The sequence below is a fragment of the Mercenaria mercenaria genome, chromosome 7 (genome assembly GCF_021730395.1).
Source record: "Mercenaria mercenaria strain notata chromosome 7, MADL_Memer_1, whole genome shotgun sequence".
Taxonomy (NCBI): domain Eukaryota; kingdom Metazoa; phylum Mollusca; class Bivalvia; order Venerida; family Veneridae; genus Mercenaria; species Mercenaria mercenaria.
Window position 1 is genome coordinate 66476339 of NC_069367.1, and position 72089 is coordinate 66548427.

The window sequence follows — 72089 nt, forward strand, 5'->3', positions numbered from 1 at the left end:
CGTACATTCAGTTTGGAGGACATTTCTGGCACTTAATGACGTGTGACGATTTCTAGATTTCGTTCATGTCCATCCCAAATGTCTGATGTGAGAGTTGTTGATATTATGTCCTATCCGATCACAGCAGTGCTCGCATTTGCATTTTTGTTTTCACAAATAATGATCTATTACAAGTTCAAATTCAATAATGTAAATTTTACGTTTAATTTAGTTATAAGCATATGCATATATACTCACTGTTGTAAGTTGAAATTGGATAGTAAAGTGACATGCCTCAACATGTATAAAAACGTGTTACGATTGTTGTGAATTTTACTTTCATTTATAAAAGTAAATTGAAAAATAAATGTGAATATGCAAGTACAACGACATACAAAAAAAAGAAAATAAAGTATAATAATTACCTCAAAGCAAAAGACAGAACTATGTGTTCATGCAATATTCAAGGAAAATAGTTAGGGCTGTCCGAACAAGTGGTTTCATGGGCTTTAGTTTCCTTGCAATATTAGCATGTCTTATGTTTGTTCAGATGGTTGCACTTTACTGTAATTAATGTCCCTTTGAGCTTTAAATAGAACGTCTTGTCAAGATCCACTTGATGGAGATTCATCAAAATAGGTTAGAAGCAAGCAACCGTGTTTGGACCTTTCTCAAGTTTGTTCGAATGGTTTACTTATTTGCAATTAATTTTCACTTAATTTCCACAAAAACTAAATAAAAACAAGACATAAATCTTTAAACAACTCTGTGGCCAGAAGCATCCTTTTTCAGACTTATCTAAAATGTGTTAAAATGATTCCGATTGACTGCACTTGATAACCAACAGAGCTTAAAATAGAAAAAAGAACACGATTTCTCCTTAAGAACCACACAATGCATCATCACCAAACATAAGCAACTTAAGGAAAAACTATCCTCAAACTGGTTCAGTTAGTTTTGCCATACGCAGTTAATGGCGGCAAGAGCTTAAGATAGAAAAGAACATTAAACAACTTCTCTGTAATCGCTTGATGGATGTTCGTCAAAAGCAGAAGCATCCTTCTAGAGACATTGTTTCTTCTTTTGTCTATTCTAAATGATTTGTATAATAATTTAACTAAATTGAAAACATTAAATCTCATTGATAATAATAGTCTTTTTTTATAAGTTTCGTTTTGCCGAATTTAATGCTAGTTTTCATTTTTTTTTTCTATTCAGTTATTTCGATTCTTCCTTCGATGCTGAGTACAGCTATGTATTGTATTACACTTCAGTCGTTAAGCGAGTTCACATTGAGAGTGAATTGTATTGAGAAATTGATTGATGGGCTAGTCCCAGTGCTGGTGGCTATAAAATAATTACAGTAAATAATTAAATCTGTGAAAAGATCTTCTGGAAGTATAGAATGCAACACAATACATGTAGGAAGTAAAAGAGGTATTTTGTCATGTATAGACCCTCTGTGAACTGCTGAGGTCAATTGAAACAGTTATATGGGTTTATAAAATGGAAATATAGGAAAATTAAAAAAAAAAAAAAAAAAAAACAGATACAGAAGGAAATCTTTGGTTACTTGTGATTTCCCCAATAGCACGTTTAAAAATTAACCTTTGTATTTATTTCAGGAAAACATTTTTTATCAGGTTCTTGGTAAAAGTTTTGGACAAATATTTAGAGAGGTGCATGCTGTTTATATTCTTGTATGGTGCCCGTGTCATTACTTCTCATAAACAGACTCGGTAAATCTAAGTCTTGTATTCTTGTGCTTGTTTTTATGCTTCCTTATAATTTTTAATTTTGATCAATTTTGGACTCTTGCCAAATGTATCTTCTTATAAATGAATATAATTTTCGCACGTATGCAATAACACGTACTATATCTAGAGAAATCACGAATTAATTTCAATCGAAAAGGATTTATTTGAGAGATAGTTTAAATCAATTAATTATTTCCCTCAGCTTGTATATTCTCACAATGTTTCTGTATTGGCCAAAATTGCTGTCAATTCTGAATAAAAATATATTTCCCATTTTGTTGTAATTATTAGTATTATGATTAATATACCACATTTATATAGCACTCTTTTCATATAAAAAATACGTTCAAAAGTGCTTTACATAAAAGCATTTATATAATGTTCAATAAAAAATGGTAATTGAACTATTATATAATGAATTTAAAATTACATTACGGTAATAAGATACATAGCGTTTTAAATTAAGGTAAGCAGATCAAAACATGAAACAAATACAATAGCGTAAAAAATAAACTGACTTATTAAAGACACAGGTTAAAGCAGAATAGAGCAGAAGATATCCTACATTTTGAACAGACAAAATTAACCAGTATAATGCCTGTGAAATGCATCACAGCATACAAACCGTCCCGGATGACCTAAACGGTCCGGAGAACATCCATCATATATCCCACAGAAAAAAAAACACTGTTTTACAAAATTGTGCTGTTTGTATAGACTATAAATTGTATGTTTGCAATTTTATGTCGAATAAAGAATATGTTATGTTATGTTATATGTTATATTTTTCTGTCGCACTAGAGTTCTTGATTGAGAGTTATTGATTGGTCGGCAAAGTACCTACATTATTCTACCAGGTAATTAGAGAGATTAGTTCCCAAAGAATTGTATGAAATTCGTCAGTAAAACTATTGACACAAAAGGAAATTCAAATTTCAACAGCTGTGTCCCTGCCATTTTTCCATGTTCCAACTTTACCAGAAAATTAAAACCAACATCAGTTTCCTAGAGCGAGCCGTTTGAATTAATCAGAAACGAAGTCACAAAAGTGATGACATTTACCAGCTGATATACTCTTGTGGTTTGTTCATATAAATTAAAAGAAAATCGCTTTGACATTAATGTATCAGCAACTGAACAAAGGCCACAAATGTCACTTACACTTATTAGTTGAAGGTAACCTAAAGATGCATCCTGATTAAGAGAAGTCTGAAATATGTGACTGGTGATCGTGTTTAATGTCATTATTTGTATCAAATCGTATGTGTATTGCTGTACGTCAGTTACAGTTAAGGAAGTTCTGCACGTAAAACGTTAAACATAGCCCAGATATATAACATACATCAAACTAAGCAAAATTAGCAACATTTGTATTAATTGTTAAAACAGGCAACGTTTCTAACTTTCTTGAGATTAAATATATGACTGAAACTTCTTAAACCTGAAACAAACAAAAACAAGGTCTTAAAATCGGCTTGAACTTAAAGGTGTCAGTTAACAACTATTAGAAGTATCATTAATTTCTTCATTGTAGAATGTTTCTGCAGTCAAAAATGTCAGAATTTATCTCTGTCTCCTTTAGTTGTAACACGAGTGATATAGGTAGGAACCGCCTCGGTAGCCTAGTGGTAGAGCGTCCGCTTCGAGTGCGGGAGGTCGTGGGTTCGATCCCCGGCAGCGTCATACCAAAGACGTAAAAAAATGATACTAGCAGCTTCCTCGCTTGGCGCTCAGCATTAAGGGGATAGTGCTAGGACTGGTCAGCCCGGTGTCAGTATAATGTGACTTGTTGGGGGTATCATGCCACGTGTCTACGGCGTAATATTCCAGTGAGGCAGCACTATAAAGGGGCATTGTGCTGACTGCTACAAGTAGACACCGTCGTTTATATGACTGAAAAATTGTTGAAAAAGACGTTAAACCCGAACACACACACACACACACGATATAGGTAGGGTGCTTTTCAACTTTAAGTAAGAGAAAAAAAACTTTTTTTAGCAACGGCGAGACTCTGAATAAGACAGGGTTGTTTAAATGTTAAATGATAAAATGATAAAAATGCAATTCGTTGACTTTGAATCAATAGCCAAAATTTCCTGGAAATAATAAGTTTTATCTTGAAAACAATAATTTATTGCGAAAATGTTTTCAGAAAAATGCACAACTTTTCTGGAAAGTTAAAAATATATCGTGACAGCTAACAAGTAGCTCAGGTCAGCTTCAAGCACTAACGCGAAGCTTTACGCTAAAATATTTTCAGGAAACAAATAAAACAGCTAGAAACTATTATGGTTTGCAGAAAAGATTTCAGAAAAATGAACATATTTCTTGGAAAGTTTACAATATTATCGTGATGGCTACCTACCTATCTCCTGGCAAAAATATGCCACCATACCATTTGTCATTTGCATAGTCTGAACCCGTAACTAAAACCGTGAAACTAACTGTATGATATATCTCAGTCTGGCTCGCATTTATTGTCTAATTGTAAATACTTTTAATGTCTTAATACGGAGTCATCAATAGCTTGACGAATTAGCTAATACGAAAATAAAAACGTGTTCCTTTAAAAATTCTCATCGAAACACTCGAAAAGCATCTTATATACACTATATTATGAAATAATCTTGCATGTCAGAGTTATATTAATCAGTATATAAACACATTATCCTTTCTTTGTATCAAGACCAGTGCCGCCTCTGACAATTTATATGCCATTAGGCGAACTTTTATTCCTAAAGGCGGCGTTCACTATCGGATGAACAGATTGTGTGAAAATATGTTTTGTTCTTCAATACGATATTTCATACATAAGTAATTGTTACCCATCATTTATTTCTTAAATAGATCTTGAAGAAAAGATATTTCAACGGTGTTTTATTTCTTTTTTTAAAATTTCATTTGCCATTACTGCATATCATCTGTGTGAAAATCAGAATTTCGATGACATATATTTCAATGCTTTTTTAAAATTTTCTTTGTGTGACAGTTATAACAATATTGCTGATATTTCAAAACAGTGAAAAATTAATTGCATAAAAATAAAAATATTGTTACTTCAAATCAAGCCGCCATCTTTTCTTATATTTGTGTTGGTGATTTATTTCGTATAAATTCTCGTATTGATTTGTTCGTATTATATGTAACATGTAATATCGTGAACAGACTATGAAATGTATGTGTGTAATATTAGTTTTAGATCATGGATCATATTGTCTGCTTTCAGATACAAATGGCCAAAACGTTACACACCCTCCCGGAAGATGCTTCTAGTCTGCTAAATCTAACGTCTCGCAACGACAACTGTACGGATGAGACTTGTCTATCTGCAACATCATCCTATAATCAATCATACACAACCATGATCAAATTGGAGAAATATTGCCTTCCAGTTATATGTATAGTAGGATTAATTGGAAACAGTTTATCAACGATCACGTTTCTAAGGAAACCACTTAGAAACGCACCATGTTCGCTATACCTTGCTGCACGAGGGATCAGTGACAATGGCTTTCTGCTCAGTTTGTTTCTAATTTGGACATCGAGTACATTTAACCTAAGGCTAAGTCAAATTAAAGGAGTATGCCAGTTAATTATCTTAATGACGTACGTGTGCGGCTGTGTATCCGTGTGGTTGTGTGTTTTCATTACAACAGAGAATTTCTTACTAATACATAATCCTTACATTGCCCGTCGTGTGTGTTGTAACCAAATCTCAAGAGTGTGCATAATAGTTTTATTGCTGCTTGCGTTTGGAGTTTACAACATTTCACTATGGATTATCAACGAAGATTGTTCCCACAACCCCTCCTATTCATCTTTGACTCAAATATTGGTGTATTCTGACACGCTTTTGACATTAGTCGTGCCAACTGTTATCATTTTTGTACTATTGTCTCTGATAGCTTACAAAATGATTAAGATCATTCACGTCCGTAAATTACACGACAGTGCTATGGAACAGTTGAGACGTAATAAACAAAGACCCAAGAAAATACTACCAATTGCAAAAGTGACCAAAATGTTGTTTGTTGTTTCATGTATGTTTTTTGTTTTGAATGTACCTAGTCACGTGATACGACTAATGTTGCTGATTGGATCATTTACTAAAGGAGAAAGTACAGCACCAGCTGTGCAAGCAACGATTCAAGTTCTATTCCAGTTGATATATTACATAAGTTTTTCAGTTAACGTTTGCATATATGCCTTGTTTGGCTCAAATTTTAGAAATGTATTTAAAAAAACGTTTTGCAGTCGTAAAAATGTGACCAGTGCAAGGTATGTACAAACAGAGGCTATAAATCTTGTTCGCCGTCGGAGCCATTCTATAAATGTCTGTGTTGCTGAGAGAAACAGTGGTGCTTTTTTGACGGTATCAGACGATGAAACGCTATTCCATAATTGCACCTGAACATTACTCGCAGTCTATGCGGGTTATTCTAAATGATTTACAGCTGATGATAACAATACTTCAACAAATATTAAAAAAGACAGCTGCTTTGATTCCCCACAAAGACGCGGCATAAAGAAAACGGATTGTATGTACGTCTTCTCGGCAAGATTACGGTGACTTAGCAAAGAAATGGGCATTAATAACTTTAAAACGCATTTACGTGCAGTCATTAAACGCCTAGATGACCCTTGCTATTTGGGGTAAATAGGTCAAAGGGAAAGATCAATGTGACATATAGACTGAAAACCGTCCCCTCCCCCCCCGCCCCCTGTCCGCTCGCTTAGCTCAAGGGGGAGAGCACGTATCTACTGATCGGAAGGTCATGAGTTCGATCCGGGGGTACGTGACGATGGATAAAAGACATTGTGTTTGCAATGACCTGACATCAACCTTGTAAACAATCGGGTTAACTGACTGAAATGCTGTTGAAAAACGGCGCTAAACTAAAAACACACGCTTTCTGCTTAATAACTTAATGCCTTGGATGATCATTCTAGAACTTCCTAGGATGATTACATGCTTACAACAAATAGCCCATATTGTTTTAGGGCCATTTTGTCATATGTCTGTGTCACAATGTCCTCTAGACTGGAATTGGTTTCTACTCAGTTACTTAAGAACTCTCTGGCGTTCAAACATCATTTGATAATTACCTGTGGTCATAACAAAATTTCTATTTTGCTTTGGACAGTAGGTAAAAAGTCAAGGACGCCTTATTCAACAATCAACAGCATGTGGTCAGTAGATGACCCTTATTGTTTGGACTCTACATCAAAGGGCAAGGTCATATTGATTTCGGGAATGGAAATGGGACAGACCATTTTTGGGAGCATATGTGCTTTATAACAGCTCTTTTGTAAACTGTAAATTTATATATTTGTGGACATTAAACAACAGTGAATTAAAACACACACATTTTTCCAATCGATAATCACAAACCGACAGATGTTCAACATATATTTGATCATTTTACAAACATACGTACATGGTTAATGATCTGTATTTGAAACAAATGTTCGATCTGAGATCCGTTTCAATAACAAATTATTCTGCAACGCTTAGACCAAGATGGAAAATAAGTATAAATAGTTAATTAGTCCAGTTTGCATTTGTCCATGAGATAATGTTAAGAACTTAACGTGCAAATAATCCAAGATAGGCTCATACATGTCAAGTCTCCAAGATCGATCTGTCCGTGGTCCTCATGGATTTTCGGTCCAACCCCCGATCATACGGAAATCAATTGTTTCTCCCGGAAATCCAAACTTCCAAGCTAATGGTTTCATGTATCAAATAAATTGCTAATTACACACTGTGGCTGACGTAATTTATCACTCTATCGATAAAAGTTTAACAAGGTCACGCTCTGATGACATTCTGCAAACAGGTGTGTAGGCTATTGCGGCTGCATACAGAGACCGTGGAAATCATTCCTCAGTTGTTATTAAAGTGAATTCTGTCGTATGACCTTTTTCATATTTATATCTACATGCGCTCTGTTGATTACATATCGTCTTCTCCACAAATGGTCGAAATAAGTTTTATTTTCATTGAAGCCTTTTCTATATCACATTTCGATTTTTAAGACAATTCAAGTCTCAGTATTTCTTTGAAACGACATTCCAGACATTCCATCCCAAGCAAAAACTCATGCAGAAAAATAACAAGCTGTCTTACGATCATTGAAACACTTTCTGTTAACCAATTCCGCCTGTGCCCATATGTCGCGCCTAGGTAGAACACAGCCTCATCAGAAATAACAAAGTGTAACAATATCCGCTTGCACATATTTTATACAGCCTACAAGAACTTGTTCTTTGTTTATTAATATGTACAGCGATGAGCTGATTAACCCTGTATTTTTTGACAGCAGCTTTGGTCTCAATTTTCGGAACAAAATGCATTTAAACATTTCAAGAGACATCTATGTTATGACTATAAACCAACAACTGGGATTATATGAGCGATGGAATCGGTAACAGAAGGTGCAACAGCAGTCGGTCGTTTCCAGAGCTTTTCCAGAATTCAACAAAAAATATTTCACTGTAACCCAAAATTTAAGAAAGGTCTGGTTATCAGCTTAAAAAATGATATATCCAGCTTCTTTACCACTTTTTATAATCTTATATGGAAGGCCTAAGCACTATGCTGTTCCATTTGTCACCTATTTCACTTTATTATCCAATTATGCACGCAAATGAATAATATACGGACAAAAAGTGCATTATATACCTATTAAACTATAAGCACATAAATATTGAAATATTTATGACAATAAAAAATTAAAAATCATTAAATCATATCATACTTGATTCTGTCCTATTCTATACCAAATTATGTGTGCCTCAATTATTATTTATCACACCAAAGCTATCCCATTCATTTGAAAAAATGTCTTGAAGACATGCCATTCGTTAGTTTCGATCATTTTACATGTTTTGTGTTACATTGAAAATGGTTTGTTTATTGTTGAAGTTATAATTAATAAAAATTATAGCATTCTTTATGACTTATTTTTTTATTTACTCTTACTATTTTATCAGTCAGGGTGCATGTACCACGTGATTTCTTTCGCCAAACAGGGGAGCCAAAAACATGGGGGTTCCTCGGTAAAGGTAACATTTTCTTAAATAGCTTTTAACCAACCTGTTCAAATAAAAGCAATCGTAGATGAGTGCCATCTGATATGAAAATCCAACACTCAACTACAAGTTTTTTGTTTCAAAGTCCGCTCGTTTTCTCTAAAAGTGCAACCATACATCTGAATTCAAATATGAGGATGTTGAAGACGGGGGACATTTTCGCAAATTCAATAAATTAACCTTTTAAAAGACCGAAAAAGACTAGTTTGCGACACGGATATTTGTACGAGTATTGTCTTGACATATACACCTTAAGAAATTACGGTTCGAGCCTCACTCGGGGCGTTGAATTCTTCATGTGAGGAAGCCATGCAGCTGGCTTACGGAAGGTCGGTGGTTTTACCCAGGTGTCCGCTTGTGATGAAATAATGCACGGAGGGGCACCTGGGGTCTTCCTCCGCCCTCAAAGCTGGAAAGTCGCCATTTGACTTAAGTTGTGTCGGTGCGAGGTTAAACCTAACACAAAAATTAAGAAGCCTTCCATAGCTGCCGGGGCAAGATTTATGAAATTGCTAAGCAGGGGTACCGTTTTTCTTTTTGCTAAGACGGGGGCATGATTTAACGATTTGTTAGTGGATTGAAGTCCTTTGTATTTCATTAACCTGCTTCATTTAAGTTTTCCATGTTTATACTGCTTGCTGTAAGAAAAATCCCGTTATATGTCTGGTAAAATTCAAATGGTCATGACAATTGAAAGCTTTTTGCCGACTGTAAACCGCAGAATCTTTTACCTAAGGTGAAATACTTAATTTGACTGATTTAATTGAAATGCACTAACTTCCACTTTATGTGGAAAATTGACGCTTCTTACCATATAACTACATTTCAAGGTCGACTTTGGAAAAATAGTAAGTCTGTTTTCATCGCACTGGCGTTTTCTTCAAATAGTTTATATTCCAAGAATTTGCTTGTTTTTTTTTTAAAGACGGGGGACATTTTCGCAAATTCAATAAATTAACCTTTTAAAAGACCGAAAAAGACTAGTTTGCGACACGGATATTTGTATGAGTATTGTCTTGACATATACACCTTAAGAAATTACCTTTAAGAAATCACCTTAAGAATTACACCTTTATAAAACTGTCACTTCATTCAGTGACCACTTCTTTGATTCTGAGGAGCGAATAATCAGGGAAGGAGGAGAAAGAGGAGCAGGTGTCAAAGGACTGAAATGCAGTCTTGAGATCGATGGGAGAAGGCAAGGAGGAATGATAGCAAAATACTAACAACAACGAGAATGGGAATAGACGCTTGATATTTTTTTTTATCAGTAAACAAAGGGCAATAACTTAGCAGCATCCAAAGTGAACCTTATGAAAGTCTTACATGCGCCTCCATTCTACAAGTATCTATCTTGGTATAAAGTTCCCTGAAGTTCCATCAATAGCTTAAGTAGTAACCATCAGAATTTCTATTATTTCCAATTCAAAGGGGAAAACTGTCACTTTACTTGGTTAAGCGGGATAATTCTAAGCAAAGATCATGGATAAATAATAATGTTAGGTTTGGTGATTTTGTCTATTTAAGGCATTTCATTTCATTTTTTACAATCGGATCGCGAGAAAAAACTCTACCTTTACTCGTACTGGGTCAAGGGGATTAATACATATATGGGAAGAAAGGTAAAGCGCATACTTATGTGAGGTTTGCAGGTTCTATGTAAAATACTTTTGATTTATAAGCATTTTCAAGGCGGCGAATATTTACTACACGACCGCTGGTGCAGGATTGTGCCTAATTATAATTTAATTAATTATAATTAATTAACAAATTTGACATAATTTAAAGTAATTATTGATTGAGACAAAAGTCAATTTATGCAATTGTAATTAATTACTGACTCAGATTTGACCAATTATTGTCAATTAAATCTAATTATTCTTAATTATTGTGCATCATCTATTAGTGCTCAGGTGAAATGTCACACTGTAAAGTAGACATACTATTGTGCTGTAAATAAAAAGGTGCCAACACCTTTTGTATTCTTCCATCACTTATAGATTTAAGGTGCATTTCTGGTCTGTAATAAATTTAATTGTGGTTGCCACACAAAATCTGTCATTTGCATTATATTTTCTGTAGAAAATATTGTATTGATGAAAATAATGTATCCAATAGTAATTCATTCTGCCATTTTTTTTTTCAATCTATTGAAAATAGCAGGGAAACAAGTTTTTATCCAGTACTGTTTATCAACATAAAATGATTTTATATAACTGAAGAGTGATTTCTGAGTGAATTTAAGTGCCACTTCATATACACAGGCCACCTTGTAGGAAACACATTATTAGTCTGGTTTGCTTAAGCACACCATGAACTTGGCTGCATTGAAATATTTTATTTTGCCGAAAGATACAAGTGGACATTTTAAAGCAGGATTTGACGAAAATTAAATATAATTAATTACTTGTCCAGAATAATTGTAATAAATTAATTATTTGTCCCAAAACCCAAGTAATTAATTGTAATTTAATTTAGAAGATAAAAATAATAATTGTAATTAATTAATTATTTTATAAAATAATTAGGCACAACCCTGGTGCAGGAATTAAGAGTTTGAAAACCAAGCCATTTGAATAATCTTTAATCATCAAATTTTTAATCACAGATAATCATAATCACAGTGTTTTAATTGAGCAGGTACATACTACTGAAAATTAGGTAAGGATTATTGATTCTATTTTTAACCATTTACATTCATAATTTTTCAGTTGAACCCGAAGTAAAAATGATTTAGCGTTTTTTTGCTAGAATTTTTACAGGTCAAAACGGCATGATATTACTTTATCGTTTTGTTAAATACCCGCAGAAAAAGAGACCCTTACCAAATTTTGAATAGTAGAATCAAAGATAATCACGGATAAATTTCTCCTTACACGGAAATAAAATATTGATTACAATGTAAACTGATGATGTATCTATAAGATTAAGGAACAAACATTCAGAATAAAAATACGACTACAATGATCGACTATTTCACTAACCACTACTCACTGAATTGATACATATCTGTCTTAAATATCACAACAGTCTGTTTGATGCTATGAGTTAAGAGAGTATTATCACAGTATGCACGGAAATTTTCAACGCTAAGGTATTGCTTGTTATGTGACATTATTTACATATGAAAAGCTATCATGCACACAATTTACATGATGCTTGAAAACGATGTATTATAGGAACAAATGATCTACAAACAAGCTTAAATAATTATGTGCAGGAACAATGGTTTTTACATTTCTAATGACCGAGAGCTCGTTTTGAAACAGGAGCTATATTTGTATCGATGAGAAACATTCGCGCATCAACTCACGTTTGTAATTCCAGAAACGTTTTGAAAAAAGCTCAGATCTTACAATATGAATGAATGAATGAATGCCATTTTATGAAGAATCACGTAACCGGCAATTTTAATGTCACACAAACATGTTTGTCAAATAGCTTGCATGTTTAGATGTTCGTAACTTCTTGAAAGGATATTCACTGCAGACTTTTAAAAGTATTCAGAAACGTTTTACGAAAATAATCATAATGATTATTAAATATAAGAAACGCGTTTTCAAAATTGAAAATTCACTTTCAAATTGCATAAGAATTTTCAAAGGGTATGTATATGAAACGGCACAAAGGCAATGACTAGTGATCAGTAGACTGAATTGTTCGGTGCAATTGTCATATAACTGAACTGTCACAGTGTTTGATATGAACAATACAGAATTAAATTACATGTGCTGTCATGCCTATCGCTTCAAGATCAAGATGTGCACTTTGTTTCAAATCGCATTCTAATTACAGTTACTGAGTTCGACTAAAAAAGATTCATGCAGACACATGCTTGCTTGTCTAGCCTAACATGAAGATTTGAAAAATAAATAAATAAAAAATATTATTATTTATTCTATACCTATTTTATCTATCCAATCGCGAACGTTTATTTGCAACACGTGACCGTACAATATATTACTGTATTTGGATGCACGTGCGTACAAAAATCCTGTATTTTCTGTATTTGGACGGTTCAACAGTCCCATGTTAAACATACAATACAGCCCGAAACGCGTGAAAATGCTCCGAATGTAAATCGGATGAAGTAGGCGCTCTATATACAGAATTTGATTATGCGTCTTGAAATTTGGATTTAATTTGAGTTTTTTTGTTTACAACAAACAAAAACGATTCAAGGGATAACACTGCTATCTGATTTAGATATTAACACGTTCGTTAATAATCAAAACCTTAAAAATACTATAAAAAGGATCATCAGATGTTGGGATATTTGAAAAGTCGCTAAAAGAAGCCGTTCCGGACGAAACCTAGAAATTGGTATCAGCCCTGACTGTCTGAATAGGTACCTTAGTAGTTTTTATTTAACGGTTAAGAAACAAAATGGAGAAGATTATGAATGGCAGCGGACGGGCGGTCATCATCTAAAACATGCCTGCTCTATAATTCAATTTTCGTCGGCTCTTCACCAAACCAGCTGACAATGTTTGTGGGCATTACATCTCGGCCAATTTCGATAACCAGCCAAATTGTACCAAGCACTCTTTGATTATAGTCCTTGAATTACTCGAAAAACGGGGAATTTAGCCTTGTCCACTCTTTAAGTCGAACAGTTTTTATCCGATGTTCACCAAACTTGCTGACGTTTGTGGGCATAATATCTCAGCCAAGTATTATTACCACCCAAATCGCCAAATGGCTGTTGTAGGGAGGTTGCACCATATACTTGTTTTAATGATGATACGCAGAAAAAACAACATTCAATGAATTACGTATATTACGTCATACCAAGCTGGGAAAAACCAGAAAAGGCAGGAATACAATATTCAGTGAAACATTTTTTAATTTAAACTATTATTATAGTAAGATAAAATAGATATAGAATAAAAAGGTTATTTAACATTATACTGTACAATACGAGATATATTTGGACTCGTACCCAGTTGAGAAAACCATATTGAACTCGCCTAGCGGCTTTTCCAATATGGTTTTCTCAGCTGGGTACTCGTCCAGATATATCTCCGTATTGTACAGAACAATGTTAAATAACCTAATATTATAAAATAACGATAACTATCTTTAACTGTCTTTCCTATGACGATTTAGAAATAAAAGATAAGTGATTGAGATAAAAAAACATTGTGTTTTCCTTTCCTCTTTAGATTAACTGGTTCGAATAGAAGAATTTACTTCTCAGTCATTAGTGTGAGATTTCCCGTGTCGGGAGAGGCTGGATTTATGTTTTATGTGATTTCCAACAATTACACATGTACTTGTGTTCACTTGAATGTGTTGCTAGGTGTTCCTGCAGCTGAAACTGCCGCGGAAAGTACATGCCACAAGCGTCAGACTTAGGCATGGCTGGACTCTCCTCCCATCTTTCATGAGCTTTCGCCTCATATTGTGTGGCAAAAGATTTGCCACAGTTAGCACAAGCGTAACTTTTCGGCCCTTGGTGTCTCCTCGCTTTATGTCGACCTAAGTAAGTGGTCGACATCCTGAAAACATTATGAACATAATATCAATTTGGTAAGACTTTAGGTTAAAGAGACGAAAGACTACTAAATAATTTGTAAGGTTAAATTATTTATTTATGTATGCAAAAATGTTGACACAACCACGTTTCTCAGTTAGTTGTTGCAAAGCAAATGACACAGAAAAAGAATTAAAGCCTGCCAATATTATTCCATTTCGATCTACAAAAGAGTTGAGAATCGGTTTCAAGCGTATATCGCAGACCGATTCTTCTCTTAAAAGGCTTAAGCCATTTACAGGCTCAGTAAAATGATATTCTGTGGGCTGTATAGGATATTCGATACAATGAAATACATGTTTACCAAAAATATCGTCGAAACAAAAACGTGCCTAGTAACAAAATGTTGGTAACAACAATTTTAAATTATAATCAGGTTGATATTTAATCAGTTACAATCAAGACAGTGGCCCCTAGAAGCTCGAGCGCAGTCTTTTCAGGTTGCAATGCCTCATTTCACATTCCGAAATGTAACGAACTTTTATCAACAAGAATTAGCACTAAATGCAATGTTGTCACAAACTTTCCTTTTTGTGTATGCGAATATTAAAAAAAAAACGAAAAAGGAAGTGGCCAATTTATTAATGTACTAAATGCACTTCACTTGAAATTAATAAAGAACAATAATTAGCAAAAGAAATAACGGCGAAAGTGCTGCTTTTACGACCATCGGTAAATCTAATTTGGTCATTTGAAAAAATTCGAAGTAATTCAAATTTATTTTGATTGAGAAGTTGGATTAACAAAGCATACTGTATGGGAATGATTAAGGGTCATTAAAACACAAAGCACCCTTTACGATCTTCTGCAAATCATGTCATGTCAGCTGTGAAAGATTGAAAGTAATCCACCTTATAGTCAATACAATTTATGGACAAAATGTGCCATGCTTAATATATGCCAATGTAGGGTCGTAATAAAATAATGTTATAATTCTCACCGGGAAGATCGCCCACAACAGTTATAAGATGAACATTTATTCCAAGTAATATTGTAATCCCTTGACGGATAACAGAGTTATGGACCGGACAAGAAAAGAAACCTGTTGACATTTGACCTCAAATTGTGACCTTGACCTTTGAGCTAGGGGTCCAAGTTTTGCACACGACACGTCGTCTTATCATGGGAAATATTTGTGCCAAGTAATATTAAATTCCCTTGATGAATGACAGAGTTATGGACCGGACACGAAACAGACCCTGTTCATGCGGTGTTACCATTTGACTGCCAAGTGTGACCTTGACATTTAAGCTAGGGGTCTGAAAGTTGAGCATGACTCATCGTCTTATTATGAGGTACATTTGTGCTAAGTAATATTAAAATTCCTTCATGGATGAGTTCTGGACCGGACAGGAAAAAAAGCCCTGTTGACTTTTGACCTCCAATTGTGACCTTGCCTTTGAGCCAGGGATCCGGGTTTTGGGCGTGATACGTCGTCTCATCATGGGGAACATTTGTTCTAAGTAATATTAAAATCCCTTAATGAATGACAGAGTTATGGACCGGACACGAAATTGCGGACGGACAGACGGAAAAGCGCATTCCTATAGTCCCCGAAACTGGTTTTCAACCAGTAGGGACTAATAATGATATTTCATATTAATTTTTAAACCAAAAGCACATTCCGAACAAAATGTCTGAAAATAAGATATCTGGAAATACATATACATTTTGTAACGACCAATAAAACCAGTACTATTTCCGATTTCTTTTGAGAACTGTTACTGACGCTCATGATGCACCGATGTGTTTGTAAAATTAATCAAAGTATTTGAGCGGGATGAGTTGAATTTGCACAATGTTTTATTTGTACTTTCACATTCCAGATGCAAATTTGAACTATTGCCCGTGCGTCGGCGTCGGCGTTGGTGTCGGCGTCCCGATTTGGTTAAGTTTTTTGTTTGTAAGCTGGTATCTCAGTAACCATTTGTGGGAATAGAGTGAAACTTCACACTTATTCATTGAGATAAACTGACTTACATTGCTTAGGTTTCATAACTCTATTTTGCTATTTTATTTTACAAAATTATGCCCTTTTTGTCTGCAATGTTTTGGTTAAGTTTTTGTATGTAAGCTGGTATCTCAGTACACACTAATGAGAATGGATTGAAACTTCAGACACTTGTTAACTGTGGTGATCTGACTTACACTGCATAGGTTCCTTATCTCTTTTTGCTTTTTTACTAAATTATGCCTCTTTTTCGACTTAAGTTTGTTTGTTTTTGGTTTAACTGGTTTAACGCCGTTTTTCAACAGTATTTCAGTTATGCAACGGCGGGCATTTACCTAATCAGTGTTCCTGGATTCTGACCAGTACAAACCTGTTCTCTCCAAGTAACTGCCAACTTTCCCACATAAATCAGAGGTGGAGGATGAATGATTTCAGACACAATGTCTTTTATCAAATCATCACGGAGAACATACGGCCCGCCCAAGGATTTAACTCACGACCAAGTGATCCGTAGATCAGCGTTCTCCCTACTGAGCTAAGCGGGCGTGTTTTTTTCGACTTAGCGGTTTCTGGCAAAGTGTTTGTATGTAAGCTGGTATATGCTTTTCTGTTGTTCCTGTATTACCCCGATTGGGGTAAGACACCCACGTAGGACACCCCCGATTGAGGTAATATACCCAGATCGGAAGATGTGCTTAACCTGTTTAACTATATTTACAATGGAGAAAACCATATGTTTCAATATTTTGTTTAATAAGAAAAGCTTAGGTTCATGTTTTCAACCTTTTCCCGACTTGCATATACTAACGATGTGTCGAACGGTTTCATTGGCTGCATAAGATTTTATACGTCGCTACGGCGCCGAGTTTTAACGAATCGTCCCATCATCAAAGTTTACATTGCAAGAACTCATGTTTTTACACTGGACTGCATGGCATCAAGTTTTTTTTTTCCAAGTAATTTGAAGAACTAAAGGGATATTTATTGCACTTTCACAGGAAGCGGAAGTAGATTCCCGAACTTGTATCGTAAAATATATAGAGGGAAAAATAGTCAAAGCCCCTAAATGATGGTTGTGTCAGATGACCTTAATGATTACCGATGACATTATATTGCCTGTAAAACATAATATATTAAGTATAAGAAATAAGACAGCCGAAAATAAGCAACGTAGAACGAGAATTTGTATGTGATACTGCTTTTATGGTTATACTGGGAAAAGACAATTAATGATAAGTTTAACTAGAGAGCATTTAACAATTTGCGCTTCGATATGCAAGTGAAACAGAGAATGGACTGAAACAAGTCAAATCATAGAATACAAAATGAAGCTGTATTTAGAGGATTCGGACGTTAAGACGAAAGTTTATTGTTGCATCTGCTTTAGATTAAATATTTCAGAACAACTGCGCTTTCCCATCAAGCAATTTTTTTCTCATAATCTTTCAATTTAAAGGAACATAGTACTTTACATGAGAAAAGTGTGATGAACTATTTTTATGACTGACTCACAAGCAATATTTAAACAAAATACCCATACCTTTTATATTATGTCTTGTTTTCCTTTGTTCGCACAGTTTTGTGTAGTATTATACTCCAATTATCAGTAGTATATTTATTTTCCGAGAGAGGCGAATGTTTCCAATGCTGATCAGACTAACATCCATACTTCTTTCATCACAATGTCCTCCATCTTAGACTTATGTTGGTAGATTCAAAGAAAATAGCAATATATTCACAAGAATTCAGTTGTCTTCATCTCTGATTCAGGTAGGGACGTTACGATTTCTTTGAGGAGGAAATGCTAGAACTTGATAGTTATCCATGATCACTTGGTAGTTTAACTGGCAGACGTTGTGTAACTAAACTGCTTTGGCATAAAATAAACAATTGCAAACAGTCATAAAATGTTGTGTCTACAGAAGTAAGTTTAACTGTAACCCAGTGGATAAAGATGATAAAATGACTTCATGTCTCGTTAAAAGTATCAAGAGGCTATAACCACATTGTTTTGAGACACACTGCATGTTTAATTTTCAGTCCTTTCACAGCTGGTTACTACGCTTTTGTATTTGATTGTGCAATGACGGAACAGGTTGGATACTCCATGATAGCTAGCGCTCAAATCCCCATTTTGGAAGGACTGGTATGTTATACGTCAAGTGTCCCGTTTCGTCGCGACCTTAATGGTGTTTTTTTTTTGTGGTGTTATTGCTTCTGTAAAGTCATTGAGTACACATGTATACGGCTTCATGGTTTGTTAAAATGTATACATATGCTCAGTCAATGTGTGTACAGCGCATGCGTCAACCGCCCAAAATATAAAATTCATTGTCTCCAAAATTAATACATTTTTCATCAAAACTGGACACACTTCCTGGAATCATTTTACATCTTTTAACTTTTTAGGCACAGATAAACAATTTACCATTCATGATCTCTCGACAAATGCTGCTAAAGGGATAATTTCGAAATATTTTACTGAGTCTATATCCGGAAGACGCTTGGCTTTGTTCGCTAGTCAAACAGGATTTATTGGACGCTCATCGTACTCAGCGTTGAGAATTCATCTGCCGACCCTGATCATCTAAACATTGTAAACAATCGAAGATGAGAATTCACTCGGCGATGTACAGGCTTCTTATTTGCCTGATTTATATCACATCCAGCTATGATATAAATGGACAAAGAGACGAGTGATGGTGAGATCTTCACCGGTTTCGAACAAATGTTGTCGGGAAACGCCGAATAATACAATTTGGACTCATTCATAGTTATTTTGTACCATATGAAACACAGTTTTTAATTGGTGTGGAAATTGATTTTTGTATTGTTACAAAATTAATACTAAAAAAATGAGAAAATACAAGAAAGAGCCTTAAGATTTGTATATGATTATTATATTAGTACTTATGACCAGCTACTAGTTAAAGCAAAATTACCAGCACTGCATGTAATAAGACAACGAACAATGGCTATAAAAACCTTCAGAATTTTAAACAATTTGGCACCTAGTAAATAAATGTTCAAATTCATACTATTTTAGATATTCTTATATATTGCATGTACCTCAGAACAGTTTTAGGTGTGCTGCCCCTGTATTGTGGTACTCGTTACATGAAAACTAATTTTATTAATTTTAAAAATCGTATATCCTTCTGGTCAGGCAAAGAATGTACTTGTGTGGCTTGTCGGCAAGTATAACTTGTCCACATTGCAGTGATATGCTTGCCTTTCCCAACCTCTGCTTATTTTGTCTGTTTGATTATTTTTGCATGCTTCTCCAAATTCAGTTATAAATTACTATTCTTATTCCAGTCCTTAAGTAAATATATCATGTGCTTCTTTTTATTAAGTGCTTTTTCTCTAAGACCCTTTTTAGCTTTTTATAACTTATTTTTGCCTTCTTGTTTTAAGTGTGTTTCATGCTTGCCTCCGTAATATAATTATATATGCTTGTTTTATTCCAAATCTGAGATGATCATTATCTGAGATGATCATGCTAATCTGTTCTCCTCAAACCTGGTTTGAAGGGACACGCGTTCTTAGCAGTTTTTTAGTCTACACATTTGTGTCCATTTTTCCCTTTCAGTTTCAGATTTGTGTCCGTCTTAACCGTAAGTTCTTAATTAACTTTTAGGCCTCTGGTCATGATTAGCATAATCCACTCAGTTTTTACTTTGTGCTTAATTTAATACAATGTATATGTTATAGCAGTCGGTTATAAAAGCTCTTCTCGAGCTTATGTTTCTTGTTATGATGTCTTGCCGACTTTAAATAAAAAATACTGTATTGTATTGTATTGTGTACACGTTTACATTTACACAAACCAATATTTCAATTTTGAGTGCTGTTTAGGGTACTGCGTTCTTTGAATGTATGTGGCTTTTCCTATTGGACTTTTGACCTTAGTTTTAATTTGTCCCAAATAATCTTCTTTTCCACTGACTGACCATACTCCGACAAATGATAAAAGATACTGCTATGCATGACATATCACGCTGGCACTGTGACTATCTTTATAGCTATTTAATACCTATAACAAATGCTGAAACGTGCAGTGACAATCTTCGACGCCGAAAGTTATGCAAAAATCGAAACGTTGTTTTAATACCCGTAATCTGAGTGCGATCACACTCCGTCATATATTTTCTGATAAATGAATATGACTTTATCTGATGTCAATATTTTGCATAACTATACGTCATGCCGAAAAAAACAATAACTACTGTTGTCATAACGACGAAGTGAATGCTAAATAATTAAGAATTGAATATATCCATTATGACATACAAATTATAATTTGTATCAATACACCATTGCCCCAAACATATATTCCCTAATAAAATGTAAACCATTATATCTATCAGTTTTAAGTAAAAGGATAGTATGCAATTTGTTACAATGTATCAGTTAATCCTTAGCTTAAAATGAGAAGACACGTTTTACCAATTGTTTTACCAGAAAATTGATCCATGATTATATATTAGATACCATTTTCAAGCTTAGTCGACACAAACGATATGCTAATCTCAGTTTCCTAGAAAATTGAGCCGATCCTAATTAATCAGGAGCCCGGCAAAAAATTAAAATAAAAGTAATGAAAAACACCGGATAAAAGACTTGGTGAAAGCAAACGAATTATAAAGTCATTACTTTTAAATGTCAGTTGTCCACAGAAAATGACATGACGATAAAATGTAATCCAGTGTTTAATGCAGAATAGCAGTGTTAATTAACTTTAAGCGTTTACTGCACATTCCTGCAAACAACACAACTTATTTCATTGGTTCCGGGAGAATAAAATTAGGTATAAACAAGGCAATACTAGCGCTTTTGATACCAACACACGGTCACCTTAACTTTTCCCAATACCGAAAATGTTTTCAAAGTTTGTTGTATTTATTCATTAAGAGGATTTATCGTGTATCGTTTCAAAAATGTGTTATTAGCGATACTTAATTGCTATTCTGAAGGTCGTTTTTTTAAGGTAACTAATTTCTTTGCATTATTTAAAAAAGATATATAAATGTATCTTCATAAACCGTCTATATCAGTCTAGATCAATATTTTCTCTGTAGTGTTCATTTACATTTTATATGAAGCACGGACATCTTAACGCATCTTAAATGCACGTCCCTGTTTGTTAATATGTAGCAATTAAAAATTTTCAGTTTAAGATATATTTGTTGTCCTCCACAAACTATTGTCAAATACTTTTAAGACAATTATACTGCATTTTCATATGATTTATATTCTCAATATGCTGTTGAGCTTATATAACACTTGTTGAAGACAAAATACTGTTTTGTTTTTCAAAATTCATATTTCATTGTCACTAAGACAAATTTCTAAGAAAAATAGAGATGGTCACAATCCCGGTGCTGGGTAAATTATGTCGTTTCCTGTTGAAAAAAAGCTTCTCGCGTGCCAACGATATATGAATCAACGAATAAATGCATTAATGTTTCTTTGTACCGATACCAATATGTCTCTTCAATTTATACATCATTAGACGGATATCTATGTTATTAACTGACTGATAACTTGTTCAATGTAGGTCGCAAACTACCTGCTATATTTCTTTCACAAATAATTAGCCATTCATTATCACAAAACGCATTTCATAATTAATTTTACCGACGTTTGGATTGTTTTTATTATTTGTTGCAATTCCTATAGCATAGACGTCGCCAATAGCTTCTTTATGTCTAGTAGATACATAAATAAACAAATAAAGACTTTGACAAACAGAAAAGAGAACAGGCCTTTTAAACGTTCTATTATGTTCAACGTCAGCATGTTCTTGTGAGTAAACTGAGAAAAAAACACTAGTTGAAAGATAAGAAGTTTAGGAATAATATCTCAGAAAAGAGACGACTGAATACTTATGACAATAAATTATGAAGAGACCTACCCTAAACCCTCTTTACTCAAGGGAAACAACCTGTTTATAGAGTAGAACAGTTCAATCCTAATCCTGTGTTATGTCAATGAAACCGAAAAGTAATCCGTCTGTGTTACCTGCTATACATAAAAACACAGTCATGCAACCACCAGTAATGAAACTGTTTTTTTTTGTTGAAATTTGTTTTTATAGTTCAATTACGGAACTGAGTTGCCGCTTCAAATTGAATCGACAATAGTATCTAAAGATATTTCATGTTTTTCTTCTACTCAATTATTTCTTTGTTTCTATGTAAGAAATTATACTATCTTATTATTGTAAATTCTAGTATGCTTGTTTCTGTTAATTCACGCTAACGCTAAAATGACGTCACGTTAACGTGCGGTGACGTCTATATTTTTGTTGCGACTAAGAAAGAGCGCTGCTTTATTTATCTTTTGTTTATATTAAGAGCATATTAGAATCGAAATAATGTATAGCAAAATCGTGTTTTACTTCAATTTATACACTCAAATCGGTTATACGTCCCCAGAATAATTCACTCGGGCTACGCCCTCATGAAATTATTCCACGGACGTATTACCTCTTTTCGTGCATTTATAACGTTAAAACACTGTTTTTTTTCTACACATCATTTCCTAAATACATTTGTATACATTACACATTTAACACTATAGAACTTATTTCACATATGGCTCATGAACATTATAATTGGATCATATTCATATTGCATATTGTCATACAGCAGTCGGCATAACGTTCATTTCTTCTACAGTATACTCGAATCCTGCCATCACTTCGATGAATTGAAAATCTCGACTCGTCGGTCGTAGAAGAAAACGCTACACCAGCAATGGTGTTTACGTGTAACAAAACTGTTACTTTATGCTGATGATTCTGCTATTTAAGTATCGCGTAAATGTTTTTCTAATGTTGAACAGGTTTTGACCGAGAATTTACTCTCAGTAAGTCAATGGTTAGTTGTCAACAAATTGTCATTACATTTAGGCAAAACTGAGTCCATTGTCTTTGGTTCGAAATACAAACTAAGGTCTAAGTCCAGTCTTGATATATCTTGTAGTGGCACTGCAATTGAATCAACGAAATCAGTCAAAAATCATGGTGTTACCTTAGATCAACATTTATCGTTTGGTTCAATGGCAGATTCTGTTCTTAGGAAAGCCAATGCTCGGTTAAAGTTCCTTTACCGTAAGAAATAATTTCTTACACAATATACTAAAAGGCTGCTTGTTATGTCCTTGATCCAATGTCACTTTGATTATGCTTGTTCAGTATGGTACAATGGCTTAACTCAGGGTTTGAAAAATAAGTTGCAAGTTACTCAAAATAAAATGGTTAGATTTGTACTTAATATTGATTCCAGAACTATAACTGTATTGGTTACGAACATTTTAAATATCTTAATTGGTTACCAGTTGAGAAAATGGTTCATCATTTGATGTTGTGTCATGTTTTCAAGGTCAGAAACAATATGGCCCCTGGGTATATGGATGAATATTTTGTAGCCCAAGATTCTATGCATGAATACAACACTAGGCTTAGAAACAAAGGAGGTTATGGTCCTCCTAAGATAAAAGGGTCGGGTTCATGGTCAGTTTGCTTTATAGGTTCAAAACTATGGAATGGGTTACCATAAGATATAACAATACTAGAAAAGTTGCATTATTTTAAGGTTGCTATCATCAAAAGTCACTTAATGAACAGTTTTAGTTGATGTCTATTGCATTTTTATCAAACTATTTTTTTAAGTTTCGCTGTTTGTTTCGGCTTAGGTATGTCTTAATATGTTACTAGTTGTCACAAATTGACATACGGGCCTTATTTTATCTGTAGTGTAAATGCAGATATTGCATCATGTTTTGCAAATTTTTGAGTTATTGAGGTAAATGTCAGATTTCACGCATAAAATACCTCTCATGTTTTTCTGTTTTTCATAACTTAAATTTCCATGTAAATTTCATTAAATTCTGTTCAGTAATAAGAAAGTTGATATTTTATAAACTTCAGTAATTTATGTTTTTATCCCCAAAACCACTATAATGGGCCTCAAATTGTCAATTTAAATTCGCGCCAAAGTAGTTAGATTTCCCGGCTATATCGTGAATCCCGTGAAAATGACAATAGTCATAGCTCACGGCTTAGCCGTGAATCCCATGAAATTTAGTATTTGGCGGGACATTACCCTTTAAATAGACTGGACTAGATATGCCTTGCGCACACCACCTTACGACTTTATAGACGAATCTATGTCTGAATTATTTTCTTGCTAGAAATTTATGCTCGATAGAGGTAAGAAATTTATTTGTTAGATTTTTGTATGATTTTTGCATAACGATTTTTATTTGGTAAATTTTTGTTCATTCTACAGAATTCTGTAACATTTACTTTTTGGCACATGATTTTGGCTAGTTTCGGTATGTTAGGATAATTTATTAAATTTTTCAGACTTTTGTAAATTATTTCGAAAGAGGAATCTAAAACGTTTCGTTTATATAAGATGTAAAATTTGTACTGAAATTTGTAACATGATATTTATAAAGTACTTTGTTTCAAAAACTTATGTCAAACATTTTTGTTAATTATGGAACGCCATTACTGCATTGTATTATGTATAAATCTATATGGCAAGTCTAGTACCATGTATGTAATATATTATTGTAATTTGTAATTGTGTGTCAGTCTATAGCACATCTAATTAATGTCCGTTGTAGTGTATGGCATTTGATATTATATGGATGCCAACTATGATATAACGTTTGATTTACATTGAATTTTGTTAATTTGTAGTTGTAAATAATGGCTGCAGTTTATCATTTCCATTACTATAATGTTTCATCATATACTTTTCATATCTTTTTCATACTTTAACTTTAGTCTTTTAAGTAAGTAATCTTTGTAATAATGGAAGTAATTAGTGACGTATTTTTAATCATGTGACGTCTTAACTTAGTAGCACATATATTTTGTATAAGTAGCACGTATTATTTATGGGAGCCTACGGAGGTATGGTGTACCCAAAGGAGCAGTTTTATGCCCTGACTTTTTGTTTTGCTATGGTGCTTACCATATGTTATATATTTTAGCTTCTTCCGCCAGACGATTTTACCTGGTGATGTCATAACCCGGAAGTACAATGCCCGAGGTTCACTTGTCTTCACTCGCCTGGATGTGATATTCCCAGTGCAGAGCTTTCGTCCCATGGTTGTGCCGTAAACCGCAAAGACGATGATTTTTGTTATCCTCTGAAGTCAGCTCAGGGATGCAATCACCTACCACCATAGGGAGCCAATACGGAATCAACGTATTCACGGTTTAAAGGGACTGTATTTTGAATTTAGAAGCTGCGTTTTGTTTGTGCTACTTAAAGTTCACAACTGAATTAAAGAACTGTGTCACGTCAGATTAGAATGGAATTTAAGAACTTTTGTATCTAGAGATACTGAACTTTCTTTTTTTTTTCTTTCTTATAATCAGTTTTTTTTTCTTTTCATATCTATTCATTGTTAATAATCATCTTTTGTAAATAAATTTGTAAATATTGTAAAGGGTGTTGATTTGTTTTGATGGTTACTGTCGCCGGTACGGCCTTTCCTGTCACACTAGTATCTCAATTTTAAGCATTTAATTCCATGGTATGCTTACAGTGCGATTTACAAGTGGTGCCTTCTTGGTATTACTTAACCGGTATTATTGTGATTAACTACTTTTGTGATATTTTTTGTTTGTTAAATTTGTCCACAAGATTTTTATCTCTACAAATTGAATTAAATCAGTTGTGATAATTACATTTCAAAGTTCACCTGTGATATGCAAATTAATTGTGATGTTATCAAAGTTTTATTTCAGTGTCATTTAAGTTTGCCTCTCTATGTCATGCTACCAATACTATAAGGACCTCAATGGAAATAAGCGCCGGCGCTTTATTGTGTTATCCTCATTGGAAGCATGTCATGGTTTAATCTGTTTTTTTTTCTCAACTGAAACTTACATTCATTCTAATTTAGTAATGCCGTTATTTTTATTATATATTTTTATTATATATGTTTGTAAACCATTGTATGTTTCCTATGCCGAAATAAATAAATCTATCTATCTATTTGATTTTATATTATACTGGTCCGTGCATGCACGAGGAAATCGAGTTCAACGTTTTCTTTTTTGTGTAATGCGTACAATCCAGTTATAATTTTATTTGATATATAATCGTTCGCCCGAACATATGTTGGCCATTTGACATGTTGATTTCTTTTTATAACATTACCATCGAATTACAAGTCTTAAAACCCCTAAGGAATTTGTGGAAATTACTTACAATTAATGAATTTTACAGGCCAGGATAAAATTACCAAGTCAAGTTATGACTTTGACATTTAAAAGTAATCAATTAATTAGTAAAGCAATACATATTTATTTCTTTTTAACAAATTTCAAACACACGTATTTTCAACATGGCGGCAGATTCAATAACTTGTTTTCAAACCACCTGCAAAAATGCATGTAATAATTGTTTTAATGATGTAAGAACCTGTTAAGTTTCTGAACTTTTTAAGTTAAGGCAGATTTTGATATTCATCACATTTTATTGTTAATTAAATCACTCCGTGAGAACTACGTTCCAACGCAAGTCATGTCTAAACGATATCATGTGACATATCTCAACGACTTCTGGTTACGGTATCGCTCAATATGACACGGCTTATATAATTTTCATATATATTAATTACTTTGATTATATTTACTTGTGTTTTGACATGAACATGAATTCAGATTCCAAAAGTAATTGCATAGATTGATTAAAACTTTTAGATTTTTAAAACAGGCGTCTGTTATTAAGAAAATAAAAGCATTTTGCTATTTTCCAGAATAAAACAATATACTACACTTTTTTAAAAGCAATATTTACAGACAGTCAATGATCGATTAAAGACAATGCCAGTTTTGATTTTAGAAATATATTTCTGCAACTGCTTTATAATAAACACGCAATATTTATTTGATATCATGTTTCTCACTCTAACCGATGATGTTACTAACTCTAAACACAACACAGGCAAGCGTTACTGACACTCATCGAAGTCTTGTCACTTAACGCATTACTTATATTCCAGTAAAACATACCAGCAAGTCTGCGATTGAAAATCAGATTTTGTTTCAAGTGTGTAGGTTTTTTTATCATTTAATGGTATCCCCAAGATATCTTTGTCCAAATGAAAGCAATATGTTCGAGGCGGCTCGGACTTGAGTTATACTATTACATGTGCACACTTTAATTGTTATAAAGTCTGTAAAAAGATTCTTTTGAAGCACATGACGCAACTAAGCAACATAGCGCGACTTTAGGAAGAATAAATGCATAGTTCCCGATGCAATTCTAAAAAAAAATTATAATTACTACACATGTACTATTCATTATAGCAACGATATAAATTTTGTTCTTTAGCTAGAGTGGAACTGAAAATGTCCTAGTTAAAGAACTTAAAAACGTGATGACATTCATGAAACTGACGTCACAATTGATGGCACGTACCTGATATGAAACTGGAACGTCAATATGTATAGGTTATTAACTTTGTATGTGGATATATGCACTTGTTCGGAAGCGGTAATATTGCGCGATTTTAAATAGGAAACCAAATGGAAAATAATCTTAGGTATGTAACAATGAAAAATATTGCACGATCGCGGTCCATTGAAACAAAAAGGAAAATATTTTTAGGTATGTAATAAGGAAAAACTATTTTTTTGCACACCGGACTGGCGTTTCCGCAGGTTTTGCCCATGCCTGCAAAACCGATCTTGCTGGTAATGACAACTAGCGCTTCATGCATTGATTATATATGATATTGTATATGTGAACTAAGACAATATCAGGTACCTTGAGACCTTCTCTCCGTCCTTTACATTTACTATATTTCTCGGTCCAGAATACGTTATTTTACGGAAAGAACATACCGTTACGCTACAAAGGATAAAACTAAAATGAAACTTTGTTATTGTGCTTCACTGAAACGTTATAACTTCAGTTTACGGACGTTAATTTCCCGCGCTGGGCGTACATACTCTACCATAAGAAAGAGTACTGCAAATAAATACGTTATTTTACGAAAAGAACACACCGTTACGCTACAAAGGATAAAACTAAAATGAAACTTTGTTATTGTGCTTCACTGAAACGTTATAACTTCAGTTTACGGACGTTAATTTCCCGCGCTGGGCGTACATACTCTACCATAAGAAAGAGTACTGCAAATAAAGAATTTCTATTTGCTTTGAATTTCTATCATTATATGTAAAATACGGTATGCAACAAAAAAGATCTGTTAGAAACGCATAATTGTATACGATATGCAAGAAAAATTGCAGTAATGTGTTAAAGAATTGGATAGATATATCCGTCCTGAGGGCACTTGAGTACGAGTTAAGACGTCTCAGGCTTCTAATTACATTCGCAGGTAACAATAATTATCATGTCCGGACAAAATTAGCAATACGCCTGCACATGATGACGAAAATATTTGTTACGAAATAGCCAATTTATTTGCAAAGTTCTGGAAGTAATGCTTCACGATCCTGATTATAAGTACAATATTGATAACCGGCGTACGAATGTACGTACTATTTAATAAGTGTGAATGTAAAAGCTATTTTGAGACCATTTAGTAACAATGAAGCGTTCTACGTCTCTACGAGACAATTAAAAATATTAAGGTTCGTGGTGATGGAAAGTCCTTGGTGCTTCTCTGATCATTATTCCATATACGGACGGGCATCTTGGTAGAGCAAACGACTTACTGCAAGCGTACTGGATGGATTTCTTACATAAAAATCCCACACCCAAAGCTAAAGTTCAAGCACATAGTTGAGAGGGCAAGTGATTCGAAGTCAGCGCCCACTGGCCTCGGAGGTCTTTCCCGTTTTAACTTACAATGGGTGCACAGAATATATAATGCCATTTTAAATGATTTATGTAAAATTCATACAAATCATATTATAAATCTTGCTGAATATAAATTAACTCTAAAACAAGATCTTTTAAGGGAATCTATTGCAACAAAACAGATCTTTTCACAAGAAATAAGTGAAAAATGTCAAACTATACGGGCTTTTAGTATAATCAAAAGATCTAATTAATTGTGATTTTTTTTTAAAAAAAGCAAAGGGATTAAACAGAAAAATAGCGAAATGATCACGAATGTATACTTGAGTAACTGCGAACATAATTGGAGGCAAGAAAAAAATAATGATTTAACGAGACAGATGAAAAGCAAGTTACATTCTGCTTTTAGAGGAAGGGTCGCAGTAAAATGCAAATCTGTCTGAGATTAAAATAATGCTTATCTCTGCAGGACTTTCAATTTAAAGAAAGGAAAAGGGCGATTCAGTAAATCGACAAAGTAAAGGAAATTCGAGTTACTGCACGACTTTTACGAACTGAGTCTGATAAAGAAAAGAGAAAAGGTATAGCAATAAGCTGCATAAATTTAGCGTATCTTAGTAAATGCACAAGTTTCGTAATTTAAAAAGGAAATCGGGAGATGAAAACAACGCGAAATAATGAAATTTTCAGGAAATGCGCCTGTTTTAAAAAAGACGAGAAGAAAGACGTGCAGTAGAGTATAAAACGTTAAAACTGTATTATTGTTCCAAGTATTAAAACCTGTCAGGTTCTCTGACCGCTTTTAACGTAAAATATAAAACGAAATGCATAATATGTATACACTTTTTCAAAACTGAATGCATGAGTAGTGGTTCAGCAGAACACCACTATTGTGTAGGAACCACCAACAATGCTTACAACATTGCCATGGAATTTGATATAAATGAAAGTAATTCTATAGCGAACACCTGAAGATACTTGTTTCATTTGTAGAGCATAAACTTTACATTTAAATGTTCATGCTGAAATTGTATATGATTTTATGCATCCATTTCAAAGAATTTTACTCCAGCCTGCGTAAGACTATAACATGTAAAATGATGACGACAAATACTTTTGTCATACTGATTAAACTGTTGTACCTTTCTCAGACGTACGCATCATCCAGTCATTTATGAAAGTGTCACAGAAATGTTCTCGACGTAAAGATGAAATGAACATAAGTATTTTCTACAAGTTCAAATGGTAATTATGATGTTTAGACTTTGCAACACTGTATGTGAGACGTCGTCACATATTGTGTGTTATCGTTGCAGACTTACAACATTTATGTATCTTACGTAAGTGTATTTGTAACTAGTTTATTGTATCTTCCAAAATGCTGCAAATAGCTAATATAGGTTTCACACACCAAACTCATCTTTTAAGTTATGAAAACGTACAGTCAATTGTTTATTGCACAAAATAAATGAATCAACAAGGTTATTCGGAGCGACACCGTAGCTTCATCGTAGGGATATGTCACATTAAATCGATGAGACTTGACTTACGTTGGAACGTAGTTCTCCTGGAGTGTAAATGTCTGTCTTTTTCTCAAACCCAGATAAAATATGGAATGTCACGACAATTAGGAATAAAGTCTGAAAACTATTATCTTTAAGTGGTACTTAAATTAGGCCAAGTGTTCAAACACTAAATGGAAACATATTTTCTCAATTAACACAAAAGTAAAATGTCATTATTAAGATATCAAGGGAGCGTTAGCAGTTTCGTTGAGAGTATAACGATAATGCTGATTTCGCTGAGAGTATAACGATAATGCTGATTTGGCTACTCTAACATTACGCTACGACAGCTTCAAGGACGAAATATGCTGTAAATAATAAATCTAACTCAAACAACTACAGCTGTAAAGATATTGCTGGTGTCTAAAATCTCATATAACACGAAGATAGCTGTCAGGATGATGATTTTGTCTTAAACGAAACACCACATAACCACAGCGGTAAGGATGTGTGTCGTTGATCTTACATAAGATAGCTGTCAGGATGATGCTTGTGTCTTAAATCTAATATCAAATAACGACATCTTTAAGGATAATTCTGCGGTAAGAAATCTGACATCACACAATGACTATTGTAAGGATATTATTGTGTCTAAAATCTGACATCAATCAACGAAAGCTGTAATGATGATCCTGGTTATTTGAATCCAACATCACACAATAACTGTTTTAAGGATAGTGCTAGTATCTTAAATCTAACATCATTCAACTGCATTTTTAACGATAATGCTGGTGTTTTACATGTAACACCAAACAACGACAGCTGTAAGCATGATAATGGTGTCCGAAACCGATAGCTGTAATGTGATATAGGTCTCTTAAATCTTAACATCGCACAGTGAAAGCTGTTAGAATGGTGCTGATGTATTAAATGTAACATCACACAACGACAGCTGTTAGGATAATGCTGATGTCTTACATCTAACACAATAACGACAGATATAGTGTTAATATTAGAATGAGGCTGGTTTAACTAATCCAACACCGCACATAGACAGCTGTGTGGATGGTATTGGTGCTTTAAATCTGATTTCACATATTGGCAGCTGTATGATGCTGGTGGTGTAAATCTAACATCAAACAGAAAAAACTTTAAGGGTGACACTATGTTTTAAATCTAAGATAATACCACGACAGCTGTATGCATGAGACTGGCGTGTTAAATCTAACACCACAAAACGTCGGTTCTAAAAATGATGCTGGTTTCTGAACAACGACTGTGTGACAGTTGTAGGGAGGATGATTGTGTCTTAAATCTAACATTACACAACGACACCTGTAACGATGATACTTGTCTAAATTTAAAGAATAAGACCATTTTATACAAACGAGGTCACATTTCATATTTACAAATGATATAGTGTTATTACAAACTATAACTACGTCTTTACGAGATAAAAAAAAAGAAAGTTGTTTCTAAAATAAAAGTGGCAATGTTACTTTAGGGGCTCCGTAGTTACTCATAGTCATCGACATATTTTCGCATGTAGCACAACCACCTGCATTCATAGCTTCCACAAATCTAAGCCGATCAAACAATTTCAGACAGCCACTGCACAATTTTAAACATCCTCCTGACACGTGCGCTTTTGTTGTTGATCATACATTTGCCCCAAAATGCTAAAAATAAAACTTTAGAGTTTATTTGTTTTCAGTATTCATAGCATCCTAATCGTTGTTTTCTTGCGTTATTTACTCATTCAATAATTGTTATCGCTAATTACTTACCGAAAAGACAGGGATCGCGAACGGGGATCCTACACTCTACCAATATATGAGCTATTGAAATAATCTGTAATCGATTCGGTGAAAAAAAAAACCCAACCATGTAAGTATAAAGCAGAATTTATTTGTTTCTATGTCAGATAGCTTTTATTTCTTATCAAAACATTGACTGATTTAAAATGTCAAATGTTTCAATATATAACAGAGAGTTAAAACTACCCTTTAAAGGAACAATAGTAGTAAATAGCTAACCCGGCTAGTCAGATAATAGCGGAAAGAAAGAAATCTTCATTTTTTACCAGTAAAGATTGCATTTTTTTGTTTTATGTAAGCCGTTTTCTGTTTTTATTTCATTGTGGATCTATGCCTAACAATTTGGTAGCACTTTAAGTAGATTTATGTGAAGATAAAAAATGTAAACAAACCAAATTAAACATGTATCCTTCCCCATATGTCAGCTGTCATTTTTGAAGAAGTTCAATAGTGGTAACGTGTCAGACAAAAAATCTCTCTTAGAAGATATATGACCGCTTTTTTTCTTGGTATTTTTTGTTGTTTAATGGTCATTTATGAACATAAGGTGAGTAATGGGCCTGGATATGTACTACAGCTCTCGGAAGTTTGTTTATTCTATATCGGTTATATAGTATTATTTTTTTACTACAACTGTACAACCTATAATTAGAATGCAGTTTCCCTTGAGCGGTGTACATACTCTCGTTTGACATTATTTAAACGGATTACGTTTCATTTATCAGAGATGCGTTGAAAATTAAATGGAAAATTTTAAGACAAGAAAACTTTCATAGAGTCAAGATACTCCAATATTTACTCTGCAGTTCCATAAAACATCAAGGAGTTTTGTCATCCATAGAGTTGTAAAAATTTTGTAAACAGTTTTGTTTTCAGACGGCGTGAATCTACAACCAGCATCAGACGTTTTTACAGTTGTTAAATTCAGATCTATTCCAATCTCTAAATAATGCCACAAGCAATTAGAAACAGAAAATATGAAGAAGGTGCAAAAAGACCCCATCCCAATAATTAATTCTACTTGAATAATGAAAGAGGTGCAGAAGAAAATTCCTCCCTTGTCTAATATAATGTCCATTCTCTTTTATTAAGTCATTGATTTCGGTTAGTTATGTCTTGAAAAGGGGAAGTTGATACGAAGCAAATCCATTGGGAAGAAATTTACTATTTGTTTTATACGACGCTACATCCTGAGTGAGTGAGTGAGTGAGTTGGATTTTACGGCGAATCGACCCAAAATGGTCACATATCGCCGAGAAGAAGTCATATTGCAAACGCCAACTGTAAAGCATAAACATTGATGTAAAAATGTAAAGCATACCCAAAAAACATCCATGTAAAAATGTAAAATACACTATAATGAATAATGTAAAACATATCTAAAAACATCCATGTAAAAATGTAAAGCATATCTAAAATCAGTTATGTAAAAACGTATATACGTGTTTGTTAAAATATCAGCTGCAAACATAATAATATTGCAAGATGTAAATAAAAATATGAAATGTTAGATTTTTTTATATATTCCTATCTGCTTTAAAAACGATAAGTTATCTCTGACTGAAACGTTGTCAAATAACTCTTTTAAAGATTGAACGTCATAATATGCACTGCGTTGTGTAGCAAAGTCCACACAGTCGATTAGAATATGTTTAATAGTTAGCGGTGTTTGACATGGTACACATTCGGCTACATCCTGAGAATATTGCTTTTATGTCCATAGAAACGACCATAAATATAGGGCACATTTCATCTGTATATTCCCTTAACCATATGTTTTATCTAAAAAGAAACTAAACTGTAAAGTAATCTCTTGAAGATAGCTATGTTAAAATGTCAAGACGATGTCTATAAATTCACAGACGGCCATTGTGCAGCTTTCGCTTGTTTATTTATGGGGGAAACGCTTCTCTGTAGAAAAAAATCTTGTCAATCACGCATGTGCTAAATTCAGTCATCTAAAGTACAATCAGAATTCAGAGAATATCTGTAGATAGGTTTATTACAACATTAAAATAAATTCACAAACTGATCCCAAAGCTCTTACATTTCCATTTTGATTTTATCACATGGAACAGATTCGACTTTTCCAAAAGTTGCCATACGGCTTTAATACACAATTATATTTTTATGGTCAGTTTGAAATTAAGTGATGCCTTTTTGATAAAGCGGAATATCACAGAACAGTCATTCCTTATCTTTATGATTTGCTACATCGACCTACGTAGAGTCGATAAAGATATAGAAAAAAGTAGAATGGTGACTTTATGTACGTGCATTTAAAGGGCGAGAAGGAGAAATGTTTATACGCCGAGATGAAACGTTCGGAGAACCCCTGACAAATCAAAGCGCGTAAGACCACTTGAAATGTACCTAATATTCTATTTATTCTGCAACAATTAAAATCTGTCACGGGTAACATATTTATGTATCTTTTTTCGTAAAAAAATGTTTCTCGATACAAAAATAACCAACTCACATTATACTGATATATACAAATTCATCCGCCCTTGCTCGGTTCAATTACAAAAGATTCTTTATATATTACAATAAAACATTTTATTTATCCTTGCCGTATATTTTGTCTTCTGCATGAGCTATTACTGAAATAAGGTACCCACAATATAGTGGTTTGAGCTCCTTGACAGTGTTTTTGCCACCCACTGTCCCCTAACGGTGTCTCGTTATGTTCATTTGTTTGAACGTTTTGTCCTACTTGTCTGTTTGTTTTGGTTTGGTTTTTCTTGGCACACGCGTACGTGCGGGTGCGTGTCTTGGTCTTGTGCGCGCCTATGCTTACCCTGCTGAGGTTGTAGTTTGAGGAGGGGCTGCGTTTTTGGAGCGTGACTTTCCCTGTTCATTATTCATCCTTGCTATTTCCCCTTCCCCTAACAACCCTACCACTTGCTCTAAGCTTATCTTTCATAAATATTTAATGTGCATGAACTTGCTTTTGAACCTACCCGTCTGTTAATTCTTTCCGTTACATTTTCTATTTGTGGCGGGCCTACTATGCGATGCATAGCTCTTGCTGCGTTTGCTCTGCTCTGTGCTTGCGGGATATAATCGTTTATTTTTCTGTGCAATATAAATCATAGATAAAATGCTATCGAATGACACACAGTGTATGAGTTGAAATACGGAGCTATTTTAACAGTAGCTTGATCTTGAATGTTGTGGGTTTACCAAACCTGATTCATCTGAGGCACGCAAGTATGACACTGTCTTTTACTATCTACGGAACCGAATACAACATTCGGGATCAAGGTTCCGCTGTAAATATCCTCTTATTACATATCAGTACCCATACCGTAACGTTACTTTTGATAACCTAAATAAGAATATCTGTATAACGATATGAATAAAATATGCTTTTGCGCGTTTTATAACCATATTTCATATACAACATTATGTGATTTCTTAATTAAAAAACGTGATAAAGTGTTTAAAATGAATATGAAATAAGTCATTTCTAGTAGTTTTCAGTTTTATAGTAAAAGACTCTAGACGGAGAACCTGTAAAGCATTTTTAAAACGTGTTTGTTTGAACTACTTACAGAACCAAGCCGTGAATATAAATGGAAGATATACGGATACACGCATGATACGGAATAGGACTTCAACATCGTACAATACTGTCTGTTTTCATCATTTTACAAAGTGCAAGCCGCAATTCTCAAAAATTTACATAGGTTTATGATATACAGTATTTAGGTTAACCATGACTGTAGGACTTTTTATTTAAAGGGGATGGGAAACAAGGGTAAAAGAGAGTAAGGGAGAGGTTGGAACGCCATTCCGAAGGCTGGATGTTACATGGTTCTTTACGAAGGAATTCGATATTTTAAACGCTTAATCCTGCAATCTGATGAATGCTCTCTCTCATAAACTAAAGTTTCATGAGTGTTTTGTGCCGTTTTACTTAAAGGAAATATATATTGAAAGAGAATACTTCAATGTTTAAGTATTCTACCTTTTTTGTCTATATGTTTGAGACATTTTTTTTTCTGTTAGATAGTGTGAGGGTCCTCAAAGGCAAACCTGAAATTTGTGAATACCTAAATCTGAATTCTAGAAGATTTTAATACCGAAAAAAATCGTCGCTATTTACTCTATGTTTAACTAATATTGTGACGAATTAGCATTGAAAAAATATATTTTGAGTAGGAATTTTGAGTTGTGATAGCCTTGTGTTATTATTGCTAATGTTTAGGATATAATATTTTCAGTATGACTTTATCAGTACGAAACAAACAATTGTCTAAAAAAGATGGTGTCCCATCCACTATTATATACATGTAACTATAAAATATTAAATCTAAAAGCAATTTAAACCTATGACTGTCAGAGGACCAGTACTATTCTCGTTTAAAATATAACATGGAGACAAATACATAATTCAGTGATTTGGGAGCCAGATTTTTTTTCAATATATTGAAGCCAGAATACTTTTCAAGTAAATCCGAAGTCATTATGTTTTACATGGTCGGTTTTTTACTGCACTTCAAAGGAAAATCAAGCGATGTCTCAGATACTGTTGATTAATTGTGCTAGCACATTGTCTTAAGTCCGTCTACCGAAAGCGAGTCAATAACAAGATGGTCACATTTAAGCGATAATGATACCGCGGTGCTTTTTTGTCCTTATTTCAATAGAATGTATAGGGTATATTATATCGATCGTACATTAGATCGATCAAAAATTGTGTATTCAGCCCAGTCTAAGAATCGTTCCTCTTCTGCTTTACATGATTAGTACTTATTTGTTTTGATATTTTGATGTAAATAATAAAATAGTATCGCCCTTTACAGCACTCATGTACAGATGGGGGACCAATTTTTACCCCTTAAACTGACAATTTAGCAGGCTGAATTGACAGACTGAGTCAAACTGGTTTAAAATACATTTAAAATGCCAATGCAAATTCCTATTTTATTTCATATGTATATTTGAAAAGTGCAGCGTTTTGAAGTTTTTCAAGTATATATGTGTACGGTACAAGGGTACTTAAAAGATATGAGCCGTAATTTTAATATTGAAAATTAACAAAATAATGTCTTTCTTATCTTTCTTTCAACGATCTAATTCTTTCTTTCAAACTAATTGTGGACAAGTCATTTTGCAAGTAACTATAATAGAAGTCTATGAATAGTTCCTCTTAAACACTATCTGAAAATTCGGATAACATTATAACGTTGCGCAATGTTTTGCACCACTTGATGTCTGTAAGTGACACTTTCATGTTGTCTTTAGGGCATTCTCATTTCTAAAATGCACTTGTAATGACACAGAAAGCGATGGAGCAATTCATTTCCTTTTCATTAAATTGTCGGCTCTAGCAAATAATATGAATTTCTTTGACATTTGAAATGCACTTAAGTTAATTTCGGTGTACTTGATTCATTCACAAAGTAGATGAACTGTGTAGACAGGAAAAGGAACATTTTAACATATCCGTCTATAAAGAATACTGCAAGACGATTTCTAAAACCTGTGTAATGTTGAATGGACAGTTCACATTTCAGCAGTCGTAATCATTGTGCACAAACTACAAGCATGCATATTTCGTATCTAAAGAACTGGTATTTAACGACGAACCTATTTTGTAGGAGTATATTTGAAGAAAACTTCCTACTTCTTTGCTCAATACTATGTGTCTAGAACCTAAATAACTCAGAATAGGTAAGCAATTCTGACGAGATAACTCGTTAATTAATGTTAATGATAAAAGATCACATAATATCAAAGCTATTAGGCAGAGGTAGGAATATTGCATGTAAATGAAATATATGTATAAGGTAACACATACATTTAAAACGTGGTTATTAAACAAACATAACCGTTAGTAAAATCTAAACCCTAATACATGTATTTAACATCTGCTGTGGTTAGTTGTGTGAAGGGTAAAGAGAAGTGATAGTTTCGATACATTTCTAAAAAACATTTTCTTGTCCACAGTTAAAGGGCAAATGACAAAAATCTACAATACAAAGAGAGGCTGCTGATAATTTGATTAGAATCACTGCAGTAACCAGATTCACATAATAATAGACTTTATATCCTGAATAGAGGCCCGTTTCACGAAACCTACCTAGGAGTAAGGTGTTTCACGCACATCATCTTTAGCAGATCCATTTTTACTATTAGGCTATTCTTAAAAGCTGCATCGAACAAAAATACGACAGATAATTTCTAGAACTAAATTACGATATCTTTTTAAAATGATGCAAGAATTATCATATGAAAGAATGTTTTCTATGTCCAAACTAAGGTGACATTAGGATGAAACAAGTGAACTTTTGTGAAACGGACCCAAGTATTGTAATTTCATTGTACTCTTATTTATAATCAGCATTTAGTAATGAAGTAGTTGATAATCATTCATTTTATAAATAAAATCTAAGATCCTACGAAGCATGAATACTACTACGCGAATTAATAGCAGACTCGGTTTGATTCAGTCTGTTCATGAAAATTAATGAAAAGTGCAACAGCCTTTACATCTCCTAGCATCGGCTTAAGCGGAATTCAGTTACACAGATATTGAAACGATTCTATAATCCCAAAAGACCAGAAAATATAAAGTCTATAAATCATATTATTCTATACCTATTTTATCTATCCAATTGCGAACGTTCATTTGCAAAACGTGACCGTACAAAATATTACGGTATCTGGATGCACGTGCGTACAAAAATCCTGCATTTTCTGTACTTGGACGCACGCGCGTAAAAAAAATCCTGCATTTTCTGTATTTGGACGGTTCAACAGTCCCATATTAAACATACGATAAAGCCCGAAACGCGTGAAAATGTTCCGAATGTAAATCGGATGAAGTAGGCGCTCTGTGTACAGAGTTTGATTATGCGTCTTGTAATCTAGATTTAATTTGAGTTGTTTTTTTGTTTACAACACACAAAAACGATTCAAGGGATAACAATGCTATCTGATTTAGATATTAAAACGTTCGTTAATAATCAAAAACTTAGAAATACTGTAAAAAAGGATCACCAGATGTTGGAATATTTGAAAAGTCGCTAAAAGAAGCCGTTCCGGATGAAACCTAGAAATTGGTATCAGCCTTGACTATCTGAATAGGTACCTCAGCAATTTTTGTTTAACGGTTAAGAAACAAAATGGAGAAGATTATGAGTGACAGCGGACGGGCGGTCAGCATCCAAAACATGTCTGCTCTATAATTCAGTTTTCGTCGGCTCTTCACCAAACTTGTTGAGAATGTTTGTGGGCATTACATCTCGGCCAATTTCGATAACCAGCCAAATTGTACCAAGCACTCTTTGATTATAGTCCTTGAATTACTCGAAAAACGGGGAATTTAGCCTTGGCCGCTCTTTTAAGTCGAACAGTTTTCATCCGATCTTCACCAAACTTGCTGACAATGTTTGTGGGCATAATATCTCAGCCAAGTTTTATTACCACCCAAATCGCCAAATGACTGTTCTAGGGAGGTTGCACCATATAGTTTTTTTTAATGATGATACGCAGAAAAAAAAAACAGCATCCAATGAATTACGTTTGAAGTGAAATAAGTAGAGAATAAAAAGGTTATTTAAGGTCTAACATTGTTCTGTATAATATATATTTGCACTCATACCAAGCTGGGAAAAAGCTAGAAAAGGCAGGAATACAATATTCAGTGAAACATTTTTAATTTAAACTATTATTATGGTAAGATAAAATAGATATGGAATAAAAAGGTTATTTAACATTGTACTGTAAATACGAGATATACTCGTACCCAGCTGAGAAAACCATATTGAACTCGCCTAGCGGCTCGTCCAATATGGTTTTCTCAGCTGGGTATTCGTCCAAATATATCACCGTATTGTACAGAACAATGTTAAATAACCTAATAGTACTGGGAAACGTTTAAAGGCCGCCACACGGCAAGACAAGACAGAATTTCTACGAAACAATAAGTATTATATTTATCATCAATTAGTAGCGGACACTTAGTCTAGATTATAGCTTTTATGTGCCTAAATGCAACGGTGGAAGGTTTAGGTCACGACTAATCTTTGCCATGGCATTTAGAGCAACATTAAATCAAGAACTTATTGTTCATTTCGGGCACTTCAATTACAACGTATGCTGTCTAAGTTAAAGCAAGGTGTTGTTGTTTTGTAGGCTGCAAAATTAAGTTCTCGGACGGCTTCTCGATCCTTTCAAAACAATATATATTGACTCATTTGCTTATTTCCATTGATTGATTGTGTTTGTAAACTTATTTTGATTTCAGAAAGAATATACGTTTCACTTTCCATTTGACTGATTATATTTTTTTATTTATCTAGTACACTTACTTACATCTGTACAACGTTCCTGTATTACCAATGTAGATAAAATTACTCCAACCTGGGGCATGTTTCACGAAACTTCGTACGATAGTTTTTTATCGTACGAACTTCTTACGCATTTCGTACGAAAACAATTATGTTTCACAAAAGTTCTTAAATTTGCGACATTCGTACGAAGTTGCGAATTTAAGGAAATATTTGCGAAGTTAAAACAGCTGTCGCACGGACTTCGTACATACAGAAACACAAAAAAAAATGCTAGATATGTTTTGTAAGGATTGTTTTCACTATTACAAAATCATTTAGGCTTAAGTATCGAAATACCCGATCATACTTATTCTGTTTCAGACTTATAGAATTAAATTCCTGACAAGAGACTGTGAGAAACCCCTAATACATATGCAGCTATGTACACAATTTAGCTATTTATGAGTCAGTCTTCGCATTTCAAAATTTACTGTATAAATAATTTAAAACATTATTCATTTGTTAGAAACCGTAACAGTATAATTCTAGAAGTCACTCATGAAAAAAAGGAAGAAATATATATCTATCATAGAATATCTTCATGCTATGAATACACTTAATAAAGACGCTGCTATAAAATTGTTATGTACGTATGTGGAAGCAAGCCCTGTTTTATGCCAGATTATGATCATTTTCTCAGCAAAAAAATGTCTCACGTGGCATTCACTGGAAACCGTTACATCAAGGCCAAATTTTAAAATGTTCCTCTTTAAATTTCGAATACTGTAAAGGCCGTTTAAAATGTTTCTGAGTTTTAAGTATCATAAATTCGGAAGGATTATGTCTTTTTTCCACTTTCCATTAAGTTTCTTTAACATAAACAGCTTCCTCTTTAAATAATTGTGGTGACCTAATGGATAATATGCCTACACTGCCAGCTAGTCCAAACGAATGATAAAATAAGTAAACAAGAAAATGCCTATAATTGTTCTCACATGGCAACGCATTTTATGTAAAGAATGTAGAATCTGATTTAACCCTTATTTTTTCAAAACTTCGGAATATACTCAGAAAATACTGAAAGAAAAAGATAGGGCCGTGTGCTTGAATTTTTTGTAGACCGATTTGAAAAAAAAATTGGACCTCATACAAGTTTTCTTAATGGGAGTCTATGGTAAATATTTTCGCGAAAAGAAATGTTTCTACAGTGCAGATTTTAATGAAACAGTTATAAATTAACATATGGTCTATAATATTGCAAAAGTAAACGTGTAGATCAATGTACTTGTTTCCGAGATATTTGCTCATGATAGCCATAGCCATGGCAAACATCTGCAATGGCAAATCCATGGCAAAAATCTGCCATGGCAAGTCCATGGTAAAGTATTGCCATGGCAAATATTATTAAAATTCATGACAAAGTGCAACTTCAGAAACACAAAAACAGTCGTGTTGTAGCAAGAGTGGGCGAATGCACGATAATACGGCAGCTCAACAGATTTTTGCATGATAAAAAACGACAAATAAAGGACAAAAGTTGATAATTCCACAGATTTATGTTTTCGAGATCTCATGTCGTTGGGCATAATAATATTTTTCTGCCACCCTTATTTGCCGATCTATCATTTTGCTGTGGGTTAGCCCCGTCGACACGATAACATGACAAAACACTTTCTGTACTTGTCGTTCTCTTTATGCCGTCTTGTCGTGTCTTCTCCCCGCCAACATGGCAACTCAACATAGCAGAAGTCAGTCATAAAATGAACCGCATATTGTAATTATTGAAAACTGTAAATGAATAGAGGATAACTGTTTGTTTCAGTGCAAGATAGAAATACCTTTCACCAAGTGATCTCTAGACGCTATGTATTTACGAGTTGCGTAGTCGTGTATGAAAGTGTGAAGTGTAGTGAAATGTGGTAGCATCCATTTCCACAGGCTCAATCAAACCGAGCCTGCAACATTTTTGTCTTGTCGAGCGACCTGTGGGGTTTCCACTTTTTCTAGTTTATTAACGGTAGGCAAGAAAAAATATCTATTTGAGTAAGTGCACGGTTTTCAATTTCACGCTGTCTCTTGGTTATGGGAAAAACACGTCTTACACGGGCAGTCATATAAGGTTCTTATATAGATCTACATGTATTTACAACGTACGGATAATTTGCGTATATCGCAATGTATTGTGTTCTCGTGTACTTTATACATTTTTATAAAGTTACAATCATTTAGAATCTACATGTCGTATTTTATGATTGAATTTCGTCTTCTTGAACCTAGATCTAGCTTTACTCTCTTTTTATGTTGAGATCTATATCAGAAAAAATACAAAAGTTCCTTTCATTTTCAGTAATATTACATTATCTACAAATTACGTTTGGTGAATACTAGTACTTTTATATCGAGTATGTCGTGTCTAAATCTAAGAAGAATTCCATAAGACTTTGTCTTTCATTCTTTTCCTTTCCTTAATGTCATGTTAACTTGTTGTTGTAATTATACAAATCTATGTTATGAACTCTTGGCAAATATGTTTAAACTAAATCTAAGATAAATTATTTTGTGGGATCGGCAGCGCTTAATCAATATCACTAGCAATTTAACTGCGGTTCCAGTTGAATTTGAATCTGAGGAAAGGTCGAAGCACTGCAAGGATAATCTTTCGTTTTACATCAAAGTCCAGTTAGTAAATTTGACTCGCCTTTTGAGGTTTATTGTTTTTGCAATGTATAACTTTTGATAACAATTCAGTTCTTGTATAATTTAGATTGAATTCGTACATAAATAGGTAACAGGGATGCCAAAATCACAGAGGTACACAATCACTTTTTACTATCGAATTCTATGGAACGCCGGGACTGTCTGATGTAATCAGCTATAGTTTCATTATGTTAACATACAATATTAACTTGTTTACAGCTTTGCTATTTTGTCAGTTTGCTGTACTGTCTTGTCTGTTGACTATATGATTTTGTCAAACAGACATGTCATTATGTTAACATACAGTAAAAACTTATTTAAATCTGTGTTATTTTGTCCGTTTGCTATACTGTCTTGTCTAGTTGTGTTTGGTCCTTTGCTTTCCTGTCTTGTCTACTGACCATATTATCAAACGGACATGTCATTATGTTACCATACAGTATTAACGTGTTTAAAGCTGTGTTACTGTGTCCGTTTGCTAAACTGTATTGTTTACTGACCATATTATCTTGTCAAACAGACATGCCATTATGTTTACATACAGTATTAACTTGTTTAAAGCTGTGTTATTTTGTCAGTTTGCTATACTGTCTTGTCTACTGACCATAATATTTTGTCAAACAGACATGTCATTATGTTTACATACATTATTAACTTGTTTAAAGCTGTGTTATTTTGTCCGTTTGCTATACTGTCTTGTCTACTGACCATACTACCTTGTCGAACAGACATGCCATTATGTTTACATACAGTATTAACTTGTTTAAAGCTGTGTTCTTTTGTCCGTTTGCTATACTGTCTTGTCTACTGACCTTATTATATTGTCAAACGGACATGCCATTATGTTTGCATACAGTATTAACTTGCTTAAATCTGTGTTATTTTGTCCGTATGCTATACTGACTTGTCTACTGACCATATTATCTTGTCAAACAGACCTGTCATTATGTTAACATACAGTATTAACTTGTTTAAAGCTGTGTTATTTTGTCTGAGTGTTTGCTATACTGTCTTGTCTACTGAACATATCATCTTGTCAAACGGACGTGTCATTATGTTAAAATACAGCATAAACTTGTTTAAATCTGTGTTATTTTGTCCATTTTCCATTCTGTCTTGTCTACTGACCATATTATCTTGTCAAACGGACATGTCATTATGTTTACATACAACATTAACTTGTTCAAAGCTGTGTTATTTTGCCCGTTTGCTATACTGTCTTGTCTACTGACCATATTATCTTGTCGAACAGACATTCCATTATGTTTACATACAGTTACTGTATTAACTTGCTTAAATCTGTGTTACTTTGTCTGTTTGCTATACTGACTTGTCTACTGACCAAATAATCTTGTCAAACGGACATGCCCTTATGTTTACATACAGTATTAACTTATTTAAATATGTGTTATTTTGTCCGTTTGCTGTACTGACTTGTCTACTGACCATATTAACTTGTCAAACGGACATGTCAGTATGTTTACATACAGTATTAACTTGTTTAAAGTTGTGTTATTTTGTCTGTTTGCTATACTGTCTTGTTTGCCGACCATATTATTTTGGCAGAGAGAAATGTCATTATGTTAACATACAGCAGTAACTTGTTCTATACCATATTAACTTGTTCAACGCAATGTTGTTGTTGTTGACACAGTACGGTATGGTGCAGCTATACAATGTGGTGACGTCATCAAATCAGTCTCTGCGGTCTTTGTGCAAAAATGGCGGAGTCCGAAAACTCCGCAAGAACAATGATAGGTACTACTTTACAGAATGCGGGCTTGCCCGGGTTAATTAATAGGTTCATGTCAGAGAAAATTTAAATTAACATGCTTTTAGCCATAACAGACAACCAGTTAAGCTGGGGGTCACAACAATCGGCGAAAGGTTGCGTTTACGAGAGGTAGCAAAGCAAAGCAATTCCAGCAGCCAGGACAGGTAGACTAACAGTAACATGTTTTCAGATTTTTCTTTATTAAGTAGATCTAGTTCCTTTAAATAGAATACGCCATTTGTGACGGTTACCGTACAGTACCTTTAGATGGATTTTGCAAGTTTTTATTTAACATTTTATGACATGTTTGGGTGAGATCTGGATGCATCACTTGCTGTTTTCAAGGACATATTTTAACATCAGATATCATAGTTTCCTAAGGAAATTTCCATTGCATTTTTGGTTGTTTTTATTTTTTTTTTCAATTTCTGTAAATACGACAGTCCAAAAATTTAAAGATTTTTCAATCTATAAATTTACTGATTGGGTACATGAACTCTGTTAAAATCACAATTTAAATCAAAACCGCAGGTTTAAACATTAAGATTTTAAGACTGCATGCATAAATGAAGGTTATTTGTGATTTTCTATCAATACTGATAACTTTGAATTTTCGGAAAATGAGAAAGGCATAAAGTGATCCAACCTGTCTGAAATAAAACAGATTTCATATTACCAGTACAGAAAAAATCTTTAGATTGATGGATGGTCCATTTATTTACAAAATATCTGTAAAACACCTGCAAATAATCTGTAGGACAGGGCCGGCTGATGTGCTTTATAGCAGCTACGCCACTGCAACCTATGTTGTCATAATTATTGTGTGTGTTGTGGGGAGGGGGGGGGGGGGGGGGGAACAACCAAAATTTGGGCCGATTTTGGCTCCGCACTAAAATGTAGTCCAAATAATAGGACGTTTCGGAACAATTGTGGTGGCTGTAAAACGTCGCCCCAAACTTAAGCTCATTTTTTCTTTGTCATGGGATCAATTCAGTGTTAATGTATATTTATTTTTATAAGAGTTCCACTGACGGATTTTGCATTTTTCATTACCTTTCCTACTCAAACTCATTCAATATTCAGCTTGCTTGCGTTAAATGCTTCCAAATGATCCCCTATAGAGCTTCTCTACTACTTCAAAATTGAAATCAGTGAAACAACGGATTTAACAATGGGTGATAGAATTTACCTGAGATGCTGCTTATTCATTAGTTACATGTTTAAAATTTACATATACCTCTATTTCAATATAGAGGTCTGTACGGGCGGCGGCGTTCTTTGCATGTGTCTTTTCATGTTTGTGTTTTTGTCCATGTATATTGTTATATCAAAGAACAAATCTGTCTTTAGAAAAGAAGGAAAAAAAAAAAGAAAAAAATTAACACTCCAAACCATTCTTTAATCTTATTTCCATAATCAATGATTATCAAATATTAACACTCATACCTAATAAAATTATTAAAACATACACCATAAAAGCTCACAGAAATATCCTAGATAACAGAATACAAAACGAGCCAAAATAACATTAAGTCGCTCACCTGAACTTGAGTATTTGATCTGAATATATACGGAAGGCTAAATAATCAATTGTAACATTTGTTTAGTATAAAAAAACAAAACAGGTCAAGTGCCCTCGTTCGAGCATATGACAGAGGATCTTACAAGGATGCAACGGACCATGTTTAATGAAGATCCGAAAAGCGGTTCAAGGAAAAAATCACTCAGTCAAACTTGTCTGTATGGGGAGAGCTAAAAAGTGGTCTTTATTTGCAGGTGTTGTTTTATTAATACAAAAATGCACTACATGCTTTTAAATGGGAAATGAAACATGTGATCTTTCTATTTATAGCCCTGGAAGCCGCTTAAAGGGTTCAAGTGTTCCATTTAAAGACACTTAACAAAAGACTTTATAAGAAACAAACAGACCACGTTTGATGAAAATCTATCAAGCTTTTCATAAGAAGTTGTTTTACGGTTTTCTATTTTTATATTTAGTGCACCAAGTGCACATATTTGAAATAAAATGAAAAGGGAATCTTATAATTATGCTCTATGGAGGTCGATCATGCGGTTCCTTGGCTGCTATATAAAATTTTCCTTTCTAATTGTATATATATAGATCCGTTAAAAGGGTCGTGTCCCTATTTCAACAAACTTTGGACAAGACCTTGATTGATGAAAATTTAACAAAGTAATTGTCAAAAAAGTATTTCTTTTTTTTGGCTCAAGTGGTCCCGAAAAGGGTCATGTGTCCTCATTTACAAATGTTCAAGAAAACACTAGTAGTGGTGTCACATATTAAGTTTGATTCAGTTCGGTTTTGTCTTTTTTCAATTTCTGGCCCTAGCAGCACCTAAACGGGATAAAATGCCCAATTGAACAGATTTGGATGTTGTTATGTACATGTCCTTCCCAATTATGCTTCACTTTTTCATTTTTATATAGTGATGACTCATTGTTTACTGTAAAGCCTGTCCTCGTTTTGAGACATCATGCACGTCAGTAAGTTATTTATATTCTAAGGTCTTCCAGAAGGTTCCATCAAAATGCTGATAAGCATGGTATTAATATTATTTTAAAGTCTGGATTATTCTGTGCTTTTCTAGAATCTTCTTTTTCATTCTTAGTGATATATGAAAGTGCAGGAAGATTCCATGATGCTTTAATTAGGAAGCTGTCTGAGGAAAGGGCAGAACCTAGTGAGATCTTTTTGAGAAACTTTCATGTATTCTTAATAACAAAGAATTACCAGTTTGGGCATTTAACATTAGATTGATTTACATTAAAATTTAACTTTAAAGGGAAGATTTATATTCTTTGGATATACTATGGATTGTGTGTGCAAGTGTGGAATTAAAACTGCTGGGATTTAAATTTGACCAGGACAAGATTTGGACTATTCTTGCACGTTAGAATTGGACGTTATGACCAGTTAACATTTTCAAGGTATTTGAATCGTTTATTTTAAAAATAAACTATGTTATTTTTAATAGTTGCTGGTTTGTCTTTCTGTTACTTTAGTATTTCAAGTAACAAGCAATTATTGTTACCCGTAGGCGTAGCAAAGTAGACCTTACAGACCAAGTTTCATGGAGATCCATCAAATGCGTAACGAAAACTCGGTTAAAGGTATAGTTTCATTAGCTCTATCCGCCACTATAAGGAGGCTTAGTGCCCCCATTTGGAGAAAACTTTTTGAAGCTTTTAATAAAATAGAAAAGGTGGAAATTCCACTGGTCGCTCAACATGACTAAAACGAAAATGTTTCAGGCTCGGTTTGATTGAGCCTGTTCATGGACGGTAGTGGAAATGCACGCTACCGGCCACGCCCTCTAGCCCCGGGTTGAGCAGAACTCAACATTTACACATGCTACAAGTACAATAAAACAATTTCGAAACATCCGCAGATGTATTCATACGGCGGTGCACATGGAACCTTCAATGATACACTAGCGTTTGATTCCATGAAAAGCGGCGTATGGTCCCCAGTAAAAATAATGGGTTTGCCCTAAACCAGAAAATAATGGGCAGAACTAAACAAACTGGAATATAGAAAGGGTGTCTGAGGTTATTGAGCCTGCATATCACAGGAACTGCCAAAAGACAAAGCCTTACAATGTCGATTGGTACTAAACTTTTCGGGGGGAACAATTATTTTAAATGCACTAATAACTACTGTTTAATTATATGTTGTAAATTTACATTTAATAGAAAAAATACAAAGGAAACAGAGACGATCTGTTATTTCCGTTCTGCGGGGTTGTCTAACAAAAATTACTTAATTTGTTTGTATACAAATATATTAATTTCCTCATAAGATATGCTTTTGTTGAAATGAAAGATGCATAGATGTTAGGAAAGAAATCAGGTATGTAATGAAAGAATTAAACAAGTATGTTCATTTTAATCTTTTGCTAGCAATAATTTTAAAAAGACAACTATTTAAAATGTTTTACTTACAATTTTCATGTTTCTCCTATTGTTTTTGTTTTCTTTTCTTTTTTGTTATCTCTGTAAAATATTGACATATTTCAGAGAAAAATAGAAATATTATCTAGCGATAGGTTTATTCAAAAAGATCATAACAACGACGAATATCGGATGTAAATTTATTGATCATTGACAGTTACAGTCTACTCGGATATTGCGAACCAGTTTTCATAAACATTAAAACTGTACTAATGCTTCAACATGTACAATATCGCATGAATACATCATTTGACTGCCAATAAAAAAAACTTTTATCCAAATTCTGAAATATCACTTACTTTAATATTTAAATTTTCCCGAACTCCGTGACCTTGTCTATTTCGAGTCATTTCCGTGTATTCCGAATCACTATTGCCGTTACTCATTTCTACCTTTAGATGTTTAACGACGGATAATAGTTTTAAAATGAAATGCTCTTCGGATTGTTAGAAAAACTTTATGATCGGTAGATCACACAATATAATCATTTTAAATTAAACAAGAGCCATGTTAGACATGGCCAATCCCCCCGCCGGGCATATTATAACAGAAGGCTAAAGTTCCTGGCAAGTTAGTGTCTGAAAGTATTAATTTTGGGAAAAGCTTTGAAGAACCATTCAGTTGTGGTCCGCATCAGGGGTTTTAAAGATGTGGAAGAAAGAATAAGTCAGTGGTGAGGTGGTTTATTGCTAATTTTTATTAATTTTCATGAACAGTATAGCTATGATGTTTTTCTATATGGCTACTGTAAAAAGAAGGAGTGGAAAGCTAACAGGGAACACGAGTGTCAGAATGTCACAATATATGCCCGTCACAGCAAATTTCTTTACTCTTGCAGCTGTATTTGCAAATGGAATTTTAATTTTGTGGTTGTTTAGTAATCATTGTAAGTCTTTTGTTTTTCTAAGTCCACAAAAAACTCCTTACCAGGTAGAGATATCTTAAAATACACGTAAAATTGGAAAGTAACATCCATGTTGTACCACAGAAAAGTGGTCTTGTTTTTTCCCTATGGTCAATTATAAAAATGTTACAATATAAGTTATTTATAGTAACAACTAAGGGAAGTTAATCTTAAAAAAAAAAAAAAAAAAAAAAAAAAAAAAAAAAATTCAAGTCAACAAAAGAATCTTTATCAGGTAGAGATTGGTCAAAATACACCTCAAAATTGGATGTAGCATGCATGTTTTACTACAGAAAAGTGGTCTCGATTTTTCCCTAAGACTAGTAATGAAAAAGTTACAATAAAAGCTATTTAAAGTAACAACAAAGGGAGGTAATTCTAAAGAAGGGAACTGCGCATGACACTTCGTCTCATGATGGTGTATAATTGTGCCAAGTTACATCAAAATCCCTCCATGCATGAAGAAGAAATGCTTCGGACAATGTCATTCTTGTATCTGACCTTTGGCCTCTAAGTGTGACCTTGACCTTAGACCTAGGGACCTGGATCTTGCGCATGACATTCTGTTTCGTGGTGGTGAACATTTTTTTTTTTTTTTTTTTTTTTTTTTTTGGAGGGTAACCCCGTTTATTTTTTTTTTTTTTACATAAGTCACAAAAACAACAGTGGTACAGAGGTAATTAATGTACATAAATATTTAACGATATGCATATTACTCCCCACTTAAAAGAAATTGTGTGACTAATAACATTTTAAAGTACAAATAATTCTAACTATTTCAGAACCTTTCGAAGTTGTTTAACGAGGCGTTACTTTTGATGAATCTAGAGCCCGTTCTTCCAAAAACTACTTTATCCATATTTTTTTGATTACAGAAGATTTTCTTTTCTAGTCTTATTCCAATGCCGAAAAAATCAAAATCCAAAGGAACAAGACCAAAAACGTGGGATGTGCTTGATAAGAGAGACAACTCTTGAGACCTTAAGTACTTTGTTAACTAAGGGAGACAAATGCTATTATTTATCCAAAATACCCCTGACTTACAATAAAGTTCAAAAAGAATAAAAGATTAAGATCAGGGAGTATTGTGCATGTCAAAAAAAGCATATTACAGTTTGAAGTATTATTTCAAAACATGAATGTATCACATTAAAGAGTCATATTGTCAGTGCAGTGCAGTGGAGACCTACCTTAATTGGATAAGAGTACTTAGTCTTCATTGACAAGTAGGTTGGTGTAATTTCCCCAAATTGAATTAAATTTCAACATTTTATTGTCTTTTTTGGCATTATACAGTTCTGTTTTAATTAAGAGTTGTACTTGGCGTTTAAATAGCAAAGTGCTAGGAACTATATTTTTCATTTTACATCTATAAATGGTCCATTTTGCAGCTAGAATTATGTTTGTTATAGCTGTACTAAATGTTGTGTTTCCTAATATAATATCTACATTTGACCAATCTGGTACTATTGCAGGACACTTGGCTGTTAACCACTCTTTGCATTATGCCAGAAAGTTGAAGTTTCATGACAATCAAATAAACAAATGTTTTAAAGTTTCTCTAGATGTGTTACAAAAACTACATAAATCATTTCTTATTCCCATTTTCTGTAATATACAATTAGTACCTAGTATTCTATGGTTAATTCTAAACTGTAGCCACTGTAACATAGGGTCTTTTGTACAGAAAAGGGCAGTTTATATAAAGATTTCCAGTCAAGATTTGCAGCAGGGTTCAGCTCATCACACCATTTCCTCTTTGAGGTTGGAAAAACACTAGGGTTGCATAAAAAGTCATAAATATTTCTACATCCCTTGATTTGAGAATTTATTATTTTAAACGGTCAAAGGTTGCATTGGAGTAGGTTCTTTTGTTGCTAGATGAGTAATGTTTAAAGTACCAATAAAGCTTCTCATTGCTTCTATTATACTTCTATATTCTAAAAAGTTTGTATTTATATTGAATAACTAACGAAATCTTCAAAAGACAGAAAATTACCATTTCTGTCCAGAAAATCATTAACAAAAACAATACCTTTTCTACATATCTGGGAAAACAAACACATGTGCCTCCCACCTTAAAACATGTTATTGTGCCATACTGGCAGACGGCAAAATTCACCCCAAGACTTTGGATATTTTGCATTCAGTTTAAGAAAACCTGTGAAAACATCTTTCCAGAACTTATTTTTTACTATATTCATCTTAATTTGACAAAAGTTGCAACCAAATTTAGTCAAATTGTTAATAAACGGGTATAGTTCTTTGACCATGTTAAAATATTTAGTGTTATAGTTCATGTATCTTCTCAGCCATGTGATTTTTAATGCAGACATAAAAGTTTCAAGATTTATCATTCTCAATCCTCCATATTCGTATGAATTCATAACAATGTTACGTTTTATTTTGTCGGACCAGAAGACCAAAGGAATTTAAAGAAAATAGTTTGAATTTTTTTGATAGTGCCAAGACTTGGATTAGGCAAGCTCATAATAAGGTGATTTATCTTAGAAAGAGCTAGTGTTTTAATCACTACAACCTTACCTATTGGACTTATTTGTCTCTTTGACCATTGATTAAATAATTTTTTAATTTCCTCAATTTTTTGTAAGTAATTGGCCTCAATTATTGTTCATATCCAGTGTGAAGTTAACACCAAGTAATTTAAAACATTTTGATTCCCACTGTAAATCGAGATCTGGACAAATTCTTAAGTTACTATTTTTCATGGACCCTATCCAAATTGCTTTTGTTTTTTCTACATTAATTTTTAACCCAGATATCCTAGCAAAATATTCTAAAGTCTGCATAGTATTTGTTAAAGATTTTTCAGTTCCATCTAGCATTATTGAGGTATCATCAGCATATTGTGACAGAAGAAATTCTGTGTTATTTATTTGTATACCTTTAATATTTTGATTTTTTTTATTAAAATTGCAAGAATTTCTGCACAGAGAATAAAGATGTAAGGAGAAAGAGGATCGCCTTGACGACAACCGCGTTCTATATTGAACCAATCAGACAGGTGCCCATGAATAATTACACTTGACTTTATATCATTATAAAAAAGCTTAATCCAATTAATAAAGTTTTCACCGAAATTAAAAATTGAAGCACTCTGTACATGAAAGACCAGGAAATTGAGTCAAATGCTGTTGAAAATCAATAAGTAACAACATACCAGGTGTCTGATCTTCCTCAGTAAATTGCATTATATCATATACAAGTCTAATATTATCCCTATGTATCGCCTGATAAAAACCCAGTCTGATCTTCACTGATAAGTTTACCCAAAACAGTTTTTAGGCGTTGAGCTATGCTGGCTGATGCAATTTTATATGATACATTAAGGAGAGAAATGGGGCGCCAGTTCTTTATAAACTTTTTATCCTTTTCACCCTTGGGTATACAGGTTATGACCCTTGTTTCATAGTAATTGATAATTCTCCATTGTCAAATGACTGATTTATAGACCTTACTAAAAAGTGACCAATATTAATCCAGAAAAATTTAAAAAATGCTGCAGTAAAACCACTTGTACCAGGGAAGAGTCATTACGCATTTTCTTCAAACTTAATAACATTTCACTATAACTTAAATAGCCTTCTAAGCTTATTTTTTCTTGTTCACTTAACTTTGGTATTTCATTGTTTATAAATATGTTATTAAGGTCAGCATTATCTGTATGTCGACATGAATATAATTGCTTATAATGTTTTACAACTTCATTTAAAATATCGTTTTGCTTAGTTAATAATGTACCAGATGATGAGAAGAGAGAATTCATTATTTTTGATGTATAATTTCTATTTTCTAAATGACAAAAATAGTTTGTTGGTTTTTCGCCTTCCGAAACCCATTTTGCTTTTGATCTTATAAAGACACCTTGCATTTTCTTTGACCTTAAATCCGCTAACTGTGTTTTTTTTAATTTCCAATAAATTATAATCTATATTGGGTTGTTTTTCTAACTTACTTATTTCATTTAATAATAGATCTTGTCTTTTTTCTTCTTGCTTTTTTTTGTATGAAGAGTAGGAAATTGTCTTGCCCTGATCTCCATTAAAAGAGTTTCAAAAAATAAACAGTCATCAATATTTAGTCGAAAAATTTCATTGTTTATACTCTCCAAAGGCTCTAAAGATGCTTGAGTATTATGGGCATACCTAATTTAACTTCCTGTATAATTGTTTAATTTGATTAACATATGCTGTATCTTTGAGTAAAGAATTATTAAAATTTCCAGTAAGAGTTACCTTTTACAAACCTCCAAAGTTAATTCCTAACAAAAGCATTGAATGATCTGTTCTATAGCCAGGTTCAATTAAAACTTTGTCTACATATGTAAAAAGGTTGCTAGAAACAGAAAAAAAATCAAGTCTGGCCTTTTTAATAGGGTTTCGCTTGAACCAAGTGAATTGTCTTTCTTCCATATTTAACTCTCTCCAACAATCTATTAAACTATGTTCTTCTATAATTTGAAGTAAAATATCCCGGGCTTTTGGATTATTTATATTAACATAATTAAAACAATCTATATTTGGATCTAAATTAAATTGTAATCTCCAACCACAACAACTGGATTATCTACTAGAGAAATTTTTTCTTTAATAAATGAGTAAAAATCTGGGTCATCTTTGTTTGGTCCATAAAGACAGATTATACTAAGATCGTTCTGCTCTATTGTGGCATGTAACATAATAAAATTGCCTCTTTGGTCAGTTTCTAAATTTTTAAACTTAAAGTCAAAATTATTATTGATAAGTATGGCTACACCCCTGGACTGGCTATTAAAATTACTGAAAAAGCAATCATATCCCCACATGGCACGGATATATGCAATTTCTTTATCTGTAAAATGTGTGTCCTGAAGACAATAAATATTAAATTTTTTACCTTTTAAATAATTAAAAACATCTTTTCTCTTTGTGCTATCGCCCAACCCCTGTACATTCATTGAGACTAGTGTATAGACTCACCCATATTTACATCAGCGTAAATACTAAACTTTAGAACAAGTATTGAAAAAGTACTGTCATTGTCGTTAAAGTCTAACTGCACTGCACTGCACCCGTATAGAACATAGTATGAAAAAACGTGTAAAGGTAGAATCATTTTCTAAAATTACTGCTGAAGGCTGTGAGATAAACTCGTTAATATATACCATCCAATGTCTACAAATCAAATATTTACAAGTGGACTAATTTGTACAGTTATGTTTCAGCAACTGGTGACAGCTCAATAGATGACGGTCTTAATTGAACATAAACATCCTCTTATAATTACACTTACAAACACATGTATACGACAAACTGTGTTGCTTATAAACAGCTCTCAATAAAGATAAATAACATTTCATGTATAACAATGTATAACATTTTTTGTGCCAGACCTGTTTCTATATAAATCTAGAACAAGAGTTCAACCCGCGAAACGACGTGTCATTTTTTAATCAAATGTATAAAACCATAATCCTTAATTTTACCATATCAATAATAATTACAAGACGGCTGCATTTGTGTTAAACTGTACAAGACGGCTGCATTTGTGTTAAACTGTTTTGTAAACATTTACTCTGTGAAAAAAAGTAGAACAAAGCCGCTTCAACCATCGAAATTAGTTCAAAACCGCTTACATCATCATAAAGTGTTGTTTTTTTTTTGTTTTTTTTTTTTTTTTTTTTTTTCGTAATGTCATTTAAAGCAAATGCTGCAAATACTGCACCTTCAAAGTGACTCAGACTAAACTGAAGTGTTTATGGAATTAATGATACAAAAGAAATTAATATTTATACAGTACTATAAATTTTTAATTGTGAACGACGAAGCGGCCCAACGGAAAATCGCGCACCAAACAAATCCTTCAGCCAAGGAACATTTGTGCCAAGTTATATCAAAATCCCTCTATGCATGAAGAAGAAAGTCTCCGGACAATTTTTTTAAGAAAATAAGATAAAGGGGAATAACTCAAAAAATAGGCAAGGTAGAGTTATTGTTCTTGCACACTGCACTTCCTCCCAATGTGTTCTATCAGTGTATGAAGTCTGAAGAAAATCCCTCCAGTACTTTTGGAGTTATGCTCCGGACAAAATTTTTTAAGAAAATAAGATAAAGGGGAATAACTCAAAAAATAGGCAAGGTAGAGTTATTGTTCTTGCACACTGCACTTCCTCCCAATGTGTTCTATCAGTGTATGAAGTTTGAAGAAAATCCCTCCAGTACTTTTGGAGTTATGCTCCGGACAAAGATCGTTGCGGACGCACGCACGCACGCACGCACGCACGGACGGAGAGCATTTCTAATATCCCCTTCGCCTTTGGCGGGGGGATAAAAATAAGACCATAATGAAAGCTGTATATATTTATTGTTACAGTTTCAACATGGAGACAAACCGCCATTCTGTGTAAAATGGTTCAGACTTACTATTGACATGAGTTCAAGGCATTTTTAAATGAATAGGGTAACACTTGTAAAAATTTAACGGTGATGAAAGGGAAGTGAGGTATATATGTTATTTCTTCTTGATCCCTATAAACGCAAAATGTATCTAAATAACAATTACAACTAGAGATGCTTTTGAGGAAAGCACGTCTCCAACAACTGCCGAATCATCTGAATAGTAATATACGAGTTTACCATGTACCAATACTTCAACTGCCTTATCAGCATTTGAGTGCTTTGATTATCAAAAACAAGTTTTAAGGGCCATAATTCATACGTGCATGGGCTGATTTGGCTATTTATCGAACTTGGTCGAGGACTAATTGGCAAACGTATTTTGTTCAAGTGAAGATTGGATGAGAAATGTTTGCCTTAAAGAATGCAGACAAGCTTTGTGACAGACAGACAGACACACACACACACACACAGCCAGGAGTAAGTCAATATGTCTGACATATAATTATCACAATTTATAACAAAATCCCTATAAGCATAAAATGCATCTTAACGGTCAAGACTATGAACTAGGGGTCACCATTTCAAATCCTAGACAATTCAATATTCTATGCACTATTCGATTTCAAAGTTTAGGCTGAATTTTATATCAATGAAGCACCAGTAACTTCTGCATACAGATACAAACTTTATTATGTGATTAACAAGCTGCATTTCATACCTTTAGCAATATGCCATACATCAAAACTGTGACGAGTCTCAGGCAGATTCTCCCTGATCCATTTCTGAATCTGTAGGTGGCGGTCAGTTATTATTTCTGTTATGGAGATACCTTCTTTCTTCAGGTTGGAAACAGCCCGCTGTAAACCTTCAAGCTCCATGTGGTAGCTGCTCTTAACTTCATTACTCTGCAGAAGAAATGAGATTTTTTCTTGTGGAAAACAGGCGACAGGCATTATAAATTCTGGATAAAAAGTGTCCCGTCTACCATTTAACAAACTACTGAATTTGTTTGTTCCAACTGTTCAATGTAATTATTATCTTTGATACCAAGTTTACTTATATACGGTTGCTAATTTTGTAAACAGTTATCATGACTTCGTTCGTAACTTTACCAGCATTAAACATATCATTCCATTGGGAATAACTAACTTGATGAACAAATGATTGACATAACATGTATTACTTGTAAACAAAAGTCGTCTGCTTTGACAACCAAATTAGGTATGCAGTGAACATTATCAGTTTCAGCTTATTTCATAGTAGACATGGTTTAATGGTTTATCTAAAAAAGAAAACAACTGTACCTGAACCAAATGAATATCTATAACACGTCCAGACTGCATGTCTATCAAAGAATAAGCACCGTATTTAGCAGAATGACCTGGGCTATCAGCTCGTCCATCTCCAGCTACAACAACCTTTCCACCACGGTTTCTTAATGCCGTGAACACTGCTGTCTTATATAATGTCCATACTATGTCTACAGCAGGCCACAATATAGATCTTTGGTGTTCAAAAAATGTATTCAATGTAATTGTTAAGAAATTCATGAATTCAAACAGTCTAAACACTTTTGTTGGGTTACATCCAGAAAACAAAACAGCCGCACTCAGTAAAATGTTCCCCGCTGGTATTTTCCCCATTCTGGGTTGAGACTCCCATCTGCGCTGATATCCACAAGAGCACTCCTGTCTTATAGCTACATAACTTCCCTGAACCTGGCTTATTTCGGATGAAGAGGAGTGACAACATTCTGGGCAAACTTGGAACAGGGCCAGTAGGTTTTCTTCAAAAACAAGGAACTTTCGTTGTGCCTTTGGGTCAGTCCTGGAACAATCAGAGTGAAAAATTTATAAAGATTTAGCAACAAAATACGCATAGATAAGCAAATGTTAACATGACAAAACATACTTGTCAAGTTTATTGAAGCCATTAATAACTAATTAAATGACCTTTCGATAATTTCAAAATAAACAAAAAATCTCAGTAAGTCATGCAATAAGAACTTTCTTAACATCAACTGACCAACATGTATGCACTGTTAAATTTTTAAGTGAAATGAATATTATTCCGGGGCCTCCAGGGCAGAGTGGTTTTGCTAGCTAACTTCAAATCACTTGCATCTCACAGATGTGGGTTCAAGCCTCACTTGGGGCCCTGAATTCTTCATCCATCTGGCTTACTGAAGGTTGGTGGGGTCTTCCTCCACCATCAAAGCTAGGAAGTTGCCATATGCATGATATAAAGAGATAAAAGGCCGTTAGTTGTTGAAAATGTTCTCTTTATAGCTCAGGCAACCTATAAGTGCACAAATGGTTTATTTCTGACCAGCCCTGTCAGAGCTTGAGATGAAGGACAAATGTATCACTGGTCATAGCCCTACTTAGAATGTCCTTGGTATTATGTCATTAGTACCCAACACCTATTCTTTTGATTTTAATTAAAATGTGATTACATACTCTGTTAAGTTCTGGTCAATATCTGGATCAGGCTCTGTGCTAAATGTATCATCTGCAGGATTGTAGTCTGCATCACTCTCGTTATCCCTAAATGTGGTTGTAAGTGATGAAAAGGTAGTGTTCAGGCCAGGGGAGTTCAGGTTAGTCTCTGGAAGTAACTGTTTCACAGGTGTTGAGCTAATATGACCCACATCACTTTCATTGTACTGACAGGAAGAAGATACCATCTCTGTATGGTGCTTTCTCAATGTCTGTGTACCTGTTTAATAAAAAGTTTTATTCTCAACTGCTGAGGTTGTTTTAGAAAAATATTGTCTTAACACGCAGTGCAACTTGAGAACTGTAATGCGGTTTTAACATACTAATCTGTAAGTATATTGAATCTGTACTTGTCTGTAACAAAATTAGGAATGCTTGTAACTAACACAACAGTACTCTGCAAAAGTTGTCTAAAATCCACCAGCCCAAGGAGAGACTTGTACTTTGCAGAAATAGCATTAAAAGGATCTTACAGTAACAGTGTTATGAATTACAACAGAGTTCTGACACTGTTAAAATACATAATATGTCCCCGACAGAGATAAAAACTTACGTTTTGTATTGGTCCCTGGCTTCTTTGTCTTTAGGTTCACCTGTATACTTTTATGACGTCAAGTGCTACTCTTCACAACCTGAATATCAAAAAATAAAAAGATGTATATTATTCTTATTCTACGAGTATGAGCAATATATTAATTGTTCTGATTTACTTCCATTCAGTCATTCATTGTCAAGTTGGAAAGTTGATACCTTATAACCTAACCTGCGCTGTTTTGACAAAAATGGCATATATGATATATCCTTCAAAACAGACCAAAAATTCTGAACGAGAACATTATTACTGTTACATGCTACTATGAATGTGCAATGTGTTGAACTGTGTCATAGAAGTGTTCTTAATTTTCCTTCATTATTGATGCATTTTTGTTTAGTGCCTACCAAGACATTAGTAGTAATTTGATATTCTTTTTTTTTTTTTTTGGGGGGGGGGGGGGGGTCACTGAGGGGCTATGAAATATCGGGTATAATACTACTAGTAGATACTTCGAAACATTTGAAGATATAGCTTTAAAGCTTGCCATCAAAATTGAATGCAACATAGACTTAAAAACAACATGCAATGATGTATACCTTGCTTGCAGACTTCCTGGTAGGACAGGCCTCAACAGAACAGGAGTCAGTAACCTGAAATGCAGAGAACAACTGTAAAATTCTCGTGAAAGATAATATATTGAAACTTTTTAGGTCTTGCCTGTAATAATTAGCCACTGTCATTAGGTGCCTCTAAATATTTCCTGGCTTTCTTGGGTAATAAGTCACACATGTATGCACAATAAGGTCTAAGAGTAACTTCCATCTTTATGCCCCTCCACCAGGCATTTTACAGGGCAGAACCTTGACTAGCAACCGAATGATTATTTTAAATGAGAGTATACATGCAGAACTCAAACTTACAGAGATGAAACAGACATGCGGCTCAAAGTCAGACATCTTAACAACTTGATATAAGAGTAACAGTGAAAGGTGGATCAAAGTCAGATCCCTTAACAACTTGACAAGAGTAACAGTCTATTTATATGCTGAATAATTGGCAGCATTAGCAGCACCGAAGATACCAATAATAAGTACAAATGTGAATAATTCATTACTTAAAGAGTAAACTGCATTATAGTGTTTAGTATGCTGATGTTTCATACGAAATCAAAGCGTTTCAGCAAATAGTGGTAATGACATATGTTTTATAATTTAAAGAACATAAGCATAAACTCACAACTGTACAGTCCAAGACGGACTTGTCTAGGGGAGTCTTGTTCATCACTGAGGGCTGGGGTGTAGCTGGGGTCATCTCAGGATCCAAACTATCACACAAGGTTTCTGTTGGAACTGGATGCTGAGTGGTAGTTGGAGATAAATTTGGGATTGGATCTCCAGACATATTGGCTGGACTAAGTGTTCTTTCATGCTGTGGGATAGAAGGGTTTGGTTCAGCTACCTTTTCAACTATAGTGTCATCAGTACCAGACTTGGTAATCTTGTTATCGTACTCCTTGAGTATCTGCAATGTAAAGAAAATCTATTACAAACCAAACATCAATTAAAGGAAAAGTATACAAGACGCAAGATTTATCAGTATTAGTGACAAATGCCCCCAAAGCATGCCTAAGATACTAAATTTGTCTGCAATAAATAAATAGAATTAAATTAATTAATGAACTTCACCTTCAACTTGAGAGACACGCAATCATGCACAAAACATATAAAAAGCTAAAATAGTAACTTGCACAAAATGACTTCTTAATCTATATGAGCCGTGTCATGAGAAAAGCAGCATAGTAGCTTTGCGACCAGCATGGATCCAGACCAGCCTCTACATCCATGCTGTTCGATTTCAAAGCCTACTGCAATTAGAGAAACAGTTAGCGAACGAACAGCATGGATCCTGACCAGACTGCACGGATGCGCAGGCTGGTCTGGACCCATGCTGGACGAAAAGCCACTATGTTGGTTTTCTCATGGTGCGGCTCATATATAAACATAATCATAAGTAATGACTGCAGGCAGAAAACCAATCTGTCAAACTGTGACACTGACCTTGACCCAAGAAATCCAGGTCATTGGCGTGATGTACCCTTGGGGTTAGATGAACAGTTGTGCAAAGTTATTTCAAAAATACCTCCATGTGCCAAAAGATATGGACTGGTCACGAAAAATGTCACATTATTTTTGTGAATGTACTGTGATTTTTATGTGCATAAGTAACAAGTAAACATATGAAATAATCAACTGCATGTCAAACTATACCCTTAGCCTTCTTGTAGTAATTTGTTGTTCTTAATGTCAGCATTTACTGAGCATGATGGTTGGTAAGGTAAGATTATTTCGATTGGATTAGGAAAGCGAAAAAGGAAGTGTCTAGCCTTCCGCTTAATGGACACCTAGTCTTATCAGCTAGGTTTTTTTTCTAGCAGTCCGGTAAACAACAAGTGTATGATTATACTATGAATTATCATTTATAAATTATCAGCACACACATATTATGTTTGCGACCAGCATAGTTCCAGTCCAGCCAGTTTGCCTACAGTTTCTCTAATTGCAATAGGCTTTGAAAGTGAACAGCATGGATCCTGACCAGACCTCACAGACGCTCAGGCTGGTCTGAATCCAAGCTGGTCGCAAACACACTATACTGGTTTTCTCATGGCGCGACTCGAATGTTTCTCTTCTAATATTAAAGCATTGTTAGTTCTATATTTGGCCTGGTGCACAGTAAAAGGCCCAATTCAGCAAAAAATCATGTAACATAGATCCACCTTTCAAACTATACATGACAGAACTATGAAATAAATTTTATAAGTAAGGCATGATACAGATGTAAATGTGGAGGTGAACATTTATCGTGAAAATGTATAATTATAAAGTCATGCGACAAGTCTGAATAACACTTTTTGCATGTAACGGGTTAACATCTAAAATTTCATCATTTTTGTAAGATGTCTTACTGAAATTCTATTCTTTAAAACATCTTCACTATTTTGTGAAAGAAAAATATATTGGCTTTCATTTGATTATAACATCATTTACTTCTGTAATTTTGTTTCTCAGAATTTTTGTCTACATTGAAGTTGTATGGATGTAACACACTAAAAATTTCAAAAACCTATACATAACGAAGTGTAGAAAAAAGTAGTATATTATGGTGCTAGAACATGTAAGACAGCCTTGAAAAGTTTGAAAAATATGCCAGCTGTAATACTAATAATCAAAGTATCATTTCAGTACATCAAATATAAAAACAAATATGGTTGGATATCTACTCAAAGGTAAGTCTGTGACTAAAAAGGATTTTAACCCTTATCATGCTGGACACGATTGATTCTGCCTTTGTGACCAGTGTAGCTCTTGATCAGCCTTCACATCCGTTAAGTCTGATCAAGATCTGCACTGTTCGCCATTCAGTCAGTATCATTTTGGTAAGCACACCTTTTAAAAGTCAATGGTACTGTCTGAATTGAAAAATGGACATGTTAATTACAGAAATTTAGCAGGGTAAGGGTTAATCCGTAATGTCCGCCCCCTACCATAAATTTCATTAGGGTTTTGAAACTAGAGATTTCCAGCACATTTTATTACATATGGTGACCTGAGTAACTTTCCCAAAATTTGCTGGTTTTAACATCATATCCAGAGAACTCTGTCCCTAATTACAATTTTTTTTTGAAAAGCTACCATAAACAATTGACCCCAGCTGCTGGTGTCCTATTGTATATTTCATGTCTTTTCATCTAAAAAATCAAGGGTCATAAAATGCACCTAAGTCATTCCTAAAACAACATAATTAATAAGTGACCTACTGAGATGGCAACAACATGCCATAAAACACAGGTGGCCACAGAAGATCACAAAATCACACTGTCTCCACAGGGTGCCAATACACAAGGGACCATGAAACCCCAGAAGGGGATCTACTTGATCAATATTGGTTCTTTATAATCCTGTGTATTGTATAATTAACCCACTAGTAAGGTTTTTGCCTTTCTTTGCCAAGGACTTCCCCCTTACATACTGGCTCTTGAAGATTCACCATTATCATAGCAACTGATCTGCTTTTAGCTAAATGTGAAAAAGAAAGAGAAAAAGTCTTCTTTTTTAAGAGGTATGTAATGAAAAGGTTATATTATGAATGTGATGGAGAGCCATTTTTTTCAAATAAACATCAATTTACTAAAGTTGTTCTCATATAAATCTTTTCAAGATATAGCCTCCTACTTTTTTGAAGGACTATGTGTAATAAAACTTAGTATATTAAAAAAGGAAGTAAGTAATTCTCAAATCTATTTATAAGAGACAATCTATAAAGAGGCATATAATTCAACCAAGAAATATAAAGACAGGCTGTTTATAGATTAACTGGTACAAGTATACAAAAAATGGCAATGAGTTGAGGTGATAAATTTGCAATCAATGACAGAACATAAATATGTTTTAATGATTTTTTGTGCCATTGATTAATCTGGCGAACATGATAGATCCAGCATCGATCTCATGTAAATTAGTATAAATGAAATACTTCAATCTCACTAGCTTTTTAACTGCTAAATGAATACAAAATGTAACATAAAATTTGATGTTTGAATGCCAAAAAGTGTTTTTGGGAGATTGTGTGCTTGCTCTTACATGAACATTTATGATCAAATGTGTTCGACAAATCAAATCAAGCATGACTAACCATCCCATGCAGTTGTCCCTGCATGGAGAACTGGACAAACCGTCTGATCTAATATTGTGCAGTTAGTCCAAATAATTGTACTCAAGACCAGAATACTGTTACTAATTTTTTTGGCAGTTCGATATTCCCCTCCGTGTACAAAACTACAAACTAGGAAAAGGTTCAAAGTGTGGTGGAAAAACTTTTTTCCTTTTCGAATGTAATGACCAACGAATTTCGTCTGTGGAGAATCATGTTAAAATACGGCAACAGATTAAAAAAAAAGTAATATCTGTTAGGTAGACAATAAATGGAGTTAATCTGACGCATACATTGAATTGTGAAGGTTAAACTGTAACTAGACTACAATCCTTGCAAATGTCAGAAATTAAAATTAAAAGGCAGCCACTCGGCGCCATAAGCTTGCCCAGGCAGACAATGTGAAATACCAGAATGCAAAATCTGTCTACCCGAGACGTCAGTTATTTTAACACTAGCCTACTGTGCAGTGACAATAATACTGATTTATATATCATGTAAACCACACATAAACTAACTTACTCTGGCACATTCCCTCTTTCTGAATGCACTTCTCAACACAGGCTCTTTCTGTTTGTAATTGTCTATGTTTTGTCCAAATAAAGTTGGAATGGCAGTGACCTCGAATTTAGCCTTGTAACTCAAACCTTCCTTCCAATGCAACCGCGTGGTAAGTGTGAAACACTCAAGTTCGCTACAAACAAGCTGTGCGTTTTCCGATTTTGATTTCGGTCCACTCCATCCAGCCCGCGAGAAGCCAGTTCCCGTAGCTTGCAGAGCCTTTATCCATTGTTTTCGAATTGAAGAGTCTTTTGGAAATTGGTGCAAACTAATGTTATTACCACGTTTATTCGTGCACCCACCTACACAACACTGTGCACCTGGCATCTCGAAAAATATCCAATATTTGTTATAATTTATAGTTATTTGTGAATGTAAACACGCTTTCTATATGGCGAAGAATATCCGGGGTACTGCTTGTGACGTCACACGGAAATTTCCGATCAATATTTGCCGGAGATAACCGACGCTCGATTTGGCCAGGGAGGTAAATCGTAAAGGTAAATTATACCTGTAAATTACAGTTTTGGGGATGGTTATTTTTTTAAAAAACTTCACCAAATTTATTAATGGCATATATAGAACGATTCTGTAAAATCAATTCTTCATCCAAGGGGCCCTTTAAAGATATAATTTGTTCACTAATTTTACAAAACACCGGTGCTTACCGGAAACATTATTTATTGAAAGGATTCTGATGTAATTATTGTTGAAGTAAAGGTTGAAAATAACGCACGGTAGATCGAATGTAAATTAGAATTTACGTACAAATATGTTATTACTGGTATTACGGCTTGTATTTGAATTTTATACAGTAGTTTTATCCATTGTAGGAATATACTAAACCGCTTTAAAATGAAAGTTAAATTAAACTTATATTTGTAGACGAATAAAATTAGTTTAAAATCTTAAATTATAAATCTTGCTAAATGCAGATATCAATGTGAAAATTGAAAATAACGCACAGCGGCTTAGAAATGATAATATTAAGCAGATGACAAAAATTGTGTTATCTTATAAATAACATAATTGATTATGTAGGGTCTCGAAAGTTGTTTTATTGATTTAGCTAATTGTCTATACCACTTTAAAACATAGAGAGAAAAATGAATGAAACATGATAAACTTGAGTGTCCTTATAACAACCATGCGTAATATATTGTTAGCCGCCATTTGCGATTTTTTAGTAGAAATAGGAATTTTACTACATTTGTTCTCCTGTGCGTAACTATTAAAGTAAGGAAGGGATTTCTTTCATTTAAAGTTTATTTTGTGGATTGATATTTTCACAAAACAACCAAAACACGCACACAAGACTATGTATAGCTGAATTCTTTATGTTTAGATTTTATAGAGGTCTATAACTGGCGCCTTTAAGTTTGGTGTTTAACAATGACATTGTTAATTTTAGACGTTCATATTTAGTAACATACGACTAGGACACGAAAGCTATTATACTTGTTTGTAAAAGTAACATGTAAATTTAAATAGTAAGTTACGATGTACTGGAGAAGTGAGAACAAACGGAAAAATTAAGAGGCGGGGGTTATGGTATACTGGTTTTCTGTTAAAAGTGAAAAGTGTTTTCTGAGGGATGTGTGTAAAATCTTATTTTTTCTGTCAAGATTATCTCGAATAATACAAATTTTGTAAAAATAAACCAAAGTATGCGTATCTTCTGTTTAAGCAAAAGTTCAGGTTCTATTATGCGGAAGAGAAATAATCTTTTTGAATTATTGTTATGACAATACTTCGACAGATCTCAGTCAATCCCTGTCACAGTCTGATTCCGATACACAAGATGTTTCTTCATCTGTACAGCGCAAACCGTTGAACAAACATGAGTATTCACTCCTTTCGAAGGGCCTTAACTTTTGTCCAACGCCTCCCCAATATGACCGAGGCAATCTAATTAAAGACACAAAGGCATTCAGCCGAAAACTTAGGCTAAAATCGCACTTCACAAAGCCGGATCCAAACAATGACAACAGTTCGACAGATCTCAGTCAATCCCTGTCACAGTCTGATTCCGATATACAAGATGTTTCTTCATCTGTAAAGCAAATACCCTGCACAACTGAAGCATCTGAAAGTAATGTTGAAGATGAAAAATATCCGTAATTTAGACTTAAAAGCACATGGCAGCCCCCAAGACAATCTGTTGGACTTGAGACATTTATACAAAATGTTGAATCTGATATATCAAAATTTGAACCAAAGTCGAAATGTCAAGATAACCTCACTAAATCTGAAAAACAAGCTCTTAAGTCACTGCGAACAAGAACAGACATTATTATCAAGCCAGCTGACAAAGGATCAGCAGTAATAATTATGGACACAGAGCATTATTTATCAGAGGCCGATCGCCAACTTAGTGATACCAGATTCTACAAACTACTTGATCACGATCCGACAGAAGAATTTGCTGCGGATGTCTCCAAATCACTCGACAAACTGTTTGATGGGGGCTTCATTAGTGAAGATAATTTAGAATATCTATCGGTACCGAATCCCAAGGCAGGTAGGTTTTATCTTCTTCCAAAAATTCACAAAGCTAGAAACCCTGACCGTCCAATCGTTTCAGCAAACGGACACCCTACAGAACGAACCTCAGAATTCATTGATATGCATCTCAGACCACATGTAAGTAGCCTACCGTCCTACTTGCAAGACACCACTGACTATTCTCAGCAGGTCCCTAGCGACACATTACTGGTCTCAATGGACGTCACGTGATTGTACACAAACATACCACATGAGGACGGTATTGCTGCATGTAAAGAAGTATGGAACAACAGAAGTGTTAAGATCCCTCCTACTGAAATGCTAGTGGAATTGCTCACGCTGGCTCTTAACTGTAACAATTGTGTTCAATGACAAGCATTACCTTCAAATTCAAGGTACAGCGATGGGAACAAAAATGGCACCATCATACGCAAACATATTCATGGGCCGTCTTGAAAGGCAATTACTGTCGACGGTCACATTGAAACCGCATCTATGGTTACGCTTCATAGACGATGTAGATATGCAATGGACTCATAGTCGGGAATCTCTACAAACATTCCTTGACCATGCAAACAACTTTCATCCATCTATAAAGTTCACCAGCGAGGTTTCAAATGAAAGACACGTGTTTCTTGACGTAGTATCAAAGCTTGAAGATAACAAAATTGTTGTTGACCTGTATTCAAAACTTACCGACACCCACCAATATCTTCTCACCACAAGCTGTCATCCAAAACACTGTTGCCAAAACATTCCCTATAGTCAGGCACTACGAATCCGCCGAATATGCTCAGACACAGAAACGTATCAAGAAAGAACAGAGGAGCTATCAAAACACCTCCTAAAAAGAGGCTATATTCCTCAGATTGCATTCTCGCTGCTACCGAAAAAGCACGTGCATTCTCAAGGGAAGAACTGTTACAACACAAAACAACTGAATCAAACAAACGCACACCTTTTGTGGTCACGTACCATCCGAATCTGCCAAATATACGTGCAACTGCAGACAGACACTGGCCTACAATTGAGTCATCACAGAGGCTCAGTCGAATGTTCCCTGAGAAACTTCTCATCGCATATAGAAGGCCTAAAAGTCTGCAAGACATTTTTGTTCGGGCCAAAGTCAAGTCGGCTACAGACACAACCAGTTCAGGCCAGTCAGGTCCTTGTGGTTCCCCAAGATGCCAAACATGCACTCCCATGCCAAGCACCAGCACATTCCTTTCCTCCAATGGGAGTAAATCTGCAGTTAAAGGAGTGGCTAATTGCAAAACAGGAAATGCCATATGACATGCAAGAAGTGCAACAAAAAGTATGTCGGGGAAACAAAACGAATGAATATCCACAGATCTGACTGGAAAACATGCAAATTCAATCGGTCGCCTGTAGCTGAACATTTTAACATGGAGGATCACACCTTTGCGGATATCCTACTATGTTGCATTGAAATTAATGACAGATGGACGGATACGCAAAGAAAGGAAAGAGAAACCTACTGGATCCGTCGTCTCAACACCTTACAACCTATATGCATCAATAAGGGAGAATAGATTAGCCTGCTAAAGCATTATTTTTTCCCCACAGAGATAATAATAACACAGAAAAACTATTCTTTTAACTTTCTCACATTTTAACGTACAAATTCCCGGAACAGTTAACCTTATCTATATGATCAATTCAATTTAAAAAACAAAGACAAATATCAAACAGGGAATGCCACGTACCAAACACGCAGCCTCGCCAAAACGAAACCCACAGCACGCAGACGCGTACACAACTAGCACACACACATACACATAAACGCGCACTCACACAACCTTTTTAAGAAAATGATCAATATATTTCATATTTCACATCACTGTTCCGTCCTTTTAAAGAACTTACTACAAACACTGTACCAACACTATGTTAATTTTGCAGGAGATGTAACACCAAAACCTGCCCCGCATCCTTAACACAATAATTCAAAAAGATTATTTCTCTTCCGCATAATAGAACCTGAACTTTTGCTTAAACTTAAGATACGCATACATTTGGTTTATTTTTACAAAATTATATCCGTTTGTATTATTCGAGATAATCTTGACAGAAAAAATAAGATTTTACACACATCCCTCAGGAAACACAGTTGTTTTCACTTTTAACAGAAAACCAGTATATCATAACCCCCGCCTCTTAATATATATAGCTGATTCATCATTTTCCATTTCATACACATATAAGAGAAATCGTGGGTGTAAAAAAATCAGACAATGATTTAGAACAATTGATTACTTAATGAACCTTTCAAATCATAAATAATAAAAGAATCAATTTACGCATCAAAATAGGTCAATGAAGTAGCTCAACAAGCGGGCCGGAAAACTGATTGAAAGCTTTGCTAAAGCGTAGCAATGTCGGTTGTAATAAATATTATTTGCAAAATTAAACGTGTCATATTTACATTGATTGTGGATATTGAGGTCAAACAAATAGTCGTAAAATTTTCCATAACGTATTTTTTCACATTGATACTTCTATTAAATTAGTTATTGTCGAAGAAAATTGTTGAAAAGACATTGAAAGTTCAAACGAAGTGACTGTTTATTGGAGAAGCAAAATGTAAAGATCTTTAACCGTACAGCAGTACTGTTTAAAACTTCGAGCATACTTATTCCCCTAGATTTATGTTTATTGATTGAAATAAAATCAATATTAGCAAGTTTACTTTCAACACAGTTATAAATACTGGTACGAGTATAAACCAAATTGGGGCTTCCGGCAATTCAGTTTGTGTTTTTACGAGTTACGCTAGCGATTCTCTGATGATTTGCTAAAAGTCTCGATGTGGTTAAACCTGTATGAACGCACAAGAAATAACATTCTATTTCTTTACAATAATTTGATTTTAAAGACATGAGGGTCCTCCTTTCAGACATATGAAAAGCAATATGATAAATTTTGACTATAGATCTTCATATTAAAAAGTTAGAACAGCCAAACATCTGTCTACGTAAACGTTTATTCCAACTTCCGATACTTAATATAAATTTTTTTTTGAACGACGCCATTTCCTTTACGTTTGTTGGCACGTACAGTCGCCCTGGATATTATTGAACCAAAGAAGTTTACTGTACTCAAGGGATTTTGATATTACTTGACACAAATGTTTCCCATAATCAGACAATGTGTCATGCGTAGCACATAGAACCTTTGCTCAAAAGCAAAGGTCAAGATCAATGGTGTCTTTTTCTGTCCGGTCCTTAACTGTCGTCATTGAAGGGATTTTTATATTACTTAGCTCAAATGTATCCCATAACAAGACGACGTGCCACGCATAACCACCAAACCCTAGCCTAAAAGTGTAGGTAACACTCTGGGGACAAGACAAAGGAAATAATAATCAGTACATCTTTGGAAAGAGCTAATTGTGCCTCAACATGACATGTTATAACTTTTACGGACGGTTTAAAACAGATTTTTCTACAGATCATTAGCGCTCACGACATTCAAGGTATGATACTTTCCGTTTCATTCAGTACGCTTCGGATATCTACGTTGTATAGACTTAAAATACATCTTGTTTCTATCAAATATTATTACAAGTACTGAATTCATCCGTAAACATCTGGACCTTTATGAGGGTATTTCGTTCGGTGATTACATTCGTTGCCAATCTGACTAAAGTACATCTCCTATTACGCTACGCATAGGATCTGAGAACGACCTATTCATAGCCTCGTTCTGACGACCCTTTCGCTAGCCAATCAGAGCTTAACTTACAAAATGTAGAAAATCTACCTGTAGCCTTGACTTTTTTTATTTACAATTCTTATGTCGGAACGTGACAGATAGCCGGTTAGCTCAGTCGGTAGGTCACTTGCTTAGTATCGAGGGGTCCCGGGTTCGAACCCTGGAATAACTGCACATTTTTCTTACTCTTTGACATTCTAACAAGTCGTCTCATTGGTTAAAATAAAAATAGCAATACTGGAAATCCAAAATATACAGAAGACGTATGTGAATGGGTCGTTCTCAGATCTTCGTTTAGAAGATCAAGTACTTCAGTCAGATTGATTCGTTGCCAGATTCTTTTAAATCTTTCAAAATAGTGTAGCTCGTATATATATACAGTCGAAACTCGGTATCTCAAACTCGCTTACCTCGAAATTCCGCTTAAGTCGAAGAAATGTTCTCGTCCCGTCAAATTTCCTTCTTTATATATGTAATTCAACTTCGGTTACGTCAAAATTTGACTTACCGAAACTCCGGATGTGTCGAAAGGGATTTTCAGTCCCGTCAATAAAATTCAAGTCCATTTTAAAACTTAGTAAGTCGAAGTGAGAAAAATATGCGATAAAATTTCACACATGTCATTGTGAATTTGGCTGGTTTTTTACACATGTCAATGTTTATTGCCTATACAGAAAGATTATCAAAGTGAGATGATGTCATACTTTTTCGCACGTGCCATAATTATAATTGTTTGATGTTAACATTAGACTTCTTTAATTAGCAGTCATTTGTTTTTGAGACGTTATGAAAATTGCTTTTAATTTAAACATATGATTTTATCTTTAATAAAGATTAATCAGAGGTATTAGCAATTAGGAGTGACCTGTCGCTTTTATTTTTAGATTTGGATTTTCCAGATTTTTCCATTTATTAAATAAGGGTTTGAAAGATATTTGACGTTTTAAAAACTATAAATATATTTTAAATTATGTACAGTTTAAAATTGCATCGGTAGCTCAGTTGGTACAATTGAGGAATCTTGATAGTGATTTAACTTTTGCGATTAGGAGGCTGTGAGTTCGAATCC

At 34.1% G+C, this 72089-nt stretch overlaps 3 protein-coding genes across 3 annotated transcripts; all 3 read right to left on the bottom strand.

The window, feature by feature from the left end:
• Nucleotides 1-5005: 5005 nt before the first annotated feature.
• LOC128558331 (endothelial zinc finger protein induced by tumor necrosis factor alpha-like) lies at nt 5006-35314 on the bottom strand. Its single transcript, XM_053547256.1, has 3 exons — nt 35247-35314; nt 14108-14332; nt 5006-5075 (listed from the first exon to the last, which is right to left on the bottom strand). Exons 1-3 carry the CDS (start codon nt 35312-35314, stop codon nt 5006-5008), a joined length of 363 nt encoding a protein of 120 aa, XP_053403231.1.
• A 21310-nt stretch (nt 35315-56624) lies between these two features.
• LOC123530221 (uncharacterized) lies at nt 56625-59686 on the bottom strand. Its single transcript, XM_053547257.1, has 5 exons — nt 59528-59686; nt 58936-59194; nt 57781-58303; nt 57195-57381; nt 56625-56689 (listed from the first exon to the last, which is right to left on the bottom strand). The coding sequence occupies exons 2-5, from the start codon at nt 59160-59162 to the stop codon at nt 56625-56627; spliced, it is 1002 nt and encodes a 333-aa protein (XP_053403232.1). The 5' UTR covers nt 59163-59194; nt 59528-59686.
• Nucleotides 59586-65107, bottom strand: LOC123530219 (THAP domain-containing protein 11-like). Its single transcript, XM_053547258.1, has 4 exons — nt 64742-65107; nt 60746-61030; nt 60106-60159; nt 59586-59606 (listed from the first exon to the last, which is right to left on the bottom strand). Exons 1-4 carry the CDS (start codon nt 65105-65107, stop codon nt 59586-59588), a joined length of 726 nt encoding a protein of 241 aa, XP_053403233.1.
• Between the last annotated feature and the right edge of the window lie 6982 nt (nt 65108-72089).

Excerpts from the sequence above, each read along its gene's own strand:
- LOC128558331 (XM_053547256.1), bottom strand. The coding sequence starts at position 35,314 with ATGAATAATGAACAGGGAAAGTCACGCTCCAAAAACGCAGCCCCTCCT. Across the intron at positions 14,333-35,246 it reads CAAACTACAACCTCAGCAGG|GATGTCGACCACTTACTTAG; the intron begins GTAAGCATAGGC and ends TAATGTTTTCAG. Across the intron at positions 5,076-14,107 it reads ACACATTCAAGTGAACACAA|GATGATGTTGCAGATAGACA; the intron begins GTACATGTGTAA and ends GATTGATTATAG.
- LOC123530221 (XM_053547257.1), bottom strand. The coding sequence starts at position 59,162 with ATGGTATCTTCTTCCTGTCAGTACAATGAAAGTGATGTGGGTCATATT. Across the intron at positions 58,304-58,935 it reads ATTGACCAGAACTTAACAGA|GACTGACCCAAAGGCACAAC; the intron begins GTATGTAATCAC and ends TGATTGTTCCAG. Across the intron at positions 56,690-57,194 it reads TGTATGGCATATTGCTAAAG|ATGATTCGGCAGTTGTTGGA; the intron begins GTATGAAATGCA and ends ATTACTATTCAG.
- LOC123530219 (XM_053547258.1), bottom strand. The coding sequence starts at position 65,107 with ATGCCAGGTGCACAGTGTTGTGTAGGTGGGTGCACGAATAAACGTGGT. Across the intron at positions 60,160-60,745 it reads CCGTCTTGGACTGTACAGTT|GTTACTGACTCCTGTTCTGT; the intron begins GTGAGTTTATGC and ends TCTGCATTTCAG. Across the intron at positions 59,607-60,105 it reads CCAGGAAGTCTGCAAGCAAG|GTTGTGAAGAGTAGCACTTG; the intron begins GTATACATCATT and ends TTTGATATTCAG.